This window comes from Spea bombifrons, chromosome 4 (genome assembly GCF_027358695.1).
Source record: "Spea bombifrons isolate aSpeBom1 chromosome 4, aSpeBom1.2.pri, whole genome shotgun sequence".
Classification (NCBI taxonomy): Eukaryota; Metazoa; Chordata; class Amphibia; order Anura; family Pelobatidae; genus Spea; species Spea bombifrons.
In genome coordinates, this window is record NC_071090.1 from 106,287,835 (window position 1) to 106,357,166 (window position 69,332).

At 47.6% G+C, this 69,332-nt stretch overlaps 6 protein-coding genes across 13 annotated transcripts in view; 1 reads left to right on the forward strand and 5 right to left on the reverse strand.

Moving 5' to 3' along the window:
* The window catches only part of IL27RA (interleukin 27 receptor subunit alpha), a 14,829-nt gene extending 14,487 nt beyond the window's left edge, over positions 1-342 (reverse strand). The window contains exon 1 of the mRNA XM_053464304.1: positions 266-342. Within this exon, the coding sequence (XP_053320279.1) occupies positions 266-303 (38 nt within the window). The 5' untranslated portion in view covers positions 304-342. The remainder of the gene's footprint in view (positions 1-265) is intronic.
* A 950-nt stretch (positions 343-1,292) lies between these two features.
* Positions 1,293-4,047, reverse strand: RLN3 (relaxin 3). The gene is made up of 3 exons (XM_053463872.1): positions 3,855-4,047; positions 3,380-3,552; positions 1,293-1,838 (listed from the first exon to the last, which is right to left on the reverse strand). Exons 1-3 carry the CDS (start codon positions 4,033-4,035, stop codon positions 1,533-1,535), a joined length of 660 nt encoding a protein of 219 aa, XP_053319847.1. The 5' UTR covers positions 4,036-4,047; the 3' UTR covers positions 1,293-1,532.
* Positions 4,048-12,651: 8,604 nt separating this feature from the next.
* RFX1 (regulatory factor X1) lies at positions 12,652-32,242 on the forward strand. Of its 7 annotated transcripts, none has more exons than XM_053462863.1 (20): positions 12,652-13,084; positions 15,197-15,382; positions 20,425-20,531; positions 21,885-21,980; positions 22,307-22,348; positions 24,611-24,706; positions 25,790-25,884; positions 27,282-27,597; positions 27,836-28,017; positions 28,132-28,251; positions 28,334-28,449; positions 28,564-28,682; positions 29,095-29,195; positions 29,301-29,452; positions 29,673-29,770; positions 30,202-30,351; positions 30,652-30,860; positions 31,046-31,199; positions 31,509-31,554; positions 31,751-32,242. In XM_053462863.1, the coding sequence occupies exons 2-20, from the start codon at positions 15,205-15,207 to the stop codon at positions 31,918-31,920; spliced, it is 2,547 nt and encodes an 848-aa protein (XP_053318838.1). In that variant the 5' UTR covers positions 12,652-13,084; positions 15,197-15,204; the 3' UTR covers positions 31,921-32,242. The 7 variants fall into 7 exon arrangements, with proteins under 7 accessions (XP_053318838.1, XP_053318840.1, XP_053318839.1 ...); XM_053462865.1 differs by having other exon boundaries at positions 27,842-28,017; XM_053462864.1 differs by having other exon boundaries at positions 12,652-13,040.
* Positions 32,243-33,947: 1,705 nt separating this feature from the next.
* Positions 33,948-41,273, reverse strand: DCAF15 (DDB1 and CUL4 associated factor 15). 2 transcript variants are annotated; one of them, XM_053462757.1, is made up of 13 exons: positions 41,151-41,273; positions 39,711-39,808; positions 38,290-38,425; positions 38,040-38,146; positions 37,710-37,831; positions 37,352-37,510; positions 36,689-37,117; positions 35,653-35,744; positions 35,439-35,567; positions 35,064-35,149; positions 34,873-34,977; positions 34,506-34,621; positions 33,948-34,414 (listed from the first exon to the last, which is right to left on the reverse strand). In XM_053462757.1, the coding sequence occupies exons 1-13, from the start codon at positions 41,235-41,237 to the stop codon at positions 34,359-34,361; spliced, it is 1,722 nt and encodes a 573-aa protein (XP_053318732.1). In that variant the 5' UTR covers positions 41,238-41,273; the 3' UTR covers positions 33,948-34,358. The 2 variants fall into 2 exon arrangements, with proteins under 2 accessions (XP_053318732.1, XP_053318731.1); XM_053462756.1 differs by having other exon boundaries at positions 37,710-37,876.
* A 4,100-nt stretch (positions 41,274-45,373) lies between these two features.
* On the reverse strand, positions 45,374-57,146 carry CC2D1A (coiled-coil and C2 domain containing 1A). Its single transcript, XM_053464341.1, has 29 exons — positions 56,988-57,146; positions 54,704-54,830; positions 54,499-54,599; positions 54,336-54,401; positions 53,997-54,149; positions 53,628-53,916; positions 53,435-53,553; positions 53,054-53,126; positions 52,799-52,882; positions 52,425-52,555; positions 52,244-52,316; positions 51,971-52,122; positions 51,553-51,640; positions 50,996-51,168; positions 50,509-50,625; positions 50,135-50,193; positions 49,780-49,896; positions 49,619-49,692; positions 49,480-49,538; positions 48,967-49,018; positions 48,494-48,593; positions 47,950-48,040; positions 47,721-47,852; positions 47,097-47,149; positions 46,947-47,007; positions 46,730-46,856; positions 46,218-46,294; positions 45,903-45,950; positions 45,374-45,802 (listed from the first exon to the last, which is right to left on the reverse strand). Exons 1-29 carry the CDS (start codon positions 57,039-57,041, stop codon positions 45,782-45,784), a joined length of 2,871 nt encoding a protein of 956 aa, XP_053320316.1. The 5' UTR covers positions 57,042-57,146; the 3' UTR covers positions 45,374-45,781.
* Positions 57,147-68,780: 11,634 nt separating this feature from the next.
* Positions 68,781-69,242, reverse strand: NANOS3 (nanos C2HC-type zinc finger 3). The gene has a single exon (XM_053463873.1). It carries the CDS (start codon positions 69,240-69,242, stop codon positions 68,781-68,783), a length of 462 nt encoding a protein of 153 aa, XP_053319848.1.
* Between the last annotated feature and the right edge of the window lie 90 nt (positions 69,243-69,332).

The window sequence follows — 69,332 nt, forward strand, 5'->3', positions numbered from 1 at the left end:
TTACATTGCGAAACGCATGAAAGTAATTTAACCCCGTGAGAGCCAGGCACTTGACTTCTGTACCTGTCCGTCTTGTTGTGAGTTCATGTTATTGTTAATGTTGTATTCTCTCTCATTGTGATAGCGTTACAGAACCTTCTGTATAAGTAAAATGGAATAATAATAAAGCTTATTTTGTTGGTGGTAGTCCTTTAAATCTTAAAGGGATCTTGCGACCCCTTGCTATTCCCCGACTTCTCCCCGTATTCCTCCCCGATCCTCTCACCTGTTATTAAGCCTGGAGATTGTAACTTCAGTCCGCATGTGTGTGTGATTCCGACAGTCTGTCCCGGGGCAGTCTCTTTCCCCAGCCCCCCCTCTCGCTGATTACTTCCTCCTTCACTTTCCGCTCTTACGCTCTTCCTCTCTCTCTTCTAGCGCTGCCCCTTCTCTCTGCTGCTTGCTTTTCTATCTTATCTGCCTGCTGCATGTATTTATTTAGTATTCTCTCTCCTATTAACTCTGTCTTTATTGCCCTCGTTCTACCCCAGTTCGACGGTCTCTGGTTTTGTCCCCTGAGATGTCTCCTGCCGCCCCATTTGGACGGGTTTCGCAGCCATTGTGCGCAATGCACCCCATTCTTTCGACTTTATTTCTTGGATGTCCCCCCCTTTTTTTCTGTTTACTTTCATCGAATAAAATGCGGAAGCCCTCCTAGTATTTCATATACCAAAGAATAGTAGTATTTTGCGCTTCGGGGGTTAACTGGTAAACAGCAGGGTGGGGGCGCTGTTGGGACCAGTAAGAGTAAGGGCATATCCATTAATCAATGGACTACCGGATGATAATAATGATGTCATACACCTCCCAACATATCATATAGCCATAGATGGACACATTTAGGTACCGTTATATGCTATGTTAGGAGATGTATGACATCATCATTAAGGCCACTGACAGTATCCCTCTCAGGTGCATTAGTATTTTCCTTGCTATATATTGTACTTCATCAGGGTCAGTGATCCAAAGCCATCGGATTTTATTTAGTCATACATGTTACCTGTGACCACCTGCATCCAGACTATCGACGTCACATTCTAGGGTAGAATTTTTCTCTCGGGGTTCATTATAAGCTTCAGAGAGCACTTCTTCTTCTTCTTGTAAAATAAAATTCAAGAATATAGTTGAGAATAAGGACCATCGCCCGGTTTCCGCCTTAGATGAACGGTCACCGGGAACGAGACATTACTTCCAACGTCGGAATGTCTACCAACACCACAAAGAAAGTTCAAGGCTTAGAAGGACTCGTGGAATGCCGGAGACATGGGTTCAATTTATTCTAACTTTGTAAAATTATAAAATTCCGTTACAAAGTCACTTTATGACATGAAGGTGTTGTGTGAAGAAGACAAGTCTATAATGGCACCATATTTACAGTATGGAAAATTAAACACCGATAAGCTACATTGTCGCGCCTGTGGAGCTCGAGCTATACTTGAAACCAACCCTCCCCTGGTATTCTTAATAATAATCCCCGATACTGTGAGTCTTACTCAACACAAGGAGCTGATCTGACTTTTACTGCACCCCCATTTACAGCACGTGTTAGACAAGCCCAGCGCCACCTCCCTCCCCCTCCGCTCCACGCCCCTGAGGGTGTCTTCGGCCGTGGCCCCTGCGCCATGTCTGCTCCCCGGGGGGTCCCGCCAGCCTTTGGAGGCTCCATAGTCCATTAGGTCACCGTTGTGGGGTCTCAGGTTGCTGGCCCACTCGCTGAACATCTCGTCTTCCTCTGAAGACACATCGCTGGGGATGAGGTTCCCGAAAACATCGGCCGGGTCCCCTGTAGGGAAGGAACCCTAAGATATTCATACAAACACGCGGCAGACGACATGCGCACACGGCATCTAATGCGATTATTCATAAATATATAAGAACAATGGGTTATGGGTAAGTTTTTAAAGCTCTATCTGGTCTTGGTAAAGTTACTCATTAAAGGTAAATTTATTTTTTTATTTTCTTAATTTTCTTTTTATTTTCTTAATAAATTTATTACCGTAATTTATTTTTTATTTTGTGATATGTTTAATGGATTATTTTGATTGGTAGATTCGATTGGAGATTAGATTTGAATTCAAATTTGCGGTCGAGATTTGATTCGACCCAAAAAGTTGAGATTTGCAGGGCCCTATTACGAAAGACAGCCTGAACCGATCAACAACCATCGTCAGAAAGGCAATCTAAACGGGGAGGAATAATAATAATGCAAATGCTGAGAACATAATCTTAAGGTGCTGCGGCTGAGACAACCTTATGACATCATGTATGTAAAAAAAAATGTGGTGGTTACAAAAATTGGAAATTTTGGTAAAGTAAAAATCATTTTTAGAGAGCTAGGATTTAATGTTTTTTTTTCGGAAGGCTGTGTGATTTTGCATAGAACTGTCTATTATTTAGATAATTCTTCTGCTATCGTGTAGGTGTCTGCTGTATGGGGGGGGGGGCAAATAAAACATGCGCCCAATTCTCCGGCCACTCTGTGGACCTTCTAAAGCCTCTCGATGAAAGCTCGTGTTTCATACATGACTTGGATAGAACGTTCATGGTACACAAATCACCACCTAATTATCTAAATTATCTTCTGGACTTATCACTTTCCCTTCTATTTGACCCACGAATAGAGCTCCTGAGTGTCCGTGTTTAGGGTGGAGAGCGCACCTTCCGCCCCCAATGTCCACCTTTTCTAGGAGCTCGGAATGTGTGGTGGATACGAGTGTTCTAAAGCCCTAAAAGCCACAATAATGAGTATAGAGACAGCTGAGAGTCTTACGTACCAACTATGGACTATGGGCAAAGATGTGACATAGAAACATAGAAAGTGACGGCAGATAAGAACCAGTAGGCCCATCCGGTCTGCCCAACCTCTGAGTACTCTCCTTTAGTACTTGCCCTTATCCTATATCTAGCTTGGCCTTATGCCTATCCCATGCTTGCCTAAATGACTTTACTGTATTAACATCTACCACTTCTGCTGGAAGGCTATTCCATGCGTCCACCACCCTTTCCGTAAAGTAAAATGTTCTGATGCTACCATTAAACCTTTGCCCCTCTAGCTTATGGTTGTGTCCTCTTGTTGTGGTAGTATTTCTCCTTTGACGTGACCACAAATCTCCTCCTTGTCCAACCACCCCCAATAAACGGGGCAGTTGCTGGGATAGACGGCGGCCAGGTCGTAACCCCGGTTGTCATGACTGTCCCAGTAATTTTAGTCATTTTGCCAGCGATGGACATCGGGTTTCTAAATAAAAGAAATCCTTCTTCTTCTCTGTGGCTTTAGTTACTTAGATATAAGATATAAAGCCACAGAACCATACAGCTCCCTCCCCGCACTCCAGCCAACAGTCCTCCCTGTGTCCTTCTTGACGAACGCGGGGACGAGCGTGCGCAGAGGTCGGATCGGATTATGGTCACTAACTAGGTGGTATTTAGTCCCGACTCGCAAGTCACCTGCTGGACCTTTAAAGCCGATCTGTTCTTTTGACAAATCCCACATTTTTCCAGTTCTAATCATGTCTACAGATTTAAATAACATTCCATCTATAGAACAGACCTCTGATGTCCTGAAAGAGTTTGTAATTTAGTTGGCTCAAAAAAATAAAGTTATAATCTTTTATAATGACCAAAGATTCAATTTTAATAAATAAACTATATGTAATAAAGCCCAAGTTATGCGGATACCACGGAGAAAATACAGGGATCGGGAAACGTAGGGTTCTTTTTTATCCATAATGTTAAAAAAAATGTTTACGTGCCATAGTTTATGCGTTATGGGGGGGTTTTACAAGCAGATTGTGGGTTCCGAGCCCTGTACTCGCCTGTCTGGATGGGGTCATTCCTTCTCCACCTGGATCCGCCACAGGTGAAGATGACGGCTCGGATGAACTCCCGTCCGCACAGCTTCACCCCGAAGGAAGGGACCCTGGAGGTGGCGTGAGTCCCGCCGGGCCAGGCTAGGAGCCACAGGACGGTCAGGAGGGCAGGTGCCGGACGTTGCATGTTCCTCGATATGTGCCGCCGAGGGAATCTGAGCATCCCTTGGTAGTTACAACCCTCTTATAAGCTGGTGTTGTGGGCCTGAGCGAAGAGATAAGGCCCCCTGCTCGGTGGATCCCCCTCCCCACAGCGGCTTCTGAGAACAGAGATAACCTTTTAATGGCATAATCAGCCAGGAATTATTCCAGGCTCGTCAGAGGGTGCAATCACCCTGACGCATCCAAAAAATTCACTTCTACAAACTATTTACGCGTAACTCACAACTCCGGGGGGCGCGAGCAGATTGCAGATCGTTCCGAGGACGGGCGGTGGTCTGGCGCCGAATCGCAATCTGCCTTTTGATCGTCCGCGTGGGGAGAACTTGGGGCGCAGAGCGGCCATAGAGTAGGAAAAGGGGTGCGCCTCTATTTCCCGTTTATGACCCACAAGCTGAAACAATGCGGCACTTGGAGCGGCACATGAATGAATTAATTAACGGACTCTGTAAGATGACAAATTCCATCTATTGCGCCTCATACATACCTCTCAACGTTTCGAAAGGCCAAGGGGACACTACTGATTTAGGGGGGGCTGTGAGATGACTTTATGAGCTACTAATAGCTTTTTATGTAAGCAAAGCAGTTTCAAAACACATTATGGTTGTAGAACTCTTACCCAGCAACCATTCTGAGCTCCTAGAACAGAGGGACAGAGGGATTAGGGCACCAAAGAGGGACTGGTTGTGTTAAACAAAGACACATTGGTGATATATATATATATATCGTGTGATGCACAGCTTGCCGTAAACTAGGCATTAATGAATTGCTTAACTTGCCCTGGGTAAAATAGAAGCCAAGGGATATATGAAATTCTATTTGTGACATATTTGTAGAATTCCTTCTATGGCAGAGAGGATCGGGGTCAGGTCAGGTCAGGTATTGCTACAATCATTGATCCCGCAGGTCAAGTGGCAATGGAAGCCCCCTTTCCACTGGAGGAGTTGCACGCCAAATCAAGATGGGTGGGAAACTGGGCAGAGATGGTCTCCAGATTGAGTTATATATAAAAAAAAAAACCAGCCCAAACCTGCGTGACCTGTACATCAAGACGATGGTGGACGGTAGGAATGATCGAGATCCTTTATAAAGAGAAGGGAGAGAGATTTGATCTTAAAAATTGGCAACCTGCCTTTTTCTTGGAAGTAGACGATTCAAACATAAAGGAAAGGCTTCGTTGTGTTTACATGTTGGTCATTTCAGCAGCACCCCGGAATCTGAATGTATATGCTTTTTAAAGTGTTCTTCCTTTTCTGTATTTTTTTTTGTGGTCACTGTTTGTCGGGCCGCCACCAAGTCAGGGTTAGCATTGAGCAAGTTTTTAATGAAAAGGCTGGAATGAAACACAAAGTAACAGATGCTACCAACGCCCGACACGTGTTTTGAGAGAAAAGGCTTCTTCAGTGGATTGCAAGATAAAGAGATACCATTGATGGAACTAGAGTGCTACGTAGATAATAGATTCTCTCCTTGCTGCCATAGCGAAGGCTGTCTGGACTAATGCGGACAACTGGCATAAGGACATTGCATGGATGGTCATTCAAGGAGGCCCTAAGGACATTTCTGCATGTCATGGAGCTGGACAAATGTAGACCCTGCCTGTGGCGTGTTGTGGAGCAGAAGACATCCCTTAACTTATTCTGGCAGTGTCCCGGAGCTCAAACTCAAGGATTCTAACGAGTGAAAGCCCTCTCTTACTTTAAGTAATCCTTCCAAGAACTCACGGAGGGCGCCATTGAGGATGGTTGGTGGTTGGAGGAGGAGGAAGTGGGCTTCAGTCCAAGACTGCCACAAGCTCAGCCACAGCTTGCTAAGGGACTGCTCTCTTATGGACAGTCAAGCATTCTGATTTTGATCCCTAAATTTAAAAAAAAGAACCATGGGGGGGCTGGTAAAATTCAGTCATGTTTTGCAGACAGCACTTCCTAATGTGCAGTACCCTAATCATGCATAGATAATGCATACAAAATATATGTCCATACCAGGAGCACAGAAAGGATCCATCTAGTGAGTAAATGCTGTCTAAATTACAGTCATTATCTTAATGTCTGTATGCAGAATTTCAGATAAAACACTACATGAACCCCCCCCCCGCCGCCATGTAGGCTTCCCAGTTTGGAAATGTGGGGGTTTGCTTTATTGTAGTTAAAGACACATCAGTCACCATATGTACTTTAATGCATAAGCTCCGTGATGTCAGCTTTGCAAACGCAAATTGCTTTCCAAGTGCTTTCCTGCCACTGATCAGTTTCTTCAAGCAGCCGATCAGTGCCAAGAATAGACGGACTACAAAAGAGTAGCCGGTAGACGCTAGCCTCTCGCTAAGGCAAATCCTTTCATTTTTGAAAAGTACGCATTATTCTTTACCGTCTCTTTAAAGATTTACATTTATGGAGTCATACCTGACGCTGATTATTTTAGAATGGTTAATAGCGCAGACTAAACCCTGTAAATATTTAAATTAGCGTTACTTTTATATATATATATATCAGACATTTTATTTTACCGTTATTTATCTTATACAAAATAAAAAAACATTTCAAAGAATTGGTCAGTGACATATCTACCATTGGGGGCCGCTCTAGCTGCCTCTCTCTATCTGGCTGGCGTCCCAAGTATGACATGCGGGTATATGATGTCATATTCCGGCACACCGTGTCCTAAAGCATGTAACACCGTTAAATACAGGCTACGGGGCATTCAGCATTCATTTTCATCTGCCACCCGGTCACCCGGTCCTCCAATTTGACCAAATCTTGCAGGGTAGTGATATCTAAGACTATTCCACATCAGGCTCACAGGTCTGTAGTTAGCTGGCCTTAGATTTGTATCCCTTTTTTGAATATCGGTAACACTTCTGCTTTACGCCAATCTTTTATGTCATCGATGTATTTTAAAAAAAAGGAGGGGTTGCCTTGCTGCCCCTTCCTATACATTGCTCATTATTTTCTTTAACCGTTCTAATTGCCCTTTTGCCATTTTTATTTGCACCTTTGAATTTTGTAAATCGCATTGCTGATCCCTTTAATGCAAAATCAATTAGCCCCAGGTATGCTCTTAAACTCTCGAAAAACAATCAAAAACACAAACTATAGGCAGATTTACTACTTTTCCAGCTTTTTGCATAAACTTATTATTGTGACAATTCCCTTTCAAATACGACAAGGTAGGTGGCACTGAAACTCAACAATTTAGGTTATCATTAGATACAAACATGGCCGGAACAGATATTATTATTTATTATTCTCTAATAAAGCGCCATCATATTCCTCAGCGCTGTAGAATGGGTATGGAACAGGTTATGGAATTTGGAATTGGAAAAGTTTTGATATATACATTTTTCATGCTAAACTTTTAGGAAATGTATACTTTCTGTTAAATCTTTTTGTTGTTGGTGGCATTAAAAGAAAAGCAAGAAGTGTGACGTTGAACCACACGCAAAAACGCACATTAATGCACTTCACATTTGACCCATTCAACACATTTGTATCTTTTGATCTATACATTTGCTAATGATCAAGCAAGCCATTTCCAAGCATTTTAGGTTTATGGGAACGTGTAATGTTGCAGATTCTACAAATAGTTAATTTTGGTTTTAATTGAATGTAAATGAAAAGGTAAAAGGAGACCATGGCCACTGGTTTAACCCATAGTACACATAAAAGCACGCAACGATTGCGCGTACAGCTCCTTCTACACTCAATCAGCCCCCGGCTATATCTATGGTATAATTTTACGAGAATGCTATCACATCCACAGTGACTGATAGATACACAGATCCAGTTTTGTGGACACGCGCATCGTAACACACACATCCATATGCATACCGACCGCCTGAACTTTTGTTAATCTGTATTTCATTAGCTTGTCTCTTGGCGACACGGGTCCTTTTGTTCAGTATAATGTCACGGCGTGAGCGATAGCATCGAACAGCCTCCGATAGCTTCCTCGGCTCGCACCTCATCGCCCTAACATTTTAATAACAAAAGGCCCCGTCTGTCACCGCTGGGATCATATCTGTGACACGGTAACCCCCACGCGCCGAGGGACATTCAGCCGGGATGCATAGCACAGTACGCGTGCGCACGCAGGTCCTCGCGGACGATACGGAATACGAAGGAGTTTGGTTCAGTTGTTTGTGCATCAAAAATTATCATACAGAAATTGTTTTTCTTTACATATTTAGAAAAACAATTTCTCAATAGGGTGAGAACCTACTCTCACCTCCTATATAGCGGGCACACAAAGCAGTTTATACTGGCGGGTGAGCTTAATTATGCTTTGGCCAATTCATATAACCAAAACCTCTCATTTATATTATGTTTATATATTTGTTGCCAGCTTTATTAGGGTGCGAAGCGCAGGCAGTTTGTGTTTTTTGTATACATTGTACAGGCAATTCACTGTATTTGCAGCATGCTTACACCTGTTTGGCCTCATATTACATGTTTGTATGATTTGAGCCTGAGACTTTTTCCCTATAACACTGTAAGCGTGTTTTATAGATTGAAATGACACATGCTTATTGTGTCTATCAGCAGCTGTGCTAGGTTCCTCCCTGGGTTATTTCCCCCTATTGTTTGTGGTTGATTAGTTCAGACAGTCTTTGCGCAGGCGGAGGGGAGGGGGGGTTAGTTCAAATTATTATTATTTATTGTTTTATATAGCGCCATCAAATTCCATAGCGCTGTACAATGGGTAGATAGGACATAACAAGTAGTATGTACAGACATCTGCTATATGACCAAAACTATGCCCATTCAGCCAAAAGAGACATGAAGGCCCAGCTCACATTCAGGGCTCTAAGTCATTGTTGAATTCAGTTAGGACTCTGCGCGGCCACTTGAGCTCCTCCACACCAAACTCATTCGAGTTAATTTGTGTGCTGTGGGTCGCAGTCATGCTGGAATAGAAAAGCAGGGCCGGCCCAAGGCAAAATGCCGCCTGGGGCGAATTTTAAAATGCCGCACCCCCCCCCCCTGTACTTACCTTTCAGCAGTCCTGCGGCGAGTCTCCCTGTTCGGTCTCGGTGCCGGCTTATAATGCTGAGCGCCGGAAATCTTTCAGCACTCAGCATTACAAGCCGGCACCGAGACCGAACAGGGAGACTCGCCGCAGAGGAGAGAGAGAGGGGCGCCGAGCGGGTACTGACAGCTTGTTAAGGTGAAAACCACTCGGCGCCCCTTTCTCTCTTTCGCTTTAAAAAAAATAAAAAAAAAAAAAAAGGGCTTGGGACGGCGAAGTGCCGCCCCTTCAAAAGTGCCGCCTGGAGCGGTTGCCCCACTCGGCTCCATTGTCGGGCCGGCCCTGTAGAAAATGGTCTTCCCTAAACTGTTCCCACAACGTTAAATCGCATAAACTGTCTTGGTATGCTGAAGCGTTACGATTTCCCTTCACTGGAAGTAAGGGGCCCAACCATTATCTCTCCTTCACCAAACTTTTCAGCAGGCACTATGCTTTCCGGTAGGTAGCGTTCTCCTGGCATCCGCCAAACCCAGATTCGCCCATCAGACTTCCGGATAGCGAAGGGTGATTTATCACTCCAGAGAACTCGCTTCCGCTGCTCCAGAGTTCTTTACACGACTCACCTGATGCTTGGCATTGTCTTGCGTGCAGCTGCCTGGCCATGGAAAAGCATTTCGTAAAGCTGCTGACGCACAGATGTCGCTTCCGGACACATTTTGTTAACTCTATAGCGAGTGATGCTGCAGAAGACAGGCGACTTTTTAAGCCCCCATCTGTGACTGCGCATGTTCTACGTGAGCTACTGTTACGCCTAGACGCTGCCACTTCACAGTAATATCTCTTACAGCGAACCGGGGCAGATCTAGCGGGGGGAGAAATGTCACAAACTGTCTGCAAAAGTGGCATTGTACGCTGCCTATGTGCTGTTAGCAACGGGTCCGGCCAAAACACCTAAACTAAATAACGACGGTCATATACCTGGAAACACGGAGTTTTACTTGGAGGCTCCCGTTCACTCTGCGGAGTTTGGAAACAAGACCAGGGAGAAAGGAGACAAGAAAAGGGCAAAGTAAAGGAGAGAAGAGCGAAGGAGGAAAAACTTTGAACGGTCTGGGAGAGATAATATTTAGACAATTATAAAAAATTATATATATAAAAAATATATAAAAATATTATTTAAAAAAAAAAGGAAAACAGGCTCCAAGTTGCAGCGTTTCTGACAACGTACGTCAGGCTATTCTTTCCACAGAGAGAACTGCGGGTCATCTCCACCGTCTACAAATCTCGAGCACACGTAGGACTTGAAATCGTAGCCTTCGCTTCCTCTTGCACATTACCTCGACCCTGCGCGGAAATCGCTCTGTAATTGAAGTGGTAAATGGTGAACAGGCTAATAAATGAAGCTTCAAACGCCACTTACTACAGTCATTTTCACAACTCGACCACAATGTATTGGGTAATACTCCTATTCTCATTTGCACATGTTTTTGAGAAGAAAAAAAAAAGTGGGGTTTTTTTTTCTGAAATTGTCTTAGATTTCTTTGTAACGAACTTTGTGGTCTATTTATGCAACTTAAGGCATTTGAAGGATAATGAATAGAGTGCATTTGTACAATTCAATTTCTAACTCATACACTGAGAAAACAGGGTTTTGGGTCACAAAGAGGGGGCCGTGCCACCTAAGGCGGAACCCTTTGGAGATGCAATACAATGGATGGCACATATGCCCCGCACTTGCTTCTTCCTCCTAGACCATCACAGAAAGTACTTCCTACTGCAGCCATCCTTATTTATGTCTATGTAGGTATATACACTTCAATTTATACAGCACTAACATAGAAAGTGACGACAGAAAACTAGCATTCGGCCCGTCTGGTCTGCCCAACCTCTTAATTATTTCCTTAGTCCCTGGCCTTATCGTATATCTAGCTTAGCCTTATGCCTATCCCATGCTTGCTTAAACTCCATCACTGTATTAACATCTACCACTTCTGCTGGAAGGCTATTCCATGCATCCACTGCCCTCTCAGTAAAGTAATATTCCCCCGTATTACTTTTAAACCTTTGCCCCTCCAGTTTAAGACTACGTCCTCTTGTTTTGGTAGTATTTCTCCTTTTACATAAACGTTCTTCCTGTATCGTGTTGACTCCCTTTAAGTATTCTATCGTCTCCCCCGTCTGTCACGTCTTTCTTCCAGGCTGTATACGTTAAGATCTTTTAACCCTTCCTGCTAAGTTTTATCAAGCCATGAACAGTTGTACTTTGCGGGTTACAGTTTATGATACAATGAATGAATGAATGAATGAAGCTGTATCGCCCTTGGTCTGAGTAGAACCTAGCGGTGGAGGATTTGTGCAACCACAACAACCACAGCCCCATCCCTCTACGTTTGAGCCCCTGTGCAGCGTGACCACCGGAACTCTAGTTCCTTCTCTAGTGTGAACCTAAGCTAAGGGGGCAAACCTAACTCGGGCTAAAAGGCCTTGGAGGGCTGAGACCATGCAGGCTTAAAAGAAACAGCCAAGGTCAAAACAGATTGGACCAATGGCAGCAAAGTACAAGACGATGGTCACCAAAACGGCACCAAGATGCTAAATGCTGGACGAGGCCATGACACCGTGATGTTGGACCCTGCGCAGAACGCCGTCATGCGGCACCATAAAAGATGCCAGACAGTGACATCCACAGGATCCTGCCAAAGCAGGGACGCAATCTCAGGGCGGGGGAGCAGCTGGTTTTAAGGCCCTGACATTAACTAGAAGAACGAAGGGACGTACAGATACAGTCAATAGAATATTTGCTTAATTCTTGAGCAAACCTTCAACTCTGGCCAACGTCGGCCGCCGCCAGCAACCTTAAAGAGGAGCTACACTTAAAATAAACTCTGCAGCATTAACTAACCCCAACGGTAAGGTTACCGGGTGTCTTGTTTGATTACGCCATAGCGTGGAGGGTATTTCCCGTGGTTGACGCGGGGGTTACCACCAAATACCTCTAAAAACAGCAAGCACTGGTGGTCTTAGTGCCGACGTCACCCGATAAACGGCGGCCATTCAGCTCCCATAGTATATCAGTCGGTGTTCATACACCGTTACGTGGTAACAGCTCCGTCTGGGTCTCCAGCTTCGAATGAATGGCGCCCATGGAACGCACGACTCAGAGCTACAACACGAACCATTTCCATGGTGATTGCGCCACATGTACCACTTTATTTGTTTCTGGTATATTATATTCATATATCATCAGGCTTGTTTTCTATAGGAATCACAACTCCCAAAAATCTATGAGGCGAGAGCAACAATTCAGTCACAATACACGTCACCGTATGGGTAGGACTGCGCATTAACAGTGCATGGCGACACAGAACCAACGTATATTACTAATAGGAAACTACAACTCCCAGACTGCCCTGTGCCATGCAGTGCGCAGCATCCACCGAAGCGTCACACACCTAACTGACAGCTACTCTCGCACAATCAACAGCTGACAGGAATCCATCGCCAGCCAATCACAGCCCACAAAAGGAGAAACGGTTTCCATGGACTCGCTCCGGGTGGGACAAGCAAGACAGGCGACCTATTATAGCAATCCTGTGTTTGAACGACAGTGAACTCGACCAATCAGTAACGGCCGAGCCCTAACTGTCCTCGTCTACTCTTTTGATAAGCGTTCCGTTTTACTAATCCGGCCCAACCGCTGCAGTGATTGATATTTCTGCTGTCCAATCGCACACTTATTGCGCCTAGGTTCTGATGACGACAGGAGGGAAGGGGGAGGGTCGGTAGCAACAGTTGCCCGGGTGAGGGACGGAGCGGCCATAGCCACGGTAGTCGTGGCGACAAGAACCCCGGCAACGGGAATCAACAACAACAACCGCCGTCAGCTCGTTCCCCGGTTCACCCCCACCTTGCACACCCCCATATTCCGTTACAAGCAGGTTGGGACTCGATCCCCTGACCACCGGACACTCCCAGGGATCTGGCGCTGAAGTGAAGCCGCGTCTCTCCGTGAGTGCGCAGAGGCGAGACACTGACAGGCGAGCGGGTGGCGGGTATGTGCAGTATATTATGATTAAACCAGGAAGCGGGCAACACTCGATACTAATGACGACGTCAACGGAATTTTTCGCCACCCCCCTACCCTTTATAAAATGGCGGCGCCTGCTGCGAGCGGGAGAGGGGAGCAGGCCGCGCGTCGCTATGGTAACCTGAGAAGGGAGGCGGAGGAACAGTCGCTATAGAAACCAGTCCCGTCGGACGCTTATTGGTTGGGGTTTTAATGGAAGGGGCAAGTGCCCGGGCATACCAATTGGGAATAAAGTTCAAGGGGGTGTGGGAGAAACCAAGATAGCTCTCTTTGCAGAAACGTGTACATTTGTGTTTGAAATGATATATATTATATACAGTATTATTATTATTATTATATATATATATATGAATCTACAGTAATCTGAGCTTTCCCTTACATTGCTGTATAGTGGTTTTTAGGTCAGATATTAAAGTTGATAGAAACCCCGGAGACTCAGGGGTTTTGCCCCAGTATCAGGGTGAAGGGGCAGATCAGGGTCACACAGACTAGATCCTACTCCTTCCTCTTCTACAGGCTGTTATCATACCCAAGACAGTTCTAGCTTTTGCTTCCAGTGTGTTATGGTTGATATCCCTGCTTGAATGCAGGTGACTCAATTAAGTGTATCTTCAAATAATGACAAATCAGGGTTTCCATGACGGCCGGTATTGGAGCCGTTTGGGTAACACGTTAGACGAGATACTACATACAATCTTCACGAAGGGCAATTAAACGGTTAATATTTCCAGAATCTCGGGGTCAGCTGACTTAATGCATGAGAGGGCCGGTAGACAGAAAAGTGACTAAAGAAGGCTATAGGTGAAGCCGGTGGGCTTGTCGGAGAGATCATGTGGCGCTGGGGGCTAGTAATTGTCACATGCTGGGCGGCCTAATAAAGCAGAATGTCGTGAACTTACCTGACAACCCTCTGATGTCATGGGAAGTCCTCTGACATCACAAGAATAAACAAAAACCTTACTAGGATGAGGTCAAAAAGATGAATCAAAGGGTTAAATGTTTATCAATTATAAGATCCCACCTACCCCCCTATGCTATAAAACGACTCCAAGAACAGTCATTGTGGAGAGGTGAAGGGGTATCAGGATGGGGGGTCCGCTCCTGTGGGCATTGGAAGTAATATAAAGGCAGTGCGGTACTTTATGAGCTGTAAGATCATAGCTGTCACCGTATACTCACAGGGCAGTAGACAGGTGGAACAGCTTCCCAGCAGAAGTGTTAGAGGCTAATGCAGTGATATATTATAGCATCGCTATACATTAAAATCAATACATTACATCCCATTTACACATTTCATCTTTAATAGACAGCTATAGGGCTGTATGCTTACAGAGAAAGAGAATCCGCCAGCAGATCGGCCTCCTGCATGTTTAAATCCCCTCAATGTATTACCGTCTACCACTTCTGCTGGGAAGCTGTTCCACTCATCTACCACCCTCTCAGTCGAGTAAAACTTCCTTACATTTAATCTCAGCCTCTGACCCTCTAGGTTTAGATTACGGTCTCTTGTTGTAACGTCTCTCCTCATTTGCAATAAACGTCCCTCCTGTGTTTAAATGCCCCCCACCCCCATCTCTTCTCTTCTTCCCTCCAAGCCGGACTTAGTGAGATCCTGTACTGCATATAATGCGATACCTTAAACGTAATATACAGTCTTTAATCCCACAGAACTGTTCATTTCCTCTACAATATATATATATTCAAAAACATAGCCCTGTATTTACCATCTGCATGGTTATTCCTCCCCATTAACTTATATTTCCTGCTATCGCTTGCTCCTGATTGTTCCTGATTGTTGTTGATTGGTTCAGGCAGCCTTATTAAAGGCGGGGGGAGGGTAGGAATATAAGTTTAGAACAGGAAACTGATTGCATACGTTTAGTTACACCGCAAAATGTCACATGATGGAAACGTTTAATTATCTCTAAAGCGATAACACAAAGCACACGCAATAGAAACACACGTGTTAGACAATAGACATGTATGTAAGTGATGCAGAATGCAGATGATGCGATAGCTCTGTGTGATGTCATAATTCAACATATTAACCTTGCTCCATCTCTGTGGGCCCCCCCAGCACCCAAGATGGCTACCCAGGCCTACGTGACGGAACTCCAGTCAACCCCGCCGGCGTCGGCACAGGCTGCTCCCCAGCAATATGTAGCCGAGCTGCAGGTGGCGCCACAGACCCCCACCCCGACTCCCCAACCCGGGGCTCCGCAGACCCCGGCCCCTCAGCAGTACATTGTGGTGACCGTGTCAGGTGAGTGACCGCGGCATGCGCGACAGACGACCCCATGTACAAATTCTTACTCCGGTACCGACCCGGCGTGTGGGAGAACAGAATTCTGCTTTAACCCCTTAACGACAATCCACGTACATGTACGGGGTTGCCGTGCAACGGGTTAACGACAATGCCCGTACATGTACGGGCTGCCGTTAAACAGCTGCATCGCCGCGATCGCGGCGTTTTCGCCGCGATCGGCGGCTTTGCAGCATCCACGGAAGCCTCCCAAGTGAGGCTGACCGTGGATCCGGGGAGGGCAGCCCTCGGCAGCCCTCCCCGGAAGAAAAATGGCCGCTGCCGCACCGATCATGAAAGATCGCGGCGGCGCCCGGCTAAAACAGCTTAGGAAGCGATCTGATTCGCTTCCTAAGCATAAATGGTGTTACTGACATGCCTCGATATCGAGGCATGTCAGTAACACTAGCCCCCGACCCCCGATCACCTTGTGATTGCTCCGAAGAGCAACCACAAGTGCCATCCTGTGAATGACGTTGCCGTCATTCACAGGATGGCATTAACAATAGATCTGAGTTCATAGAGGGTCTATCCAGACCCTCTTGTGAACTCTCGAGCTCCTCCTGCAGGTTGAATGCAGGTACTGCATCCAACCATGCAAGGTCAATGGAGCCCAGCTCACTAATGAGTGATTAGTAAAAAAAAAATAAAAAAAAAATTAAAAAAATGTTAAAAATTTTTTAAAAAAAATGTTTAAAAAAATAAAAATAATATGGTAACATGTAAAAATCCCCACTGTCACCAAAAAAAATAAAAAAAAAAATTAATAAGCAAGTCCTAAAATTCTTTATCTTTACAAAAATTCCAGCATGGAAAGAGTTAAAATATTGGCATTACAAATGCCCATAGGGTGTCTCGTATTAAAAAATGCATGAGTGGATGGGGTAAATTGAATTGGCCGGGTTCAAAGGTGTCCCAAATATGGGACATGAGGGCAGTAGGATCAGATGTCTAAATGGCCAAAAAATACACACCTCACAAAGGCGGCCTTTTACCTCCCAAATAACCCAACAAACCCATGCATGGGGGGGTATCACTGCGCTCAGGAGATGTTACTGAACACATATTGGGGTGTTGTTTGACACGGACATACACCAGGAGCGATAAATTCATACCTGAAGTACAACGTGTGTGGAAAAAAATACAAAAAAATTTACTACCATAAAGTTTCACAAAGGCTGGTGGTAAAATTAGTGCATGGAAAGGGTTAAATTACCAGCATGTGAAATACCTTGGGGTGTCTAGTTTTTAAAAATATATGACTTGATGGGGTAAATTTCATTGGCCGGCTTCAAAGATACCCGAAATGGCACATGGGGGGAAGAATTACCAGATTTGGAAAAAAAGGTTTTGAAATAGCAAAACGCTACCTGTACTTATTGCCCCATAACGTGCAGAAAAAAGCAAAAAAACATAAAAACATTGGGTATTTCTAAACTCAGGACAAATAGTAGAATCTATTTAGCAGGTTTTTTCATTCGTTTTTGCAGATGAGTAAAAGTTTTTTGTTTAAAAAGTGAGAAAAAGTAATTTTTTAACAAAAAATCCCCATATTTTATCATTTTTTTTATAGTAAATTAGATGATATGATAAAATTAATGGTATCTAAAGAAAGCCCTGTTTGTCCTGAAAAAAACAATATATAATATGTGTGGGAGCATGAAATGAGCAAGAAGAAAATCACAGCTAAACAGGAACACCGAAAAATGTTAAAATAGCCATTGTCCCACAATATACTACGAGTAAAAACCCCTATTGTCCTTAAGGGGTTAATAGAACCCTCCAGCTCCCCGGTCCATGCATGGACTCCAGTGCGTATCACTCCGTGTAAAGACTCGAGTTACACTCGGAAAGACCAGGAAAGTTCTAGTTTTTGCCCCATAAAATGTTCTCACTCTGTTATCTGATCCCCGATCTACTAGACGAACACCTCGACTCCTTATCATACTGCCTGTGGGGAAACAATAGAATGGCTCCGTCTTAATTACCCAGACGGACATGCTGACTAATGAAAGTCTATGAACTAACAGACTTCATTAGCATTGCCATAAAGCATCAGCTCAGTGTGGTGTACAGGGAAAGTCACCCAAAAGATCACATGACTGATATGCTGGGGCTTTATTACTATATACAGAATAATATGTGGGGGTTATATTACTGTATACAGCGCTGAGGGTGTTATATTACTGTATACAGCGCTGGGGGTTATATTACTGTATACAGCGCTGGGGGTTATTACTGTATACAGCGCTGGGGGTTATTACTGTATACAGCGCTGGGGGTTATATTACTGTATACAGCGCTGGGGGTTATATTACAGTATACAGCGCTGGGGGGGTTATATTACTGTATACAGCACTGGGGGTTATATTACAGTATACAGCGCTGAGGGTGTTATATTACTGTATACAGCGCTGGGGGGTTATTACTGTATATATAGCGCTGGGGGGGTTATATTACTGTATACAGTGCTGGGGGTTATATTACTGTATACAGCGCTGGGGGTTATATTACTGTATACAGCGCTGGGGGTTATATTACTGTATACAGCGCTGGGGGTTATATTACTGTATACAGCGCTGGGGGTTATATTACTGTATACAGCGCTGGGGGTTATATTACTGTATACAGCGCTGGGGGTTATATTACTGTATACAGCACTGGGGGTTAGATTACTGTATACAGCGCTGGGGGGTTATATTACTGTATACAGCGCTGGGGGGGTTATATTACTTTATACAGCGCTGGGGGGTTATATTACTGTATACAGCGCTGGGGGGTTATATTACTTTATACAGCGCTGGGGGGTTATATTACTGTATACAGCGCTGGGGGGTTATATTACTGTATACAGCGCTGGGGGGTTATATTACTGTATACAGTGCTGGGGGGTTATATTACTGTATACAGTGCTGGGGGGTTATATTACTGTATACAGCGCTGGGGGTTATATTACTGTATACAGCGCTGGGGGGTTATATTACTGCATACAGCGCTGGGGGTTATATTACTGTATACAGCGCTGGGGGGTTATATTACTGTATACAGCGCTGGGGGTTATATTACTGTATACAGCGCTGGGGGGGTATATTACTGTATACAGCGCTGGGGGTTATATTACTGTATACAGCGCTGGGGGGTTATATTACTGTATACAGCGCTGGGGGGTTATATTACTGTATACAGCGCTGGGGGTTATATTACTGTATACAGTGCTGGGGGGTTATATTACTGTATACAGCGCCGGAGGGTTATATTACTGTATACAGCGCTGGGGGTTATATTACTGTATACAGCACTGGGGGTTATATTACTGTATACAGCACTGGGGGTTATATTACTGTATACAGCGCTGGGGGGTTATATTACTGTATACAGCGCTGGGGGTTATATTACTGTATACAGCGCTGGGGGTTATATTACTGGATACAGTGCTGGGGGGGTTATATTACTGTATACAGCGCTGGGGGTTATATTACTGTATACAGCGCTGGGGGGTTATATTACTGTATACAGCGCTGGGGGTTATATTACTGTATACAGCGCTGGGGGTTATATTACTGGATACAGTGCTGGGGGGGTTATATTACTGTATACAGCGCTGGGGGTTATATTACTGTACACAGCGCTGGGGGTTATATTACTGTATACAGCGCTGGGGGGTTATTACTGTATATATAGCGCTGGGGGGTTATATTACTGTATACAGCGCTGGGGGTTATATTACTGTATACAGCGCTGGGGGGTTATTATTACTTTATACAGCGCTGGGGGGTTATATTACTGTATACAGCGCTGGGGGGTTATATTACTGTATACAGCGCTGGGGGTTATATTACTGTATACAGTGCTGGGGGTTATATTACTGTATACAGTGCAGGGGGTTATATTACTGTATACAGCACTGGGGGTTATATTACTGTATACAGCGCTGGGGGGTATATTACTGTATACAGCGCTGGGGGTTATATTACTGTATACAGCGCTGGGGGTTATATTACTGGATACAGCGCTGGGGGTTATATTACTGTATACAGCGCTGGGGGGTTATATTACTGTATACAGCGCTGGGGGGTTATATTACTGTATACAGAGCTGGGGGGTTATATTACTGTATACAGCGCTGGGGGTTATATTACTGTATACAGTGCTGGGGGTTATATTACTGTATACAGTGCAGGGGGTTATATTACTGTATACAGCACTGGGGGTTATATTACTGTATACAGCGCTGGGGGGTTATTACTTTATATTTTTGTACTGAAAAAAGCTTAATTTGATCGTCCCCCCCCGATATTATTATTTATTATTATTATTATTTATTATTATTGTTATTTATTGTTATTATTATTATTATTTATTGTTAATATATTAATTAAATGTATTTTTATTTACACATGACTCTGATATATTTATCTCTGTTCCCTTTCAGTATAAGTTCATTGATCCGTGGGATTTGCCTCCTGTTATTATTATTTTTGGTTACATGCTACTCGTTACGTCTCCCCACTGTACAGCGCTACGGAATTTGATGGCGCCATATAAATCAATAAATAATAATAATAATATATACAGCATGTAATGCAGTCTCTCTCAGACCGGTGCCCTCTTTTCCCGCAGAAACACAATAAACAGGCACTTGTGACGTATTTATGTATTTAAAGCCGCCCTCCCTGCTTGACGTCAGGTATCAGACATATTAGTAAAGAGAATTGGCTGTTCGTCATGGGAGTTGCAGTGCGGAGTAACCCCAGCTCTATTCCTTTTTTAGTCCCGGGGAGGAAGTTTTGGAGCCTCCTTCCTTTTTTTTTTTGTTAGAATCATTTGCTTGATATGCAAAAAAAGAAGTAGGTGGAGGGACTGGCGAAGGGGAAGCGGGGGTAATTGTTCGGTTGAATTTTTTGGAGGGGGGGATACAGCCCATGGAAAACATAGTGATAAAAAAAACCCACATCTCGTTCATCGTACGATCAGCTCTCTGTCTTCTGTCCCCCCCCCCACAGAAGGATCCATGAGGGCCAGCGATGGAGAACTCAGTCCTGGAGGATCCGCTGCTGCGCAGGTTGCGGTGCCAACGCAGGTGGTGCAGCAAGTGCAGGCGGCACAGCAGGTAGTGAGCGAGGGGTTAAAGTTAATACGCAGTCGGTGGGCTGGCGGTGCCATACCGGCTATGGCAGGGTGATGAGGACAGGGTTCTGCCCTCCGTGCCACGCAGTCTGTAAGCCCCCTACTGCCTTCCAATGAATAGATCAACAAGAGACCCCCGCGTTTCCACCCAGAATAGGTCTTCATCAGAGAAGCGTCCGCTCTGCTGTTCTGTCTGCTGATCCCTCCTTTGCTGATCTCTGTATTTACCCCTCTGCGTGGGGCTCCTGTCTTGTTTTCTGCGTGTTTTGCCCCAGACCCTAGCGTAACTCTTCATCACCGTGCTGCTTTTTGCCCCCATGGGCACGTCGTTCACAGGACTCCTGCCCTCGTCATAGAGCCGTATTTAGTTCTCGTTGCTTCTTGTGTTCCAAGCAGCCTTATACCTTATAAACGTACCTGCTTCCCTTATCTCGCTGCAATCAGCAGGCGGGTTTGCTGTCTAATCTTAAAGCTCCTGTTCCACTTTGTGTCTAGTATCTGTCATTTCATTCCCCCCCCAAAACCCCCTCTGCAAAGAATCTGAGCTCCTCATTAGTTATAAAGGAGTATAAATTCTGCGCAGTAGGTGGGACGGCATCTTTAATGAACCCCCCCCGCCGCCCCCCCGCCCCCCGCCTGTCTCCTCCTAACCGCAGCTCTGTGTTTTTACGCCCAGAGACTTCTAGTAGAAGCGGCCGTCCAGCCCAAGGTCGCTGCGGTGTCTGCCCTGCAGCTGGCCGGAGCAGCGATCCCCCCGCAAGTACGTCACCCACCGGCTACACCCCATCGCCCACCGCGCCCAACATCCCCATCCTCACTACAGATCCCACGCTGACATCCCTACCGATACAAGACATGAAACACGCAGAATGACCTTGCCAACGACCTTGTTGTGTTCCCTTTCCCCCTTTTTATTTGCACTCACCTTTACATTCTGTTACCCCCCATCCCCCAAAGTATCGAGCAGTTTCACAATCCGCTAACATAGAAACATCTAACGGCGGATAAGAACCATTGTACAGCGCCGCGGAATATGATGGCGCTATATAAATAAATAATAATAATAATTCTGCCCATCTCGTCTGCCTGTTTTTTCCTGACTTAATCAGTTGTTGGTCTCGTCTTAGATTCAGGAGCCGTATGCCTGTCCCATGCATGTTTAATCCCCTCACTGTATTACCCTCTACCACTTCTGCTGGGAGACTGTTCCACTTATCTACCACCTTTTCCATCTGACATGCGTTGTCCTTCCAGCCCATGCCATGTGTCGGTATCGGTATAAATTGTCGGCCTGTCGTTAACGTGGCGCCCGTCTCTTGTGTCTCCTCTCTGTTAGCGTCTGGTGGTGCAGACTACCCCGCAGGCCAGCAAGGCGGCGCAGGTCTCCCTGGCGGTGCATACCGTCCAGCAACCGGCACACTCCCCGACTGAGGTTGGTATGAGGCAAGCGAGCGGGAGGGACTGCTGCATGGGACACATGGGTGGTATTGGGAACCGTTATTACCTTGATAGATATTCCTCCCCAGTAGGTCAGCGTTGTTGGGCCAGCCAAGCCTGTCGTTTCGCCCCATTTAGTGAATCCGGCCCCCTGTGATGTCCGGTGTTCCTGTGCCTTTATGTTTTCACGTGTTTTCATCGTTTTAGTGACCCGTCACCCCCGGATCAGTATTGCGTGTTAATATTGTCGCGTGTTTTATGCTGCTGTCGGGGGGGGGGTTTATGATGATACCGGGGTATGAAGCCTCCTTTGTGTTGCAGAGCGACAGCCCAGGCCTGAGTCAGGACAAGGCGCACGGAGAGGTGGGCAACCCGCTTGTACGCTTCAGCCTGCAGACCCCCCCATCGCTTACCCGCCTGCCTGTGCAAGCAAAGCCTCTTTATTCCTTCCTCGCTCCTCTGTCCATGCAAGCCAAGCCTTCAAGGCCCTGCGAGTTACGCCTCCATCATTCCCCGACTGACCCCATGAGCTAGCATTTCTTCTACTAGTGTCTCACTCTCGGGATAAAGCTCCTCGGTTCAGCCCCCATCCTTCGCTCCGATGCCCCGGGACCTGAACCTTCCTTGCAATCTCTCTTTTTAGTGAATAGAGTCTTAACGAGGCACCCTTTGCTCTCAGCTAAACATCCGGGGCAGAGCGGACCTCGTCTCTCCTGTGACCCGAGCCTCTTCCCTATATATATATATACATACATATACATATATATCTATATATCACGCGTTCTGCCCTGTGATCTGTGTATCTTATCATCTATTCCTTTTTTCTTTGAGGAACGTCTTAATCCCCCGTAGAAGAAGACCCCCTTCTTGTCTCTCTAATCCCTGAAATCCTGACCTCCGTGTTATGGCGTAGATATCCGTAACTGTTTAGGTTCATTCCCGTATATTGGGAGCCCCGGCTGCCAGTCCAACGCGTTGTGCCTCTAGGGTGTAAAACGCCCCAATGTATTGTTCTTCTCTCCCACCCGGCACGTTTGAGCTGAGGCCCCCCTCGGACCCCTCCTCATACTCCGGTGAGCAGAGCTGTGACCATTTCAAGCACCAGCCTAATCCTAGGATGTCCTCGACCCGCACCGCCATCTTATCCCCCCGCCGGCCCTGTGATCTGCGTGAATACCGAGTGATTGTATGTCGGTAACGTGTCCGTCATAGCTCTTCACATGATGCCCCATGTTGGGATCTGAGCTGCCGTGTCCCTCCTAGATTCACCGGTCGTCACGTTGTCCTAGCTGGTGGCTGCACGAGACCACGCTGGGGTCACCACCGGTGAAACGCCGCCCTAGAGAAACCCCTCTTCCATCTTCAACCCAATTCCAACCCATATCCATCACCCTCTCTGACCAAAGAAGACCATAGTCCTTCGGTCTTTTGACTGCAGACCTAAGCATTAGTTTCCCCCAGTTTGCACGGCACCGTATTGTGAAAGCCTTGTGCGACCCCTCGGAATCCATCTCGCTTTGAACCTGAACTCGAGTTTTGGGTTTCGTTCCCGTCTTCTTCATGCTCCTGACATCTCTTGTGAAGCTCAACCTTATGGTTCTTCTCAGATGAGCTTCTGTAGGGCAGGAACCAGATCTTCCATGGCCGGCTGACTCCTGGCATCTTCCCAGCTGTTAATAAACCATGAAGTCCGCAATCCCCCCGATAGCCGCGCGGCTCAGCACCTGGAGACCCTGCTTTCTAACTTTTTTTTTGTCCATGCGCCATTTTATTTGTACCATTTTCTTAATCCTTATTTGTTCCTCATCGTCTCTGTGTTTGCTTTACGCTCTTTATTTGGAATGTGTCTGTCGTTTTTATCTGTGTGCCCCCTCCCCCCGCTGTGCCATCAGCTTCCGCTACACCTGCTTCATTTAATGAAAATGTCTACCCCGTGCCCTCGCTATTCCTCCCCACCAGACACATCCGACGATAAGCGGATGACTGCCAGACACACCAGGCTGGAACCGAGGCTCCTCCATCTCCTTTAGTAACCAAAGTTTGCTTAAAAACAAAGTTACATTTTAATCTTAAAAGTGGGTTTCAAAAACCGTGGAAGTGGTCTCCAGAACCCCCCCCCCCCCCCGCTACGATGAGGGGCAGATTATCGATGTTGAGCTTCACCTCACAGGGTTTATTCACCAAGCATGGAGGTTGTAGGAGAGTTGGACGTTGTTCCTTCCAGATGTCACCATGCGTTGTGAAGCTTGTGTGCATGACGAGGGGCCGAGTTGGCCCCGGATAGAGCATAGATGCTGTGGGGGGATTACGTGAGTTATCTCCCATAAATAGGGCCACCTGACCCTTTCTTCCCCCGGGACTGGCTCCCTTGGGTCATGATAGAGGGATAATGTGAATGTAGCCGTATGGGTCCAAGATGAAGTCTCTAGTCCAGTAGGGCCCTCAGAGGTTTTCTGGAGTCCGGGAGACATCGTGTGGCCCTTATTCCCGCTCTTTGTCTCTCGAGGACACACTCTTACTGCCCTACACCGCAACTTATTGTCCCGGCCACGCTCTCTCACGCTCACTCACGCTCTCGCTTCACGATGCCCCGTGACTCACATTTTCTTTACTCTTCCCTCTCAGTGCTCGGTGGTACAGACAACACCCCAGCCTCAAAAGTCTCCCCCTGTCCACCAGCTGACTATCCAGGGGATGCAGCACGTCCAGGGGACCCCAGAGGTACTGGCAGCGGGATGGGGGAGGGGTTCTCAGGGCAATAAGTGAGGGGTATTCTGGGTAGAGTCCTGTGGAGAAGATAAACGATGTGTATGGGGGGAAGACGATGGGATGGCATGGATGTAGCATCGCAGCACGACGTGTAGGGAGTTTTCTAGGGTGAGGGATAAACGCCCTTGGGATAAATGGTGATTATAAAAACAAAAGGTGATAGTGCTGAGGGTGTTGAGGACGGTGAGAAGGTGCCTGCCCTCCATTTAGCGAATAAACCCCGCTGTGTGCCCGGTGAATGCTTTGTGGCCAGCGTCCTTTCTGTATGGATGAATAGATCTCGATGATGTCTCGGAAGCTCTACGCTCTGTCTCTGCTGCTCTCCTTGTCAGTCTTTCTACAACGCGCCGCCTGGCCGTCTCTTCCCCTTTTCGTTCTGAGTGGTCCGCCGTGCTGTCTGTTTTGCGTCAGTCTGTCCCCGTTTTCTTTCCCCCAGCGGTCAGGCAGGCAGTTACGTTATAGAGCAGCCGCCGATCAGGAGAAGCAGTTAGAGAGGGACGTGTCCTTCCAGCACGTGGATAGCCCCGGTCCCGGCTACGTCTGCGTGTGGCCCGTGGTCCCCGGCTCGGACCCCCAGTGGCTGGATCTAGTCCACGTCGTGCCGCAGCCTCTCCTCTTACCCACCTCCCTGGTAGACAGCTCTCCGCAGAGAGTCCAAGTGCAGAAGGTCCCGCAGGTGCTGCTGTTTGACACGGCGGCCGCAGCTTTGAAAGTAGGTGACAGGGACAGAGAAGGTGACCAGGGGGAAGAGCAGGTGACAGAGACAGGAGGAGACCGGAAAACGAAAGCCAGGGTGAGCAAAAGTATTCGTACCGCGGCGTGTCTGAGAAGCAACGGGGGGGATGGAGGAGAATCGCGGCATTTGTTGGTTGACATGGTTGGTTCTCAGGCTCTGGACTACGGCAACCGTCCCCCAAACACAGACCCATAATTAGGTACGAGAGCCGTAGTTTGTGGCGTCCACGTGGTGGTAGGGGGGGACCCTGGGTATAGATACAGGGGAACATGCGCTCATGCGTGTTTGTCTCACTATAGGTCCAGCAGTTGCAGCAGGTCCCAGTACAACACGTGTACCCCGGCCAAGTTCAGTACGTCGAGGGAGGAGACGCGAGCTACACCGCAAGCACCATGTAAGCGCTGTGTGTCCGTGTTCCACTCTCCCACCCTCCTCCGGCAGCCCGTGGCCCCCGGATTGTGAGACGGCTACCATGTTAAGCGGAGGGATGAAGGTCGGCATCCGTGTGCTTGGGGCAAATTCAAGGCGTAGGAGGCTATACATGTGATTAGTCTGCGTCACAGTATACAGTGGCTACTACTATAAACTTTAACGTTCCAAGGATTCAGCCCGTGTAAGAGCAGCCGCTTTAACTTCCTGGTCCTACAATTATTCCTCCCCTTAAGTTCTCTCTCCCTTATTGTTACGTTTCTATGTGTCGATTTGTTTAGGCAGCTCATGTAAGGGCAGGATGAGGCAAAAATTGATTAGATAATGCAGGCTGTGCCACAGATCTCAGGTTCTCCGAGGGACATTTAACCCAATAAACCCCCCGGACCTGTGCAATGCGGCATTTCCCATTGGCAGATCTGCTTAAATCCGGCCCGCCGGTATAACGAGGTACGCGGGAGGTCCTGAGGCCTCTCGGGTCGGAAACGTCAGGACTATACAGTATTCCCGAAATAAAATACTTCCCCTACTTTTCAGAAACTCTTTTGTTTGGTGCTCTAGAGTTAATAAATCATTCCAAACGCGCGCCTTCCTGGTCTTCATCGGTAACCTTTCCGCGGCGCGGGATCTCATTTACCGCCACGGCCCAAAAAACTGCCAAAGATTAGATATGTCACATGATTGTCTGGATATAAAAGGTCAGTCTGTCATCGCTAATCGCTCTGTTCCTCTATAAAGGGGGTCTGTCACTTTTCCCAAATCCTGCGTTTCTAGTCCTATACGCGAAATAAACCCCGGCAAGCGTGTTTATAAATTAAATAACCGGCATGTATTAGACCCCTATGACAAGCCATTAAACCTGAATTATTATTTCTCCCCATTAAGTTATAACGCTCCCAGACTATTAAATTGTGGATTGGTTCAGGCAGCCTTTACGTAGTGCGGGCCCTGCCACAGGCTGCCACTTAGCAAATATATATATATATATAACACACACTACTACTTTTTCACAGGTGTTTTTATGGAAAACAGGGACATTTCTGGCTGTAACAATCGCAAAAGGGTTTCTAACGATCAATTAGCTGTTAAACTTAAACTTGGATCAGCGAACACAACGTGCCATTGGAACACAGGAGTGATAGGAGCGATAAAGGGCCATTGGAACACAGGAGTGATGGGAGTGATAAAGGGCCATTGGAACACAGGAGTGATGGGAGTGATAAAGGGTCATTGGTACACAGGAGTGATGGGAGTGATAAAGGGTCACAGAAAACATCCCCGACATTTGGGGTTGAGAAGAGTAGCGCGCGTACCCATACAGAGTGTGAATATATAATGAGCGTTGTGCTTCTTCCTCCCCAGCCGCTCCGGATCATACACTTACACCGAGACCCCCTTGTACAGCCAGGCCACGGGATCCACTTACTACGAGTCTCCGAGCGGTGCAGGCCAGGTCAGCTCACCCACCTCGTCTCCGGCTGTAGCCAGCAGCCCCTCTGTTCCCATGTACGTATCTGGGGGGCAGATCCTCGCCAATGCCACCCCAGCCACTGCTTCTGGGGGAACTGGAGGAGGTGGCGGAGGAACGGGATCTGGGACCTATGTGATCCAAGGTGGATTCATAATGGGCAGTTCTACTCAGTCCTACTCTCACACCACACGTGCCTCCCCTGCCACGGTGAGACTCCCCTTTTCTCTTCTCTGCCTGTGAGTTTCTTTGTGACCCCCCCTTCCCCGGCGTCTCGTCTTTCTCCAGATGGCTTCCCGTTGTGTTCCTCTAGCTCACTGATCTCTCCCTTCTCTCTGTATCGTCTGCTCCTCTCTCCATGCAATGTGTGTGTGTGTGTGTGCACCCCGGCGCAGGCTCTCACCGGCTCCGGCTCCCGCCACTGACAATGTACCCCCCTTTATGTCAGGTGCAGTGGTTGCTGGACAATTACGAGACCGCGGAAGGGGTGAGCCTCCCTCGCAGCACTCTGTATTGCCACTACCTGCTGCACTGCCAGGAGCAGAAGCTGGAACCCGTCAATGCTGCCTCCTTCGGAAAGCTCATACGGTCCGTCTTCATGGGGCTGAGGACACGCCGGCTGGGCACCAGGTACGCCTTTCCGCCAACGCTGCGTGTGACGCGGCCGATCCCTCCTCTGGGTGGTTATGGTGGGACCGTGGCACCATCTTTGTAAGTCATCTCACAGATGTTGTCCTTTTTTAGGGGGAACTCCAAATATCACTATTACGGCTTACGGATCAAAGCCAGCTCTCCGCTACTGCGCCTGATGGAGGACCAGCAGCACCTCGCCATGCGCCAGCAACCGTTCTCCCAGAAACAGAGGTAATATCATCGCGGAACCAACCCGTTCTGTTACCCGACGGCCTCTTCGTTACGGCCCGGCCTCAACTACGCATTTTCACAGGTCAAAGCCATTCCAGAAAATGGAGGGGATGAGTAACGGGGTCGCGGCCTCCCAGCAGCAGCCGTCAGGCCTGTCCGATATCAGCTCCCAGGTGCAGCAGTACCAGCAGTTTCTGGGTACGTCCGCTGGAACGGCGCGGCGGTCACAGAGCGTAGATCTCGACCCCGCGGGATTTCTCTTCCGTGGCCGTTCTCCGTGTCTTTGACGTCCGCTCGTTTTCTCGTCCGCAGATGCCACCAAGACTTTGCCAGAATTTGCAGAGATAGATCTACAAGGAAAGTCGCTCCCTGATGGAATCACCCTCGCCAACATAAAGGCCTTTCAGCTGCTGTATCGGGAGCACTGCGAGGTAACCGGTCCACGTATGGACAACATCAATGCGCTGACCTCCACCCCTGGCGTGAGAGGAACCCAACACGGTTCACCTCAGCGTAATTACCCCACGTAATGTTGGGCTTGCACTTCTAAAGCCCTCGTCTCCAAACATTGATGACATTTATTCCATTTAGAATTAGCCACCTGATCACCTAAAACCCTCAACTCCAATCACCCGAGGTGACCTCTGCTCCAGCCAAAGGAGCTTTCCATTGTAGGCCAGCGCTGGTTGCTAGACATGCCTGGTCCTGGTACTGATCACACTACGGTTAATAAAACAAACCATCGTCTAAGCGTCCACCGTATCGAAAGAAACCCCTTACTCCCAACCCTTTTCTTCTGTGATGGACCCTGAAGTCATGTCATGGCTCTCCCCTTCCTTACAGGCTATCGTGGATGTGGTGGTGAACCTGCAGTTCACGCTGGTGGAGACCCTTTGGAAAACATTCTGGCGGTTCAACCAGACCCAGCACAACGACAGCACAGTGTGAGTAACGCAACGAGAAGACATCGTAACGGGGCGGAATTATTAAAACCTATCGCTCTTATTTAAGTCTCCTCTTCTGATCTCCCGACTCCTGTGTCCACACAGCGATGACGAGGCGGAGAAGCGCTTACCCAAGGACTGTCTTGTGCTTTTGTCCAAATACGAGCCTTTACTGAAGTGGTGCCGGGACTGCGATCACCTCCTCTACCAGGGCTTAGTAGAGACCCTCATACCAGACGTTCTGCGCCCCATCCCCAGTGAGTATCTGTCATAATCTGCACAGCCTTCAGTAACCATATGGGGACTGTCCATTCGAGGGCCGCGTTGACCTGGGAACGGCCCCGAGATCATAAGTTACCCCTCATGGGGTTTTTTTTATAAAGTGAGATGAGAATTATGCCTGAGTGTAACAGACGCTGAACCCAATCAGCGGATTCACCCCGTTGTCTCACCCAACCTGCGTAAAATCTGCCTCAGGTGCCCTCACGCAAGCCATACGCAACTTTGCCAAGAGCCTGGAGAGCTGGCTAACGAGCGCCATGATGAACATCCCCGAAGAGATGGTGCGCATCAAGGTAAGGGAGAGACATGCTATTGGGGGGGGGTCTCATCATCTTGGTGAACAGCCACAATATACTAAAAATACACCCAGACATGTAGGCACCTTGACGCCATCCTAAGCTAGGTTGGTTATTATGATACAGCCTTAACTCCTTTCTTCCCTCTCTTTCTTATTTCTTCTTGTTCTCTGTGTATGAAGTATCCAAACAAATATTTCACTTTCTTCTGTCTCCCTTGTCACAGAGCCCACTTGGCACTCTGGCGAAGGAGGACCTGTATACTATATGCGGGTCCAGATAAACCCTTCTCACAGGGGCGTCTCACGCCAAGTGTTTCCCACTTTAGTGAATATACCTCTACTCTTGCCAGTTGTCTCTAACACGCCGCCAGCTTCTTGCTCTCGTGTAAACGCAGGTTCGCGACGGTCGTATCCTTGTGCCCACAGGTTGGTGCTGCAAGTGCCTTCGCCCAAACACTGCGCCGTTACACTTCGCTAAATCACCTGGCGCAGGCGGCTCGGGCCGTGCTTCAGAACACCGCACAGATCAACCAGATGCTTAGCGATCTCAACCGCGTGGACTTCACCAACGTACAGGTAAGACCCGCGCCTGGGCTCCCTCGCTCTACCGGCGGCCGCTGCGCCATCTGCTTTCCTGCAACTTAAACGCTAGGCTCCCGTCTCCTCATCACGTTCTACTCCCTTCCATGTAGAGCTTCTCCTCTTTCTCCCTCCCCGGTTGTTGGGCAACCAGGTCAGTAAAAACCCTCCTCTGGCACATTGATGGTTCTTACTATCCAAAGCCTCGCGTTTCAGCTTCATTCCTTCTCGCTCCGGCACCATTCATTCACAGCAGGGTGTCGTACATTCCCACGCACGCTCATTCCTCTCTTTTAGGAGCAGGCCTCCTGGGTCTGTCGTTGCGCGGACCGCGTGGTCCAGCGGCTGGAGCAGGATTTCAAGATGACGCTGATGCAGCAGAGCTCCCTGGAGCAATGGGCAGTCTGGCTCGACAGCGTCGTCACCCAAGTGCTCAAACCGTACCAGGGGAACCCAGGCTTCCCCAAAGCTGCCAAACTTTTTCTGCTGAAATGGTCGTTCTACAGGTGAGGAGCAGACGTTGCGTCCTTACTCATTTCATGTTCTCACCGTAAGAGAACCATTCTCTTTTAAAAGATTGTTTAAAAAGCTGCTTCTTCAGAATACCAGAACAAAATAAACCTCACAATCTGGTTTTTTTTTTTAATAAGAAATCACTTGTATTTCTGATATCTCTTCCTTCGCTTCCCAGCTCCATGGTGATCCGCGATCTGACCCTGAGAAGCGCCGCCAGCTTCGGTTCGTTCCACTTAATCCGCCTGCTGTACGATGAGTACATGTATTATCTGATCGAGCACCGCGTGGCACAGGCGCGCGGGGAGACCCCCATTGCCGTCATGGGAGAGGTGAGTGCAGGTTTTGCCCCATGGGGTGGGAGGTAAGCAGCAGATCCTATCCATGGAATATCTGAATGAGGCATGTTTAGGGAAAAAAGTATACTTTTATCCATGGGTGGGAGAAGCTTGGCCCTTTTTGGGGGGTTTATTATTAGAAATATATAGAAATAAGCAAACAATCTGTAAATTATGCCATGAGATAGAGAGCAATCTCCACTGCGATATAAAGCCAGACAATCATCGGATCCGGGATCCATTATTTCTTCAAGTCCTTGCAGGCGGTAAAACCAAGCAATACTCGTTTCTTTATCTTCACAGTTTGCCAACGCTGGGAGCTCCTTGCAGCCTATGGACCCGGATAAAGGTACGTGTGGCCCTTCCTCGTCAGTAGGGCCCGTGCTGAGCTTTTTAATTAACTTCCGATGATGCATCACAGTCCTGAGTGAGGGGTCGGCTTCAGCCATTGTTGAATTGCATGGAGATCCTTGTCCCGTAGTTTTCGGGGTCCCGTCTACGTCGAGCCGTTGACCTCTAACCTATTGCTGATTTGTCTGTTACAGATGAAGAGGAGGAAGAGGATGACGAGAGCGACGAAGAACTGACCCAGGAGCTGCCCCTGAACCCGAGTGACCCCTCCAACCCGCTGGGCTCCGATTCCCTGGAGCCGCCGGCAAAGCTGGCGCGGACCGACTCGCAGGGGATCTTTGTACAGGTTTCCCCAAACTCTTAAACCGCCCGGCTCCGGCCCGAAACCCGCACCAAAGCCTTCGCAGAACAGCAAAAATGGGGTAACCGGCGCGCTCCCCTTTAACAAAGAATGCAAAGCGCTCCGGTTCAGAACGTAACCCATCACCTCCGAAATCTAAGGAAAAGGGCTGTTAAAAGAGCATTTTATGTATATTCTATCGAGAGGAACGAGCGTGTAAATCCCGTATAAAGCTAAATGTCTGCCGTATACGTCGTCCGCCGTGGAGCCTCCACCTAAAGCTAACGCCGTGCGTGAAAAGGGCCGAAGATCGGTGTAATTCTGTATATAGCTTACTGAATGCGCCCGAACAAAACTCAGACTGCGTGTGTATATACCTCGGCGCATATAGAATCCATCCAACCTCCAGATCCCATAGAATAGGGGAAGCCGATTAACCCCGTGTGCCGCCAACATGTGACTCTTCCGCGGCATGACCGTACCGCTGCGGTTTTAGGTCCTTCTGCTGCCAAAATCCCACCCGTTACTTAATGGCAACCGCCGTAACATGTCAGACGATCCACAGCCATCTGGAGTCCACTGCCTTAACCTGACCAATCGGCGCCTGATCTCTCTCTCATGCGCACACGCTTACTTACCTTGCCCCCCTGCACCGGCGCAGGACTCCACATCTCTTCTGGTAACATGACTAATCGTTAATATATTGGATATCGTGATGTTGCTGTCGGGAGCCCGTCGGCTCCCACATAATGGCCTTACCTGTCTTGTGTGTCAATCCCGTGCTATGACTGTGCGAACCGGCAAAGGAGAAACCGTGTATTTTGTATAAACGACATATATCTATAAATCTTAGTTTTGTGTTGATATTCCGGGAAAGGATCAGGAGGAGAACCCAACGGAGGGCAGAAAGCCAACGGCAAGCTGAGACCTTTTCTAACTTTTTGTAGTATTTCTTAAACACAATAAATTTTTGCTGTGTAATGTAACCGATGGGGTTGGGTTGTTTTTTGGCTCATTGCATATATGACTCTTGGCATCTTATGTTTTTTCTTGCGCCAGTCTTATGCCAGTTCTCTATAGCAGCCAACACGCTTAAACCGATAACAGGAGCATGGAAATGATCCAGTCAGGGTGTACAGGTTGCCTAAAGTGCTACTGGCTGACACCTTGGCGGTTATATATACGGAACTGCAAGTAAATGTAAAAAGGGCAGCCCATGGCGGACAGCTGCCCCCCGCCATTCCTCTGGTGGAAAGTTTGTGTTCATTTTCAGGGGGAAAATTTCCCTCGTATTCAAACGAAATTCTGAAATCCCATTTGTTTGTGCAGTTGCCATGGAAACAAGAAATAAACACCCAGAAAAAGCTGAACACAGCATTTAAGACCAATGGATAGAAGAAAGAGGGTCAAAAATCGCTTAGAGTTGTAGGATAGCAGCAGACTGGTTACACGATCTTAATTAAATCAAAACTTCAAAAACTTCTTTGAAAGATGCAGCACGGCCATTGGGCGAGCCCTCGGCCTAATGTGGCAGGAGTGAGCTGATTGGACAAACGCAGATCAGCTCACTCAGTGTCCCTCCTCTTAGCGCAGGCAAGATTCTCCACTTAACATAGATAAAACGGCAGCAGTGGCGATGGAATGAACAAATATTTTCGCGTTGTGCGCATACATTTTTCGTCATTCATTCGCTCGTTATGCGGATGAATGGGCGAAACGGTAAAATTGGGTAACGAAAACGCATTCATACGAAACGAACTTGCAAGTATAGTGAAAAAAATAGGCATTTCTAAGTGAGAGGTTGCACAAACTGCCTACTTCTCACTTAGAAACGCACCCTAGGCCCTAGTATGAGGAGGAAGACCGTGAGTCCCGCTCGTATAATCACTACTCCTTGTGTTACAATGAGGAGGATCTCCCAGATCTGCCTTTGCCCAGAGTCGCCGCAAGGACATTGTGTCGGGGGCCGAGCAGGACGGCACAGCCCTCTTCCCGGACTCCGGCTTCATTGTTCTCGCAGAGCGCGCATGAGATTGTTTACAGACGGGGAGTTCCTTTGTAAATCGGAAACAATGTGATTTATTTTCATAAGGGTAGTTACATAAACAACGAACAGGGGGCCGCTATATATTTATACAGATATCTACATGCCGATAAAAAATAACAATTCTGCTTTGTTCTGATCAGTCCAGAAAAAAAAAAAAAAAAAAAAAAACACCCCACAAACGGATACTGAATTAACCCCGGCAGCGAGAAAATAAAAGGGTTAAATCTTATTAGCAGGGAATGCCACAGGCCCGGGACCTGTATAAATCAGATAACACGTAAACTGGCGCTGCCCAGACCAGTTGCTGGGTCCGGTAACATGGCGAGCGGGGCGATCGCCCGCCATGTCTTCCCAACAGGGTTGCACCAAGAGATTTGCACAGAGGTAGCGTTCAAAGTCACCGAGCCGCGCGAGGTTAGAGCACAATCCACGTGTATCGCACGCTGTCGGCCAAAACCTTCAGGGAACAGCCTGATGGGGCGGAAAAAAAAGAATGGATTTAGTTTGTTATAATGATTTAATTAATAACCCCCTTCTTAGACCCCATGGAAATGCTTCAAACCTTTATGGAGGGCCTCGTTCGTCATGCGGTTGACATATCGCACGCTGCTCTCCGGGACCAACCACTTCATAACGGTGTCGACGCAGCTCTTCCGGTACGAGCTCCAGACGCTGCCGCTGTGGGTTTATCAGAGAGATTACAGGTAGCCATATTATTATTATCATTATGACTTATTTATACGGCAGCGCTGCTTACCGTACAAGCATTTAAAGGGTCTGACGGAACTAGGACGGAGAGACTAAGCTGGCCCCAATATGTTAGGTAAAGGGAGCCCGGCTCACAAGAGCTTACACTCTAGAGGGAATGGGGGAACCTGAGGGATAAGGGTTCACTTATTGCTATATCGTCACAGGAACCGAGAACTTGCCTCGTCTGACCTTTGACCTCGATCAGGTCACCCACGCTAAGCGTGCTGAAAATCCCCGTGTGCAGATCCCACGCCACCTTCAGGCTGGTGTGATGCGTCTTCGGCCTGCGACAAGAAGAGAAAGCGGTCGCTTGCAGAGAAACGAGACAGCGGGAGGACAAGAGGACGAGGAGGAGGTCATCTCCACTCACCTCAGCTGGCCTTCCTCGTGCGGGGCTGGGAAGGCGAGGAGCAGCAGTCCGATGTTTATTATCACCTGGTGGGTCTCGGGACACATCTGAGGAAGCCAGAAGAACACGGAATGGAAAGACCTTAGAGCTCTCCCGTACCCGAGCTTTACAAGTACTTTATGTCTCGGCAGAAGGTCTTCATAACTCATTCTTGCCTGCTCTACTCTGTCGTCGCCTGCTCTACTCTGTCATCGTTAGGATTGCGTAAACTTCGTAAAAGTCGAAGACTTATCTTATGTGGACTTACCGAGGAATTCTAAACGGATAACTGGACATTCTACGTTTTAATAAAATCTGGATTTAGAAAGCACCGGTTTGGCCGCGCTGAGTCCTCACCTCTAGGATTACGATATCGTAGTCGCTGAAGGAGCAGAACTGCCGGGACCAGGAGGCGTCGTGTCGGATCACCTCGTTTATCACGTACTCGAAGTCCAGCGTCAGCTGCTCGACGCTGAGGTGCTGGCCCTGCCGAGGGACGAGAGGGGGGTGTAAGCTGGAGCCGAAAAAACAATAATAGGAAAGGGAACATGGAGGCGCGTGGATAAATCACCTGGAATGAAGGCTTCTCTTTCATCGGCTTCAGGTGGCGCCCATTGAGGTCGGTGACCAGGAAAGGCAGAGAAATCTTGTCATCTTCATACTCTGGAGACAAAAAGAAGAGATCCTCCTCAGCGGGTCAGCAGGCGCAGGATTTTTATTACAGCCCCTAATAAATACTGCGCTACATGTATGAATAAAGCTTCAAAAGAGTGTTAAATAAACCCAAAAAAACAAACAGTAAATACCGAGAAATTAAATGTTTAACGTTACTTAGGTATGTAAGGAGGCTCTACTTTACTCAGAGTAGTAGATAAATTGAACAGTCTCCCAGCAGAAGTGGTGCATGGGGTATAGACATAATGCTAACCTCGCTACAGGACCTAACTAAATACCGAGGGGTTTAAAGCCCTTACATCAGGAAAACGGGCAGACTAGACGGGCCGACTACGTTTCTACGGCTATGTAAACAGACACGGCAGAAGCATAAAAACACTTGTGTCCTTAAACCCAATAAGTTAATGTTTATGGAAAATGCCTCCTAACAAAGAAACCAGTTGTCATGGTTACCGCCTGAACGACACTGAAAAAACCTAAAGTGATATTAATGTAAAGGGAGCCCGTTACCGTACAGCATCGCCAACAAGTAGTAACAGAGGAATAAAGCAGCTTATATCGGGGAGCCCTGTGCGTTTGCAGGCGCTCATCAGCGCAGGCATTACTTAGTTACTGACGTTAGAAATGGGGTCTCATTTATTGTCTTCCCCCAGCTGCCTCTACTCAAAGCAGGAAGTATTAGTCAGTACACTTCCTGCACTCCCAACGAGTACCGGACACGGATGTTCACCCTGCACGCGTGCGGCCGGCCATTGCTGAGCTTCCACAGCACATACAGGAAGTGTACTTCAGTACGCTTTCTGTTTATACCAGGGGCAGCCATTTCCCGATCCAATAACTAAAGCCGGCACCAGCACGCGTTGGAGGCCACGCAAAATAAAATATTTTCCATTAAAAAACTACTTTATAGATTTCTCGCCGACTGCTCTCACCGCTCTCTTGGTCAGATTCGGTCACCTCGCCGAGGATGTAGCGAAGGCGCGTGTAGTTAACGTAACTGGGTTCCTCCGACAGGTTGCTGTTGGCCCGCGAAGACCCCTCACCGGAAACGCGATGCCAAGCAGGGGAGTCCGGACCGGAAGACCGCGGGGAGATTTCTCTGCTCGGCCCGGCCCTCGCATCATCCGCTTTCTCCTGGGACTCCAACCCCGACGCTTCCCGCGCACGCCGGAAAATGCCGGCCACAAACTCTCGGGCGCGGGCGACGGCCGGCGGGGTCCCCGGGGGGCTGAGGCAGGCGTTCTCGGGTGGAGGAGGCGAGTCGCTACTTGGGGAAGAGGGTCCAGAGGGGGAGGCAGGGCTGCGGGACGTGTGATGGTGGCTATGCTTGCTGAACAGGATCTGGCTGGGCTTAATGTTTCCTAAAATGAAAAAATAAAGGAAAAATTGCGACAGCCACGAGGATTCAAGAGAAGATGGAATCTTTGACCAAAGCCGATACCTTTCACTGGGCCAGCACAGAAAACTATGCCATATAAACCTTTTGGGGAGCTCCTGTGTTGGCCCAATGTTGGCACGGCTCCATACAATCTGGGGTGGGGGAGGGAATACATGGAACGGCTACACGGAACGGCTACACGGAACGGCTCGCTTACCTGCCGGGTGCACAGATATTGCGCAGGCCACCAACGAGTAGCTCGTGTTGAGTAGAACCACGTGGTCTTTCTTCAGCTGGAACGCAGGCTGGAAGGTGGGGAAGGGATAGACCACCTGGTACTTTGTGTGCAACATAAAGCTATGCAAGAGGCACGGACCTGGTGGGAGGGAGAGGGAGAGAGAGAGAGAGAGAGAGAGAGAGAGAGACGCACGTGAGATACATGCTGATCTACCCAGGGCTACCAAGGGAGAAAACAGGCAACCGTTAGCCCACTGATGGGTGCCTCAGACAGTTCCTAGCGAACGCTACCTGGGCTACATCAACGACGTATCGGACACACGAAGTGGGCTACCTACCTGCTGATGACTCCCTGCAGTCGCTGCAGGGGGAGGTCGGCGGGGCAGATACCGTGCTCACATATATGTCCCGGTGGTTCTCATCGCTCATCATGTTCATCAACATTCCATTTCCAGAGGTGCTAGGAAGGGAGAGACAGACAGTGTGAGCGACCACGTCAGCTGTGCTGGGAACGAAGAGACACAGTAGGAAAGACAATGTCAGACGCGCTGTACAAGTCAGGGGCAAGAGGGCAGCTTAGGGCGTCAGGGAGCAGGCACGCGTATGTTTAAAGGAGACACGGGCAGAGAGACATCTCAGGAGCGCACGCCGGCAAGAGGGAGACTCACTTGAAGCCGAAGACGATGACCTTGGACGTGTCACTCGGCCACTCGCAGACCGTCAGGAACAGGTCGCTGTAGATTTCCTCGTCCTGGAACAGACGCACCTGTCGCACCTGGAGACGAGACGGAGGAATGAGACGGGGTCGGAGAGGCGGCGTGGACAGGGCTTTAAGAACCCCTGGGGCAGGTAATTAAAGGGTTACTGGATGGAAGGAACGTATGAAGTTGGTAGATCGGGGGAGGGAGTTTAACGTACCAGCCGCAGCTTGCTGTGCACCTGGAACTGCCACCAGTACAAGTGATACGAGTAGAAGGAGAAGTCGTCATCCAGCACGTCGCTGGTGTACGACAGCACGAAGCGGCCACATTTGGTGAAACCCAGGAAGATGTGACTGCAAGAAAAAAACACAAGGAGGAGTGAAACACGGGAAAGAGGAGGAGGGAAAGAGGAGGAGGGAGGGAAAGAGGAGGAGGGAGGGAGGGAGGAAGGGGAAAGGGAGGGGGAAAGAGGAGGAGGAGGGGGGAGGAGAGAAGGAAGGGTGAGGGATGGAGAGAAGGAAGGGTGAGGGGTGGAGAGAAGGAAGGGTGAGGGGTGGAGAGAAGGAAGGGTGAGGGGTGGAGAGAAGGAAGGGTGAGGGGTGGAGAGAAGGAAGGGTGAGGGGTGGAGAGAAGGAAGGGTGAGGGGTGGAGAGAAGGAAGGGTGAGGGATGGAGAGAAGGAAGGGTGAGGGGTGGAGAGAAGGAAGGGTGAGGGGTGGAGAGAAGGAAGGGTGAGGGGTGGAGAGAAGGAAGGGTGAGGGGTGGAGAGAAGGAAGGGTGAGGGGTGGAGAGAAGGAAGGGTGAGGGGTGGAGAGAAGGAAGGGTGAGGGGTGGAGAGAAGGAAGGGTGAGGGGTGGAGAGAAGGAAGGGTGAGGGGTGGAGAGAAGGAAGGGTGAGGGGTGGAGAGAAGGAAGGGTGAGGGGTGGAGAGAAGGAAGGGTGAGGGGTGGAGAGAAGGAAGGGTGAGGGGTGGAGAGAAGGAAGGGTGAGGGGTGGAGAGAAGGAAGGGTGAGGGGTGGAGAGAGAATCATGACTGCATTTCAGGATGTATAAAAATGATAAAAACATATTTCTTGTAAAATCTGATTCTTTCCATTTTTATTCAATGAAAAGGGCGCATTTATATTTCTTGCCCGCTAGACTGTAAGCTCTGCGGGGCACGGCTCGCCTTTCATCCCGATATCACACTGTAACGTTTAAAGCACTAAGTACATCTGATAAATAATTAGTGATTAAGAGAAACTATTCGATACAATAAATACAGATAAAACCTCCAAAAAAGGATATTCCCCAGCTGCGATTTACCAAAATACACATAAAAGGCCTGTTAATCATAAAGAAACTCAAACCTTCTAGATTTGAATTCCTAGATGGCTTCTCAGTTTCAAATTGCCGCCATTGGCCGCCGCAGCCTTATGTCACTATTTGCTAAATATTTTTTTTATTATTTTTTTTATTTTTTAAATAATTTTTTAAATATATTTTTATTTCCTTAGGTTTTTTTAAAATTAAATATTATATTTTGATTTGTTTTTGTTTCTTTTTGTAATAAATATGGTTTAAATCAGGGCATGTAGTCCGAATAACTGTTTGTCATGACAAAAAAAAAAAAATGAATTTTTTTTTTTTTTTTTTTTTACCCCTTTTTCAGAAATTCTTCATCCACGATATTGCGCAGAGACACACAGAGCCGCGGCGGAAGTTTCCGGAAGAGGCGTGGAGACAGCTGACCTGTGATCTGGAGGAAAAGATTTTTATTAATGATTTATTATTAATATTACGGAGCGGAGGGAAACCGGGGAGTGGAAAGGCGATGAGAGGGAAGGAGAAGAAGTAAAAATCACAATAAAAATTGTTTTACTTAGTAAAGTATTAGTTTAAATTATCCCAGAAGGATAACCTCAACATAAAAAAAAAAAAAAAAAAAAAAGATGGGGTTCCGTTTACCAACGCGTTTCACTTATTCTACATTTCATACACTATAACGATTATATATAGCTAGATGGAATGTAAGGATATTTTACTTTAATGAGAAGGGGTGGATAAGCGGAGCAGCCTCCCAGCAGAAGTGGTAGAGGCTAATAAAGCAAGGGAATTTAAGCATGCGTGGGATAGGCATATGGCTCTTGAATCTAAGACCATGGCTGGATTCTGACTCCTTCTCCTCACTCATAAATCCAGATTTTCTATGCAGTTTAGTAAGTGTCAGCCCAGAATAAACCTGTCCGGCCCGGCCCTTACTACACTGAACAGAAAACAAGGATTTATGAGCGAGGAGAAGGTGTCAGCCGTGTGTAAATTCCTTCACTGTGTTAGCATCTACCTCTTCATCCGAGAGGCTGTTTCACTTAACTACCACCCCATCTGAGTAAAACCGTCCCCTTAGTTTTAGATTACGACCGCTTGTCATCTTTCTGAAGATAATTTAACAGAGGGGGTAGCAGGTAAGTGGACTAATCTTCCAGAAGAAGTGGTACAGGAGTTTACAGATGCACGGCTAGGCTTATAGCAAGTAGAAAAACATGCGTGCATCATACATGACCTGGCTACCCTACATCATACAGTTTGCGCCTCTGCATGCCGGGACACCCCCCTGCATGCCGGGACAGCCCTGTGCCAGGGGCCAGCTGTGTAGGGGGCTGAGAAGGGGGGAGCCGGGAGTGGGTTTACCAGCCATTAGTGCATTCCTAATCCAGGATCCTGGCTGAGCATCATGGGAGTCGCAGATACCCCTCTACCTGCTGTTTACCACAGACACACATGGCCTATCAATTGGGATTTCTACCTGAGGGGCCACACACCCATTCGCTACCGTTAGCCACCATTTCCAGCGCACTGTACGGGCAACACAGCTCGTGAGCTCACAGGCCCACTGAACACTGCGAATCCCGCTCACAAGCTAGAAGCCCTCATAGCCCCTCATCTACCCGGGGTAGTTATTTCCCTTCATGCCCTCAGACCACCTCTTGCGGGACCATCCACTTGCCCCCCCCAGCCATGGAGAAAAGCTCATAGCCCACTCATTAGCACCGCCAGGACCACAAAACCCCCAGTCACATCGCCTTATTGCTTTCCGGTACCTTGACCCGGTCCAGTTGCCGGATCACATGGTCCTTTGGTCCCCACTTCCGGTTCCCTCCCCGTTCGGATTTCGAGCTCGGCGCCATCTCCGCGCCGGTGCCGTCGCTTCCGGCAACAAACCACTCCCTCCCTTCCGGTGAGGTTGCGGTTCAGCCCATCCAAGCCACTAATTGGCTAAAGCTGCCTAACGCTCATCCTTTCTTTGATTGGTCCGTACAGACATCTGTCTGGTATGTGGTCCAATCACAGGCAGCCAATGCTAGAGGAGCCAGTCGCCGTGGAAACTGCCCAGTATCCTCGTTCATTTATTGCTATGCGTACAAATATTATATTATTGGTATTAATATTAAATAATAATAATAATAAAACAAATGGAACATGACTATATTATTATTATTATATTACATAATGAATATATAGAAATATATAATTACATAATAAATATATATATATATATTAATAAAATATCAATTATCTTTATTTATTAAGTGAAGTACTTAGCACTTTAACCTTCACAGTGTAATAAGTGAGATAGGGGTCATATAATACGTCTATGATGGTATGAAGAAGCGGGGGGCGCACCGCAGGACAGGCTATGAAGCGGTTGGGATATAATATATCGATTTATATTCCGCCATCGTATTCTGTTACGCTCTATGATGGTATCATTAGGAATCAAATAACTAAATGGTCATTATTCATAAATACTGTTTGCAGGGCGAGGGGTTATCCTGTGGCGGATACTGTGCTGTATGTCTTTATCTACGTAGCGACGTGCGTCTCGCTTTACAGCAGTGATGTTTTTATCTTTTTTGGGGGGGTCCTGGGCCGACCTAAGGCTGCGCCCCCAGCCACCCCCTGCGCGGGTTAATGCATTAAAAGGCGTGTGGTCCCTTTAAGGCATGACATCATATCATGGTGCGTGTGACATATAGGCGCACGGCGCAGCCTCCATGGCACATATATATATAAATATATATATAGAGACCCAGTCGGGGAGATCAGAGATCTCTATTGTATCCGGCTCTGTGCAGTGGGACATCGGGGGGGGCGATTTGTAGCAGGGGGTCCCCCCCCCCAGGACCTGCCGCCCTATGCCAGGAAATGCCCCGAAGAGCTAACAGTCCAAGTACCCCACCTTCTAACGTCTAAGACAAAACAAAAAAAGGATCCCAATGTGTCCGGCTTGGAGGGGAGAAGAGAGAGGAGACGAGATGGAAACGTTTAAATATATAAAGGGATTTAACAAAGTACAGGAGGGACGTTTATTCCAAAGGAGGAGAAACAAGAGACCAAAATCTAACACTAGAGGCTCAGATGGAACGTAAGGAGGTTTAACATTGATGAGAGGATAGTAGATAAGTGGAACAGCCTCCCAGCGGATGTGGTAGAGGTTAATACAGCGAGAGAATTTAATCCTGAATTTGTGACATGACCAACGACTGATTAAAGTCTTTACAGCAGGAGAAACGGGAGACTAGGGGGCCGAATGGGTCTGATCTGCCAGCAAATTCTATGTTTCTATGGTTCCAATCTTTTAGGGACCGAACAACTTGGTCTCGAAAGCTCGCAATTAAACTCTCAGTTAGCCAATAAATGGTATAGTTTTAACTATACTTTTCTCCAATCTTTTTGGGAAAACTATCTTTAAATTGGTGAACAATAAATGCTATATTTTTATAATCCCAATAAGTAACTGGCAAAGTTGTATATTCTGCATGAAGGCACCTGTGTTCAAGCAGGGATTTCAGCTGTGACATAGCAGTGAGAAAAAGGGCCAATCAGAAAGCTCCGGTTTCATGAAATCAGGCTGGCAGCGTGGAAACGCACAGCGAACAGATCTATCAATACGTGAAATGGCCACTAGGGGGCCTCGTAAACGCTCCATGGCTGCAGATGACAAATGTGGGATTTGCAAAAGTTTGACAGGTGGCGTTATCACCATGGCAACCAATGGAGAATCCAGTTGTGCCTCAGATGCTATCATTTAGTATGAAATTGGGCGTTTTACCCGTTATAAGTTAGAATGAACCAGAAACGATGCCATTTCTGTTTCCAAACTAGAAGTTTGAGAAATGAATACCCTAAATTTCGTGATTTAGGGCAGGGATTTCGTTTCTGGCGAGTGGCCGGGAGGAAGATTCCGTTTATGGAAACATTTCAGAATTTTTTTATTTTTTTTTTACTCAGGTAAAGTTCTGCAAAGCTTATTTTTGTTGATAATAATACGAATAATAATAATCTAATTAAGGTAAATGCCACTTTAACCCCTTAAGGACAATAGGGGTTTTTACTCGTAGTATATTGCGGGACAATGGCTCTTTTAACGTTTTTCAGTGTTACTGTTTAGCTGTGATTTTCTTCTTTCTCATTTCGTGCTCCCACACATATTATATATTGTTTTTTCCAGGACAAACAGGGCTTTCTTTAGATACCATTCATTTTATCATATCATCTAATTTACTATAAAAAAAAAAATGATAAAATATGGGGATTTTTTGTTAAAAAATTACTTTTTTCTCACTTTTTAAACAGAAAACTTTTACTCATCTGCAAAAACTAATGAAAAAACCTGCTAAATAGATTCTACTATTTGTCCTGAGTTTAGAAATACCCAATGTTTTTATGTTTTTTTTGCTTTTTTCTGCACGTTATGGGGCAATAAGTACAGGTAGCGTTTTGCCATTTCTTTTTTCCAAATCTGGTAATTCTTCCCCCCATGTGCCATTTCGGGTATCTTTGAAGCCGGCCAATGCAATTTACCCCATCAAATCATATATTTTTAAAAAATAGACAGCCTATTTTAACCCTTTCCATGCACTAATTTTACCACCACCCTTTGTGAAACTTTATGGTAGTAAATTTTTTTTGTATTTTTTTCACACGTTGTACTTCAGGTATAAATTTACCGCTCCTGGTATATGTCCGTGTCAAACAACACCCCAATATGTGTTCAGTAACGTCTCCTGAGCGCAGTGATACCCCCCATGCATGGGTTTGTAGGGTTATTTGGGAGGTAAAAAAGAAATTTTTTTATTACTAGTCACTCTCATTAGTGAGCTGGGCTCCATTGACCTTGCATGGTTGGATGCAGTACCCTCTGTGAACTCAGATCTATTGTTAATGCCATCCTGTGAATGACGGCAACGTCATTCACAGGATGGCACTTGTGGTTGCTCCTCGGAGCAATCACAAGGCGATCGGGGTAGGGGGGTAGTGTTGCTGATATGCCTCGATACTGAGGCATGTCAGCAACACAGTTTATGCTTAGGAAGCGATTCCGATCGCTTCCTAAGCAGTTTTAGCTGGGCGCCTTCCGGGGAGGGCTGCCCTCCCCGGATCCACGGTCAGCCTCACTTGTGAGGCTTCCGTGGATGCTGCAAAGCCGCCGATCACGGCGAAAATGCTGCGATTGCGGCGATGCAGCTATTTAACGGCAGCCTGTACATGTACGGGCATTGTCATTAACACGTTGCACGGCAACCGCGTACATGTACGGGGATTGTCGTTAAGGGGTCAAAAGCGAGAGAGGATCAGTAAACCGGTTTGCAATTGGCTTTACTTTATTTGCGCTCATGGAAAATTCTACAAAACTTACTTTTAATAATAATAATAATAATTTGATTAAGTTTAATGCCAATGTGACTATAGGCGCAAATCAACCTTACCAATGAGTGGCACAAGTCGCTGGGGGTAATGTAATGATGAACACCGCGGGGACAGGGGAACGGGGGGGGGGGTTTGTGAATTACACACTCGAATTTACACATAAACCACTTGGGACGGCTTCTTTAATGAGTTTTTAAATAGTCTCCTATCACGGAGCTGCCAGGGTCGCCGCGCGTTGCGTAGCGTCTTCCCTTTCAGTTCATAACATTCTAAATCCTTCATTCTATACATCAAAAACAATTCCTTTATACATCGCAGACGTGCAGGACACGCGGCTTTATGTACAAAGCTGCCCCAGCTGAGGTAGTTTGGTCTGATATCAGTCTGACCCCTGCAAGCTGTAATTCATGTACAGATCAAGAAGCAAAAAGGGGGGTTAGTGTGTTAAGGGATCTGAAAATCACATGGAACATATCACACACACATTCATTCATGCACACACACACACATTCATTCATGCACGCACACATTCATTCATGCACACACACATTCATTCATGCACACACACATTCATTCATGCACACACGCAAGCAACAGTGATGGCGTTCTCACGTTTTGAAAATATTCTTTTAATTAGTGTCAGAGCAGCCAAAAATCCCCAATACGATTAGCATCATAAAGAAGTCACAAAGGAAAGTGCTCACGTGCGCGCATGCATACAACGCGCAGCATCTCAAAGCAACGGATTATAGTGCATGTTACTGGAATATGATTAGCGTGGTTACGTGTACACACACACAGCCATGCGCGCCGTCGGTATCTTTGGTAGTGTATTGTTTTGCCTCAAAGTGTGCAAAAAAGGTTTGATTGTCGTAACTCGTCCAGCAGATTCCAGGGCCGGAGAGAGAGAGAGTGATGGGAGTCAGCGCTCGGCTGGGTGTCCGGTTACGTTGGGCGCAATAAGGCACTGGGGTTCCCCCCTACGTGGGGTTATGAGAAGTCTTCGCTGGGAGTCAATTTCTCATTGGTTCATTCTCTGGAGCTGGAAAATAAGACAGATTTGGGGCCGTTTGGGACTTTCTGAGGAGTCTGAAGATCGCTGGAAATGATTATAAACGATATTATCGGAAGCCGTCACCCACCTCATTGTTAACCAGATTTCTCTTGTATAAAGCTTCTTTTGCTCCCTCCTAGAGGGTGAAAAAGGAAAGAGATAAAGCCATGAGACGTGCGATCTCAGGCGTAAATACACTTTAATTACATCAGCAGGAATAGATTAAAACAATTAAAACCAAAACAGCGTGAATCACTAAGCTTCCTTCTTAGGAGTCGCGTACAATAGGATTTCACTCAAACGAAATATAGATTGTAAGCTCCTTTGAGCCGGACCCTCCTGACCCATCGCGCTATGGAGTTTGATGGCTCTATATAAAACAATAAATAATAATAAGACTGACCCGGTTTCCTTCTTGTCCGAGGCGGCGTGCCGAGTCGCCATAAAACTGCAGGTAGCGATTTAGCTGGCGAACATACTCTGCGCAGGAGGGAGAAAGCAGAGAACTATACGAGAAGAACAGTTTGGCCACGGAGGAGAGCGGCGGGTGAGGGCGAGGGGGAAAAAAGGGACGAGTGTAGCCCAGAAAAGTTAGGAAAGCAGGAGGGGGAGAAAATGTGAAAGGTCTGGGATAAAGGAAAAGGAATGGAGGAGGGGAGAGCAAATGATGTGGGGAAAGGAGCAGCACAGAGCATCATGGCGTGCATTAAAACTTATGTGGGGAAGAGTGGAAGGGAAAGAAGAATGATATGGGGGGAAGAATGATATGGGGGGAAGGATGATATGGGGGGAAGGATGATATGGGGGGAAGGATGCGGAGAAGGGAGAAGTGAAGGAGTGGAGAAAAGGAAGATACAAGGAGGAAAGAGGAGAAAAATAAGAAAAACCTAGCAAGCTCTTCAGTGTGAGGCTCACCGGCTCGGATAGATGGCCCCCCCTGTCGCAACTGCATTATCTGTTGCTGGCTACGTTGTGTGACATCGTTGAGCTGAGCGATGAGGTCATCAGGAACCATGTGACGCTGCTGCCTGTACATGTGCACCTGGGTAAGCGAAGTCGGACAGAAAATGAGCGAGAAGGCATGAGAGGAGCCCCCAGGAACGCGTGACGGTGGGATGAGAGCCGCACTCACCTTCTTCTCCAGCTTCTCCTTCTCGTAAGACAAAACGCTCAAACAGTAGAGCGTGGGGACACTACGAGAGGGAGCGAGACAGAGAGTGAGCAACGACAGAGAGCGGCGCAACAACGGGAAAGCCAGCGATGTCTCCGGGAACGCACCCACCTGCTGACCGGCGACTTCACTGGGGTCGGCTGCTTGGGTTTCGGAGCAGAGACCTGTGAAAGAAGCAGAGCGGTACCTTAGCAGCCGTCACTGCGCGATACGGCCTCACCATCTAAAACACGGCTCTCATTTTAGGGTCAAGGATGCCCTTTTTAAACATTTTAATAGTTTATGGTTCCTTTTTTACTTTTGTCCCTTTTGAGGGTTAGTTGGGCTCCTGCGGCTGAGAGAAGCACGGAGCTCATGATCTACTTACTGGAGATGTATGCAGTGAGAGATCCAGGGCACGGCGTTGCTCCATGTATGTAACAAGGTGTATGATGGACGTAAGCATTTAAATACCTCCTTATAGATCTATATATTACACATTTATATATATATATATATATATATATCTTAAGCCAAGCACCCTATATTGCAAGGAATTTGTGGAAGAATAGATGAGTGATATGTAGCCTGTGGCACAGACTCCCATGACGCTCAGCCCACCCTCTTGGAGCTGGATTTCCGAATCTGGGCATTCAGAAACACCAAGACGCGCGCTTCTAACGCTGCATTTAGTTATAAAAGCGTTACACGTAGAATTGACATAAAGGGCGTTGATATGTCGCTGGGTGTAGTTACCGGCGGTAACGTGAAAGGCTCTATAACCAGCCATTTCTCGGTGCTGCTGGTCAGCTGCTGCGACGTGAGGGGTTCCCGGACCCGGACGCACACTTCCAGCTTCCCGCCTGTGGGTTTCCGTCCGTCCATGACCTGTGGGAGACAAAAAAACAAAAAAACCCTGGATATCTAAGAAGAAGGGAGGCAGAGAGACCCTCCGTAACGAAAGCAGAGCGGCCGGATCCGTTACCTCCAATATTTCCCGGATCTCACAGGCAGACTCCAGAGCCTCCAGCTTCAGATGAGACGTCCCCAGCGTGCGGTCCTGCTTAAAGAGACCCCTGTGGAGACACGGCGTGCAGCACAATGACATACATGTTTAAAAATCACAAAAATGGGCAAAATCTCCTGGCCATACCAATGCTACCCCCCCCCAAAAAAAAAAAACACACAGCGCCAACGTCTTGTTGTGGGGGCGCCTATGGCTACTAAACATCACTACAAACCATGAAGGCTCATTCACAATAAGCTTCGGCTGCAAGAGGATCTAGGCTGGCCCCGCACGATGTATAGCGAAATCAGCGAGAGGTCTCCAACGTCTCCTCACCCATTCTGGAGAAACCTGCTGGTGTCGGCCCTTTGTAATAAAACCACAACTCCCTTTGCCGACTCTCCTGCTATCTCTCCCTTTAGTGAATGGGGAGAAAAGGTTCCAGCCGTGTCCGCTTGGAGACGCCGCACCGACCCCCGACCCCGCGTGCAGCCTCCGTTCCCTCTTCTTACGCTCAACTCACCCTTTTAACACAACTTCGAACTTCATGCCCTTAGCCTGGATCGCTCTCTTCAGACCTCGGTGATTGCGGTTAATTTGTAAAGTAAACTTCTCCTTATACACTAGAGAGAATCGCGGAGAGCAAAGGGTTAAAGCTGCCTTTTTAAAGAGTTCAAAGGCTTTTTAGGATAATTCGATTAGATTGGAAGCCTGTGATCTGCCGCTAGCTGATAATCTACATAAATAAAAGACAAAAGCAGCACATTTAGCGCATTCTGAAGTTAAAAAATATTATTTCTCTTCTTCTGATTAGCTGCTTGTTTTGGATCTTCAAAAATCCGCGTCGTTCTTCTCACAACTGGTGCAGGAATCACGAGAGGGGAACGGGATAGGTCGGTGCTGCAGCGTGGCAGAACGCCTCGGAAAAAATATTTAGCGTAAAGTCATTTAGTTACCTTAAAATACACATATTTACATACCCCGACGGGTTCATACCTGGGGAGTTTGTGCTCTTAATGACGCTGGTTTTGTCTTTCTGAGCTTCCTCCTAAAATAAATAAATAATAATAATAATATTAAAAAAATTCAAGCTTTTATGTAAAACGATTATTTTATTTCATCTGTTAGCGGCACGTGAGGCTTAAGAGACATAATAACAATAATAATATTAATAATAATTAAAAATTCAAGCTTTTATGTAAAACTATTATTTTATTTCATCTGTTAGCGGCACGTGAGGCTTTAGAGACATAATAATAATAATAATATTAATAATAATATTAATAATGATAATAAATGTAATCTTTAAGTCTAAACTATTTTTTTATTTCATCTGTTAGCAGCACATGAGGCTTTAGAGACATAATAATAATAATAATAATATTAATAATGATAATAATACATGTAATCTTTAAGTCTAAACTATTATTTAATTTCATCCACCTCTGCTGGCAATTGTAGAATCCATTACTCTCCCCCCATGTCATTTATTCCCCGCTCACGTCTTACCAGGCTGGGGTAGCCGAACTCGAAACGCACGAAGGTGTCCATGTCTTGCGGAGACGTCCCTGAAAGCGGCAGAGGTTGTGAGAGGAGATCGATGCGGGAGACAGAAACGCTCGGCCGACGCATAAACCGATCGACTAACCTGCAGGAACCGGGAGGTTGACGGCTCTCGTCACGACCAGGACCAGGTCCGAGTTACTCAGCTCTGGGAATATCCTGGCAGGACAGACGAGGAAACGTTACAACGGCCAAGGATCTCCCGCCGCTGGAGCGACCGCTCGGGAGCATGGAGTGCACACTTACTTGACGATGCTCACGGTCCTCTCCTCGTGGTGATAGCGAGGGACGGGAAGACCCCGGGAATGAGCTTGCTTCAGTAAATCAATGTACTTCATACACTCATCCGCCAGCTTCTCGTACCTAACAGAGTGTGAGCGAGGGGCGAGTGTGAGTGATGGGGGGCACAGAAACAAGAGAGTACACCCAGAGGAGGAGAGATCTGATTAAAATATAATATAGCCCAGGATAGCGCAGGAATTACAGTCCCACAGCAGGTAGTAAGCTGAGGATCAATGACCGTTCTGAGCGGCGGTTTAACTAGCGGCCCGCCGGACCCCCGATACACACGCGAGGAGAGAAGGAAAGAATCGGCACCCACTTGGCAGTCTCCGTGATGTTCCCGAGGTGAGTGAACTGCTGGGAATACGACATGCACATCTGGGAAAAGGGAGAGAGACGGCATTGAGAGACGCGGTGATAGCCAAAACGGCAAGTGCAGCCTAGAACATTACTCTAGAACGCGCTACCGGGAGGGGGGGGTTTACTGGGGTACACAAGAATAATAATAATGACAGCAGCGATGTACAGCGTTATATAATCTGACAGCACGCGATTATAATAATATACATGGAACGGTATAAGGTAGCATTTCACAGATCTGCGCTTAGTTTCTCAGGACCTATGTAACACGCGTGGCCACCGAGGACATGTAACTGCTGCTGTGTATATCGCCCCGCTCCCTCCCCGCCGTACCTCATGCTGCTGCTTTAACTTCTCCATCAGTTTTAGGTACATCTCGCTATTCTGAGACGAAGCGCCCCCTTTCCTCTGCAGGGTGAAATCCTCTTCGCGTACCGGGGCCGACGGCACCTGACGGGCGAGACGACATACCGAGAACGAAAACGTCATATGTACATGCTAAGGGAGACATGCTATAGACATTCAGACACGTCAAGGGACTAAATAAAGTCCAAGGGAGGGGGGGGCAATTTTAATCAAGAGGAATCGGAGTACTAGATGGCATGGTTTAAAAAAAAACAGACTCCCAGCGGAAGAAACACAGACACGGTATATGAATTCTATAAAGTTAGGGATCGGCGTAAAGCTCTGTTAAAGAATGAAGGGGAAACATTCAGATAGGGCACGTGCCGTTTCCGCTGCCGTTAGCTCTGTACCGACGAGACGTTTACAGGAGAATGACCGAGCGGTTGGGTCCCCACATTCTCAGCACCGTTACTACCTTGCTGATGTCCACAGGGAGCCCGCCGCGCGCAGCCTCGATCATGGACTCCAAGCCTTTGGCCTGCCGCAGGAACATCTTGGCGCCTTCCAGGTCCCGATGCTGTTTGGATCGAAGGGCCGCGGCCATCAGCTGCTTCTTCCGGCCTTCGAGGAACTCGAGCTGCTGCTGGGCTGCGGGAAAAAAGGGACATGAAGAATCCCTAAAACACGGGTTTCGTTCAAAAAAAAAAAAAGAGACCATTTTCTGCTGTAAAATAGTAAGAAGGGGGTAATCCGTGACGGGCGAGGGGGGCATCTACACAAGACGTGCAGCAAAGAGTCGGGGTAGAGAACAAAAGCGCTCACGGAATCTTTACAATGAGTTGTAGGTGAGGAGGGCGATATGGAGAGACCGTAAGAAGACCGAGGACAGAATAAGGTGGGAAAAAGGCGAGAATGAAAGTAACTGGTTTTCTCTCATGTTTGCTCTGGTCTGAAAGGTCAGGAGAGTTAAAGGGGAGGAAAAACTGCTGAAGATTTGGCAGGGGACCGTGCAATAAATCGAGTAAAACAAACCTTTGCCGGAGGGTTTCGGACTCTTGGAAGGGGAGACTTTCTGAGCTGCTGACTGGGGCTGAGAAGCTGGCAATGAATGAGGAGCAGCCTGTAATCAGAGATAAAGAGGGGCAAATCAACGACGACAGAAGCCATGGGGGGGTAACGCCCGGACCACCCCGGGGAAGGCGTATAAAGCACAGACCACCCCGGGGAATCTAGAACCCCAAATGCAGGGTACAGGGTACTGCGCATGGAGTCTGATGGGGACATCCAACATGCCTGCAGCTCGCAGATCAGAGAGACAACAAAGGCAAAGCAGCATTAATAATCAGCTGTACCCATAATACGTCTCTCAATGCATCCCCTTCGGGGGTTTTAGTCCACAAATGCAGGTAAGTATCAAAAATAATTGCTGAATAAATATATATTTACTAACTTTTATTTTATTCGCCGATCCCTTCTCATCTTCGCTGTCATCATCACTTCCACCTCCATCTCCCTGGTTGGCCAGCTTCATGGCCGTCTCCAACACGCCTACGATGCTCTGTTCTTGGTTCTGTGGTTCCGACCCCTGGATTGGAGGAAAGCCTAAACGTATATACATATAAAAAAGAAATAATAATAATAAAATAATTAAAAAAACAACCATTGTTAGAGTTTAAAGGGAAAAGGTCCCCCAATGGTCCAAGAAGGACATGTCTATACTCACCAGGGGGCACAGGCAGTTCCGCCAGGTTGACCGGCTTCCCGGCTTTGTGGTTTCGGAGGGCGTCCTGATATTGCTAGGAGGAGACCGAAAAAGAGAGAGGTAAATCACCTGGATATTGGTCGCTGAAATGAATGAATTCACATATTTTGAACGGAACCGTTCGTTCCGCGGCCTATCTTACCTTCACGATGCGCTCGTGCATGCGAGCCTTGCGATCGTCCCCTTTGCTTTTCGCCTGCTCTGCAGCACTGCGGTAACGCTCCATTCTCTGCTGCAGAGCATCCAGCGTGTCCCGGGGAGGGGCAGGAGGGCCTGGGCGAAATAAACGCATAAATAAATATATAAAAAAGCACAATTATTCCCTATAAACCTGCTGGAGGTGTAATCCGTGCGCATGTAAGCGATGGCAAAGATCAGGTCTAACGCCAAGGCAGTCATAAAACGTTGATACTTGAACTTTCGGTAATAATTATTTTCATATTCGGTCTGAAACGATCAAAAGGAGCACATCGGCACAAAAAAGCATGGATTAGCACGTCATATTTCACAGGTTACCAGTGGGTGGGACTGGAGCTGGCGCTGGAGGCGTAGGGCTGACCGGCGACTTCGGGGGGTCGGGCTTGCCGAGGGGCAGCTGATCTATTTGAGACGGGAAAAGAATTGAAGAAATAGGGAAAATTAAGAGGTTTTATCCGATAAAGAAGCACTTTGCGGCACACTTGAAATATTTTATCTCATTCTCTTAGAGAAGAGGCTCGCTGTGGTTGACCATGCACAATGTATAGAGAATTAACCCCCTCTCTGCCTCACCTGGAGGAGGGGGCAGGGATTGCGGATCCATCTTCTGTCCAGAATCCAGCGATGACAGCACGGAATCCAGGGACTGCAAGAGGAACAAAGGCATTTTACGCTACAGTCCCATCATAGGAGAAGATAAACCATTAAAAGGGAAGCTTTCCCCTGCATAAAGTTAGTAAAACTAAACGAATGACGCGTTAAGGCTCGGAAGCCACGTACAGCTCTCTCTCTCTAACTCATGCGGACCCTCTCTGGCCGTAAGCCCACCGGATGGACTCTATTCTCAGGGTACATAGTAAAACGTTCTTTTTTCATGTCTTATGGAAGACGGGGAGGATTTAGCACACGCCTGGGCCACTGCATATGGTAAAGGGGGGGGATATTGGCGGTCACCTTAGCGACGCGGTAGTACTTGCTGGCCATGTCAGAGTCTCCTTGTTGCTTGCTGCGTAAGGCTGCCAGTTTATACTCTCTCTGGCGCTCGAGGACTCGCCTCCTGTCTTCGTCGGACCCTGCGGTTCGATGGAAACAAGTCAAGGCCCGCATTCCCTCATTCCGTTGCCCAAAGACGTTTTGCCGTCCTTACCTGGGCTCGGCGCAGCCACTGAGCTTGAGGTCACCGGTATCAGGGGCTGAGGGGGGCTCTGGTGCTTTACAGGAACAGGAGGAGGAAGGTTAGTCCGCGCCGGGACTGGAGGGGGCAGTCTGCTCGCAGGAGCTGCCGGGGGCTGCTCTGCCGGTGGGTCCGGCGACACTAGGGGCGTAGGCGACGGGACAGGAGGACTCTGGACCTTCCCCAAAGCCACTGGAGGAGGGATGTCCTCAGGAGAGACAGACTTCCCTTTCTTGACAGACCGAAGCAGGTCCTCCAAAGTCTGGTATATAGAGAGTCAGATAAAAGCGACACAAAGGGGTACAACCGGCAAGTTTACATACGGAGTAAAACACCTCTCACCTTCACCCCTCTCTCGTATCTCCTGACTTTGCTTCCCTCGCCGGATTGCTTGGCGTTAGTCAGCGCCTCCTTGTACATGCTTAACCGTTCCACCAGCGTGTCCTCCATGCTGCCGTCCGAGGAGGTCGCGGGCTGGGGGGATTTTGACACGGTCTATATAAAAGGGAGAAAACGAGCGTGAATAACGGCGCGATGAACCGACGTGAGCGGAGCCAGAAGAGTGAGAGGGAAGAATAACCGGACAAGAAACCATGAAGGGGGGGCCGGGAGATCGGGACGAAGAATCAGAACTTTGAGGATACAGAACAGAAGGCAACAATGGTCGGAGTCGAGGAATACCTGAGAAGTATTGGAGATAATACTTTGCTCCTCTTTTTCATCTCCTAGAACGTCCTCCAACTCCGCCTGTCAGAGTGAGAAAGGGCCGAGACCGTATATCAGGTTCCTTCTCTTCTGTTACTCACATCGTTCCACCTCCACGTTTCTATCGATCGCGCCTCACCAGCAGATCCTCGTCGTCCTCCATATCTTCGTCGTCCTCCTCATCGAGGTCCTGCATGCACAAGGCTGCCATCTTCTCAATGTGCTCCATAGGCAAAGGGGCTTTGGGAGGTGGAAGGGAAGAAAGACAAGCGTTGAGTGTCAAGTGTGAGCGAGTGAGTGAGGGTCTCCGCCAATATAAAGTTTTGTGTAGAGCGGGCACTCACTTTTCCCCTTGGGTTTTTCTTTGCCCCCAGCTGGACGGCCTCCGGTCAGAGCCAGCAACTCGGCCTCCAAACTTCCTTCATCTCCCGAATCTCCGTTTCCAAGGAATCCATCCAAGAGGAACGGTGCCTGAGGAGAAACGCGTCACGGGGGGCTTCAGCTACACTAGATGTTTACTTAGCAGTGACGAACATTTAGAATTTCTGCTGCTATATACCATCTATATACTCAAAATGTAAAAATAATAATAATAATAATAATAAAGATAATAATACAAATAAAAGAGATGGCAGTGCCAAGATTGGAAATTGATCTTATCACCATAGCTACCAACTGGAGCAATAAGCAATAACATCCCACTGGTTGCCATGGTGATAAAACTTTTTTGTTTTACGTAAACCCAGTAAAAATTTTCTGTGGGGCTATTTTGGGATTTCTGAGTCACACAGTCCCTGTGAAGATTACGCATCGCCGGCTCCGCAATATTTTGCTTTCGTTCAAACAGGTTCGGCAACATTGTGAGAGAAGCAAAACCCCCACACAGTGACGCAACAGGCGCTTACCGACATTACACCGCAACCGGGCAAGAGAACAAAGCGAAACCAATGGCCCCCGTGCTGCGACAACCGATGCCCTTTTTATAACGGATACATTTTATTCTGGTTACATTCCAAGCTCAAGCACCACACTGAGCTGTCTCTTTACGGCAGTGTTAATGAAGTCCCTTTCCCCACAGACCTTAAACGGCCAGCGGGTCCCTCAGGATGATTAACACCTTATTACTTATTGATTTCTATGGTCTGATTACATACTTACCATCTTCTACCCCCGGTGAATCGGGACGTCGGACAGCGAACAGACAGCGCGGCCCCCCCTGACAGCGTACAGAATGCGACCCCCCCCCGACAGCGTACAGACTGCGCGGTCCGCCCCCCCCGACAACGTACAGACTGCACGGTCCGTCCCCCCCGACAGCGTACAGACTGCGCGGTCCGCCCCCCCGACAGCGTACAGACTGCGACCCCCCCCGACAGCATACAGACTGCGACCCCCCCCGACAGCATACAGACTGCGCAGTCCCCCCCTGACAGCGTACAGACTGCGCGGTCCGTCCCCCCCGACAGCGTACAGACTGCGCGGTTCCCCCGCGACAGCGTACAGACTGCGCGGTCGTCCCCCCGACAGCGCGCTTTTACTATGGGGAAAAAGGAATCTTAGCTTGTTTTTTTTATGTATCTGTAAGATTATTCCTCCCCACAAATTAACCGCTGCCCTATTGGTTTAAGGAATCTTCATGTTACCTCAAGCAGAGGTGAGAAGAATAACATACCCCCCCATCATTTCTGGGGTCCAAGTCGCGATACCTGTGTTGGAGGTGTGGCTAGAGTGGGAGGAGCAAACTTCAGAAGTGGAGCCACCCACTCACCTTACAGGAAGTCACCTTGCGACGCTCAGCTAAAGTGTCACAAGGTGGCTGCAGCAGAGTAAGCTGCAGCACGGACCACCATTGATGCTCCAGGTTTCTGGGAGGTCAAGAGAGATCAGGTGATCCCCCCACTGCCAGGGACCCAAACGGTCAGGACTGCCCTGTGAAAATCGTGACAGTTGGCATGCAGACATTTTATCCTGAAAATTTATAATATATTGCAGGCCCTGACATTCTGAGACAGATCTCGGCTTCCATGAGGCTAACACGGCGGAAAAAAGTACAGGTCACAGGCGGACATTTCTGGCTACTTTACTCTAAAAGCTATAAACACCCCCCTCCCCCCACCGTTCCCTTTAATACCATGTCAGCGGAAGATCAGGGAATTAAGAGTCTCGCTCTGCGACCGGACAGGCCTGACGAACCGCGACTCGGGGGAAAAAAACATTCGTGGCTTTACCGAGACGTGTGCGCAAAACCGGCAACACGCGCAGACATGTTTAACCCTTTAAAAGAGTAGCCCAGGTATATTCCAGCACTTAAAGGGTTACTGCAACTAAGCTTTTACAACAACAACGTCAGCATGGCGACCACAACATTTCTATAGATTAAATAGAAATATGCGATACCTGTAATAGACTGGACAGGTAGACATAAATAATATATATACACATTACAATATTACACACACATTATTTATATATATATATATATACATAAAAAACAATTATACTATATATATAAAGACATATAGACCTTCCCTACATTTTACATTAAAATAATTTCACTTAATGTTATATACATATGTGTATGTATGTATGTATATTGCATGGTGTCCGTGAGTATCCGAGTACTCTCACCCCTTTAGGAGCAGTGCCTTTCCCTCCGCCCCGGGCTTCTCTCCGTCCGCTCATCTTCCTGAGCTGACGGTAAACACCAGCAGTTAATTCCCTTGACAGAAGGGTCTTCTCCTGACACCAGCTACTTCCGCATCTGCGATGATGGGTCACGTGACTCGCAGCACAGCGCACTACAACTCCCAGACCCACCCGCGCTTTCCGGCTCCGCGCTCTTACGTCACCGAGCAGCCAGGTAGCTAGTTTGGGCGGGAAGAAAAGTCTTCGTTTCAGCCAGTCAGTGAGTGCAGTGTGAGGCTGTTGCTGGTGCAAGTGGCGGGTCATGAGGGGAATTTAAGAACGAGGGGTGAACGTTGCTATGGGAAACGGGATGGTTTATTTGGATATCGGCTCTGTTCGCATTTCTAGTTAATAGGAACTAGGTATTGCTTTTTATGACGTATACGTTTTCCGAAATCCGGTATTTTTTTTATCTTTGCACCAAATAAATTCATATTGCTCGTTGTACTGCTCTACGGAATATAATGGCGCTATGTAAAACAATAAGTAATACTAAAAGGAATGGACATAGGCTATAATAGAGAAGAAGAATATCCATACATGATTAAATAATATGAATCACCTGCCTTTTGGCACAAGTTCCACCAAATCCCATTGTACAGCGCTTCAGTGTATGGTGGCGCCATATAGAACAATTAATAATAATAAACCAGAGCGGCAGGTTTTAAGGGGAAGATTGTGGCCTTAGATCACGATGGCGAATTCCAGAAAAATCCGTAAGATTTCTACATGGATCTTTTGAGCATGTACCGTTACATGCGTGATTCATTTGGATGTTAGCTGCCTTCTATAGAATAATGACAATATCTTCTAAGTAATGATAAGGGAGAGCGGGGTGTGAAAGCCCATATATTGTACAGCACTATGGAATGTAATGGTGCTATATAAAACAATAAATAATATATAAGGGGAATAAATTAAAGGGTTTTCCCATTATTTAATGTGAAGCTATAATATATTGTGCTTGAGATCTTCGTAGTCTTGGATTATTTATATATCGCGTATTATAGACGCACAGTGAAGCGGCAGGCTTTGCCATTCCCATTATTACATTTATATATATATATATAGCGCCATCTCAGTCGGTAAGCGGATGGGGCAGCGATGATGATGAGGAGGAATGTGGATGAGATGTTAGTGATGGACGGAGAGGAGATAAGATTGTTTATTCGGAATCAGACATTCAATTAGAAAGACGTACGGCGGTTAGAGAGACACGTTCACGCAGGGGAGGAGAGGTAGAGCTGCGTGCCGTTGGCGTCCGGGTTGTAAGCCAAAGGGTCCTAGAAATGAGCCGTGGGGTACACAAAAAAAGAGAGAGGCGGATAATTTATTGGAAAAAGAGATACCCGGAATTGTAAAAAATGTGAGTAGGTTGAGGGTGGTCTCTAGTTTCGGAAGGAGCGTACGCTCTGTTTCCCCCATTGGGTCTAGTATTAAATCATTTGTATATCAGATAGGACTTTTGAGGTTTCTGGTAGGTTAAGCGGCAGAGGGGGCAGAAGGAATATCCTGGCTGCTAAGAGCAGAAGAGAGAGAGACCAAAAGAAGGTGGAAAGGGGACTTGTAGGAGCAAAGAGACTGCTGAGAGCAGGAAAAGAAAGTAACGAAGGAGCAATATAAATGTGTAAGAAAGAGATAATGGTTACAGTGGAGGAGACCAGAAATGTAAACGGGGGCCGGGTAAGGATGATGCCTGGAGATTTTTATAAACGAGAGAGGAAAGGTAGTGGAGATTAAAAGCTGTAGGAATTCATAAGCAGACAGCAGGTGTAGCAGCATCGTCAGTATAAATTAAAGCGGGTAACGCATTCTGGACCGGGGCAGCAGATCGGGAGGGGGGGGGGGCAACTCTGTTCTCGTGGTGTGAGTGCCGGATACATTGTGTCACGGACACATACCCCCCCCCCCAAACTTCCCAAGGAAATCGGCGATCTGAAAGGCGTTGCTGCTAAATGTAAAACCTTTCTGTGTAAACGCAGCATTACACCATTCTAATGCATAATTCTTTAATCGTCAGATTTTGTCTGAAGTCATAATTTTTCAGCCGATGTTTGTCATGTGACACAAAAGCAAGCAGCGAGTTCTTCCATAGAAACTAGAAATGCTCTTTTTATTCGATTAAACCTTCAATGGAAGGAATGAAGCGATGGATCTGCTGAGGTTTATTCCTGAGCGTCCCGTACCCACCGGCTTTGGCGCGCGTAGCCGTGCCCAAATCACACGTGCTTCATCGCGTTCCATTCATCGCTGGTTAGACTTCACGTTGCCAGATTTGGGCAGCCCTTTATAGCCAGGGCAGATGAAATTCAGGACATACCATGGTTGACGGGACTTTCAAAACAAATTTGAGACTGTTGGCAGCTTTTGCATGCCGCAGTGCTCCAGTAATGATTTGTCTAAGCGTAATGCCACCGCTAAGATGTTTTTTTTTTAATACTTATTTTTTATTCTAGGATGAAGAGAAAGAAGAAAACAAGTGAGGGCGCATCTTAGAGTCTGTTAAGTCCATTCGGCCGTTTCTCGATGGAGATCAGCACTTTTAACTCTTTATGGGGAAAATGCATTTCACTTATATGGACATAACTTTACTTATTGGATTCATAATCCAAATGACTCTTATTTCTTAACCAGTGCGAGAATTCCTCCCCGGTACAGGACGGCATGGGGCTTGTTCTCCTGGGATCAGTGAAACAAGTTGCGGCTGCTTCAATGACCCGGGCTTCTCGGTTAAACAAGTAGCGCTTTATCCGTCCATTTATTTTTTAGGGCAGCATCTGTAATATAAAAAAAAAATGGCGTTGTGCGTGTGAAATACCAAACAAAACAAGTCTGAGATACTCATCAAGAACAGACGGCCGCTTCGTAGCCTGTCCTGCGGTGCGTCCCGCTTGGGAGTATCTCAGGTTTTAGCTCTCTTGTGCCATTACAGAGGAAAAAATCTCTTATCAACGCGTCAGTCTGATCCCGCCACGGGGGTAGTCCAGAACCAAAAGGTGCGGCAAATTCCCCTGAACGAGGGAACCAAAACCCTCAGACGTGCGTTTCGGCTTTCATAGACCTCATCCGTGGGGTTCTAGGCGCAAGAGGGCACGCCTGAGATAAAGTGAGGGGGGGACTTAAATTACAGCATTTTAGAGAGAAATAATATGTAATCCGTTGCATTGGGTTGGCGGGTGGGCAGTAATGGTGGTCAAGCTGGCCCAAGCATATACCAGATGAAGAGACCACAAGACAAGTGGAGGCGCCCATCTGATGCTTGCTTCGCCTTTCCCATGTGGGTTCTGTATAGCGCGTACTGCCGATGTTCTAGAATATCTCTTATACCTACCCGCCATGAGTGCTTCTTAAATTTCTACCCGCCCTGATTCCTTCCGCTCCAGTAACCGATATGTCCAATCTCAGATCGCAGAGCCCAAAAGAAGAATATTTCCTTAACTACGGAAAGGAGTGTCCCGCAGTCAGACGCAGCTTTGCGGAACACTTCGCCGGCACGCGGTGTGGAGCGGAGCCCATCGGGGCAGAATACTACGCAGGAAGCCGTCCTGCCGACAGAGGCGTCCCTGCAGAGCATCTCACCCGAAGCCGTCGCCCAGATGAGGAGGTCACAGGTGTGCCGGTCCGCCGGGCTTCTGACTGGCGGCTGCATGAGGTCAACGCTAGCAATGAGTCTGTGTCTATACACCTTATTGATACGAATTCAAACAGATGTCTACCCTGAAAAATCTGCGGCAAATATAAATGGTTCTGCCAGCAATTACTGTGTTTTTACACCTATAGAAAATAAGTGACAGTAGGCGCTTGCAATCTATGATACGGTAAACAGCTTTATGTCCACTAATAAAAAGAATCACAGCCAGCAAACCTCAAACATGCAATGTCAGGAAGGTTTTACTTTACTGAAGGGGTGGTAGATCAATGGAACAGCCTCACAGGAGAAGATGTAGAGGCTAGTACAGTAAGGGAATTTTAAAATGGAGGGATAGGGATACGGCTCCTGAGGCTTAGACAAGACCAAGGGGCTGACAGGGAGACTTATAGGGTCTTATCGTCCCTTAAATGCTATGTTTCTAACAATAAGGCTCAATCAGCGTGACTTTCCCGTTGTGGAGATTTTCATTTTGATACATTTGTTAAGTTATTTCTTGTTTTGTTTTTTTTAAAGATGCCCGAGACGTCTCAGTGTCAGCAAATTGAGCTAGATCCATGTCCTCAGGTACCCGTCGCACAGCTCATCGCACCCCACGGCTGTGAAGATTGCAGAGTCCTTCAAGAGAAAGCGGGAGGTAACTTTATCCAGACACCTGCCGCAGAACAAGCAAGGTCTGTCTGCCCCGAGGGCAACTGCGGTATGAAGCCCCTCCAAGTGACGTCACCAGAACCGAAGGAGAGTGAACCCGGGCAGCAGAACACCCCTGATACACCTGTCTTCAAGGCTTCGCAAGCTCCAATGAGTCCTGAAGACTTGGGCCGAGATAAAAGGGACTGTCAGGGACAGGTTCTGCCGGACGGCTGGTTAGTGCTCACCGAGGTATGGCCGTCAAACGCAGAAGACGCGATGAGCACCGGCGGTGAGCAGATCAGCGATGTCTGGGGGCCGAGTGGCATTCAAGGTGTACCCGAGACCGAGACATCGGGGTGTTCTGCAGGGATTCGTGTAACACAATCCCAACTAAACGCCAACACGGATCCACCACAGGGGCCTGTTCTACGACCGCGTGATCCTCCGTTACCAGAACTCACCTTTCAGTCTCCGCTGGAAATATTCCAGGTAATGAAGAAAGAAAGACGAGACGAGCGCGCCCAGAAACAAGATGCCCGGTTACAACAATATGACATAATATCCCAGCCACAAAGTGACACGCCTCAGCAGCAACGTACCGGGTTACCAGATGACATCACGCCGTCAACGATGCACGCCGGTCGCTTACCGGCGCTGGGATGCGGATCAGAGGACAACGCATCTCAATTAAATCAGCCGTGTGACGCATCGCACCGGACCCCACGAGGTCCTGAGATGGGGTTCGGCGATCAGGACAGACCCGTAGCGCGAGAGGCAATGCTGCCACCGGAACCCCGGAGCGGTCCCATGGAAGCAGGAAACGCTCAGTGTGCGGTCGCGGTGGTCCAAGGAGAAGACGCTCCGGGGCAGCAGCCGTCTTCTGTCCTAGGTGATCAAAACCAGGTTAAGGGCGGCCGCTTGGCATCGACGCACGGCTGCCCTTTAAATGCTCAGACCCCCAACTTCTCACGCCTAGAGGTCCAAACTTCAAAGTTAGTAGCCCGAGGAGCACCGGGGGCCGGCTTTGACGTGCCAGACAGCCAGATGTTAGGGGTCCTGGATGACAGCTTGAATGAACCAAATCAGGTAAAGCACAAAGCCGAGGGCCGGCTGGCAAATGCCACCTTGGCTGCTATCCTTTAAAAAGTGGGGGTCACCTGCTACTAAAATAAGTATTAGGTGGATTTTTTTTCTTAAAGCAGCATGTTGTCTCTTTTCATAAATCTATAGAATCCGTAACCAAAATGTTCTTAATGAAATCAATCAGCAGCCCTGGGCTTAAAGCCTTCTTTATCTCTGGGCATTTTAGGGGGGGGGTTTAAATGTTGTTTTTTTGGGATCAGTGAAACAAATCATGTTCAATGATTTAGAGTTTCCAATGGAAAACTGCGGTGGGAGTCGTCTTTTAATAGTGGAGAGATAACTTCATGGGGAGGAATAATGCAGAGCCTGAGAAAAGAAAGTTGAGCTGGCTGTGCCACACACATAAGGGACTTTTCCATTCAAGGGGGCTTTTTATTTATGTATATATATATATATATACCGTATATATATATATATATATCACTTTAAAACACAATTTTAGAGTTATTTAGTGTACATAGAACTATAAAATGTGACCTCTCTTACCCCCCCCTCTCTTCAGGGTCGCTGCACATCTTGTTAAAAAGGCAAACAAGCCCCAGCAGGACAGCGCTAGATAAATCCTATGATTTATAGTCTAGACTTATCAGGAAAAGCAGATCACTCGTCCCGTTTATCCGGCTACACACAAATATACACTATGTGGACAAAAGTATTGGGACGCCTGCCCATTACATGAACAGGGACTTTGATGACATCACATTCTAAACACCATAGACATTCATATGAAGTTGGCCCCCTTCGCAGATATAACGGCTTCCACTCTTCTGGGAAGGATTTCCTCAGGATTTTGGGGGTTTCTGTGCGATTTTTGTCCGTTCATCCAGTAGAGCGTCTGTGACGTCAGGGGCTGATGTTGGGCGTCTCGCCCGGCTCTCAATCTCCATTACAGTTCATCCCAAAGGTGTTGGATGGGGTTGAGGTCAGGACTCTGTGCGGCGGTCAAGTTCTTCCTCCCCAAACTCATCCAGCCGTGTCTTTATGGAGCTTGCTTTGTGCGCCGGGCGCTTTCTCGCTGGAATAGAAAAGGTTCTTCCCCAAACTGTCCCCACAAAGCTGGAAGAGCAGCGTTGCCCAGAATGTCTTGGTTTGTCTTCTTCAGCATTTCTGACCAGCAAAGTAAAGCACAGAGGTTAAGTCTCACGAGTGAATGCCTCGATACTTGGGGTGGTGCTGAAAACAAGGGGTTAAAACGACAATAATACACGGAGACAGAACACTTAGGAGGGTCATAAATAGTCAGGCTTCAGTCCTATAGACAGCAAAGATATGTGGAGAGCGGGAAGGGGGGGAGAGCGAATGTCAACGTGTGAATCCGGCAGCCATGAATCATGCGCAGGTCGGAGGATTTTATGTGGGTCTCGGTTTATCGGCACATTATCAGGGCTTTCTATGTTTTTGCAGTCAGAAAAATCTATCATTTTGGCTTCAAATGTCTTTCTTTCTTTCTTGGGTGTTTATATATATATATTTACCGTATATACCGTATACATCTCCATGGGCTGATAAAGACTAAATATTTATATCCCATCGAATGACCAGGAACTGTTCATTATACACATTATATATTCCTTTGGTTGCTATGGTGATATAACAGTTGTTGACTTTGTATCAATTTAATCTTAATTTATTTTATTGGCATTATTTCTTATGACATATTTGCGGAATCTCAAACGATTCTTCCTGTTAAAAAATGTTTTCTAAATAAATGATTACGTAACGCCGCTCTACTAAGATCCCGCAGCGCGGAATACAAAATTGCCAATGAGGTTAGAAACGGATCAGATATACAAAGCGAGCGGCAATACGAACGGGCATCAGACGTACCGGTGCAGGCGCAGAAGAGGGCCCTGCCCTCGGGAGCTTACAATCTGTTAGGAGGAAGGTATCGGACCCATAGTCAAAAAAAATATTGAGTCCCATAACCTTTCAGGACTTCAGAGTTCCTTCTTCAGACAAAGCCAACACAGTCACATGGTTATGGAAACCCTATACTCTGCATTAAGTATAAGTGTCTTTATGATTATGTTTTCACAGACAGTCGATGACATCATGGCTTTTAAACGCGTGGTCTCAGCACACGGCACAGAAGAAATGACCCAGCCTGCGCCCACCGTGTCCCTTCCGAAGCCTTGTCCCCCGTCATCCGGCCCTGCAACGTGAGTAAAGATAATATAAAATATTTAAAAAAAATGTTTGTTGGGGGTCCGCGTACAAAGGGGGCTATTTCTGCATTTGGTGACTTATATTCCAGCTGCACCATGTAGTTAAATGCAGCATCCTCCCTCCATGGAGACCCCCCAGCAGCGGGAACAGTAACTCGAGTTTAATGGATATCACGGACGTTACCGGGGCGGAAATACATTTTTGCGATTACAATTGTCCTAGTGCAAGCAGTCCAGCGCAAAGATCCAATGTATAATGCTATACACGTTATTATGGCTTTCTGTGCCAGCGTGGGTTAGTAAGCTGTGCTCGGGGGTGTTATCACCCACTTGTATAGGAAAGGGTTAATGCCATAAAGTTCATCAGTGAGTGTACTGAAGTGAGTGTGACTCACGGTCATTAGCAGCCGCCTCTACAGACATGTTTGTATTCCGGAGATCATAGATACCGGGGCAGGGCGCGCTAACGATGTCTCATGAGAAGCGGCACGGAGCTGCCAGTCCCTGGAAAGTTGGCATGATGAGAGGTGACACGACGCAGATACACAACGAGATACCGCGACTCTGCGCGGCGGGCGCCAACAGGGGGGATACTTTTCCCACTACATCTAAGACTAGAGGGTTAGAGGCTTAGACGTAATGTAAGGAGGCTTTGCTTTACTTGGAGGGAAGTGGATACGTGGAGCAGCCACCCAACAGAGGCAGTCGAGGCTAATACAGTGAGGGAATTTAAACATGCATGGGATAGGCATATAAGACCAACGACTGATTAAGGTCCGAGTCTTTACAGAAGGATAAACGGGCAGGCTAGACGGGACAAATGGTCCTAATCTGCGGTCAAGTTCTATGTTTCCATGGTTACGCCCTTTTGGGAAAACTGTTTTGAACAATAAACATTACTCTTCTAAATGCCTGTCAATCAATAAGCCATCATAAAAGTATCATAAAAAGCCCCGGCCACGCCTCTAACCGCACCCCTAAAACAAACGTGTCCCTCTTTTTGGGGTGTTGGGGGACCATCGGGCACCATATTCCATAGATACTCCATAGTTACTTCATACTCGCCCACTCCAGCGGCCAGCCGTCTGTCATTTAAAGAGCCGGGGTCGCCGTATGAAATACAATGAGGAGATTTAAGCCTCCGTAGGATAGACAAAAACAAGGGCCGACTAAAGTCTGTGGTTTTGCTGCGCAGATTGGATGGGCCAGGGGGCCACTTTTTGCCATCGTCCTCCGCTTTAACGCTGAATTTCTGATTCCCGCAGAGACGAAGAGGTAAAAGATGAAGATGCCTCGTCCACGATGCAGGGACTGATCTCGGAGCTGTCTAATCTCAAGTGAGACACGTGTGTGTGTGTGTGTGCGTGTGCGTGCGTGTGCATGCGTGTGTGTGCGTGTGAATATGTAATATCATGACTTGTAAGTGTTCATACTCAGGGCTGGCCTTAGCAATGGCATTCATTGAGAAATAACAAACAGAGAGGGGTTCATTCACTAAAGGGAGCAAATGCTGATGGTTTCCTGTATAATGTGTAATTAACCGGGTTATGATACTTTGTATTTAACTATACATTATACAGGTCCAGGCGAGGTTTTCTTGCAGCGGAAGCGCACTGGGGTTGGACTTTTATAATGTGCAGTGAAGTCAAGGAGCTGAAACGTTTTCTCTCTTTGTAACGTAGAGCAGACTGAGGCCTGTAAATAAGGGTAGCAGTGAGGCCTGATGTTGGATAGATTGTGCGGGGGTTTGTCCACAGGTCAGTACAGGGGTTGCAACCGGGCCCGCCACACTAGGGCCGACCCCTGCGACTACCCCCTTTAAAAGCCACCAGCCTCAGCTAACACCGGCGGTTAGCGGCACGAAGAGCGATCGGATGGTCTGTCACGCTGATCCAGCATGCAGGAATGGCACTAAATCCGTTTACAGCATACTGGGTCAGTCTGCATGGATGGAGGGAGACACAGGCAAGCAGTTTGAGGGACTAAGATGGCACAGGCAAGCAGTTTGAGGGGCTTCTGTGTACCAGTGGAAGCTGACCAAAAGCTTGCGTGCTAAAGGGATCCCGTTCCCTGGGGGTGAGGTTTGCCGTCCGTCCCTAGCTCTGACCCCCTCTCTCTTTCCTATAGCCGTCTGATTATGGCCGTGCACCGAGACCTCCGGCAGAAGAGAGGCAAGATCCCCCCCGGAAGAGGAGCGGGGCGGAAGAGACGCCGAGAAATCTAATGCTCTGCCGCTGGCTGTGACCCCCCCCCCATTTGCTCTCTTACACTTTTGCGGGGATCTCCTAAACTTCTACAGATATTTTCCCGGAATGTGACAGCCGTCGACGATGACATCACAAAAAAATACGGCGGCCCCCCTACATCCGGAGCGCAAAATAAAAACGAAAGGTAAAGTAAACCGGTCAAGAATTGGTGCTGGAATTAAGCCGAAGAAAGAACCATTTACTCTAAAGCCGTTAGAATATCCTTGACCCCCCCAATGTTGATTATCTGCCCCCCCCCCCCGCGTACGCAGAAGCCCCGGTTTGTGCATGAATACGGCACTCTTGCGCAGGCGCGGTTTTGTTATGGCCCTTTTTAGGCTCTCATTAAATATGACACTAATGAGGACAAAGTGGGGCGCTTTATCTGTTTTGTTTCTTCTTGTGTGTTCAGCTGTCTGTCACTTAAGGGGTTAATACTTTCTCTTAAACCCATTAAAGGTTAATGGCATGAAAGACCTGATAATGGAATTAACACCTTTTGTGTGTTGGGACCCCTCCTGTCTGCCCCCTGTCTGTTCTCTCTTTATCTCGTTGCCCAGAGGGTAATTCGCGGGGGAGGGGGTATTCGGCTCATCTAATCTGCCCCTTTTTTCCTGAACCCAGCTATTATAACCTATACAGCTCTCCCCACGCATGGCCCTAACACATCGGCTAATGTGATGCGTGTTTTATAATCCCGTGTTTATTACGCAGATCCGTGCTCAGGGCGGCGCGTCTTCCGTTTACCTGGAAATATTCACCGCTGTCTGTTAATGATTATCCGCGTTGCGCCTGAACCCAGGGGTAGTCTGAAATCCGTGTACAGGAGAGGGTGGTAGAGAAGTGGAACAGCCTTACCGAGCCACACTTCGGAGTAAGAATACCTTCAGAGCGAAGGGTTTCCAGGAGAAAAAAAGTATTATATTACTCGATACATCCGACTCCTGGGGGGGGTGGAAACATTTACCGTAAATACAGAAAGGGACTTAACCAAGTGCAGGGGGGGAGTTTATTTCAAAGGAGGAGAAACAAGAGGCAGTAATCTATAGGGTAAGAGGCTTAGATGGAGTGCGAGGAAGTCTTACTTTACTGAGAGGGTGGTAGATAAGTGGAACAGCCTCCCAGCAGAAGTGGCAGCGGTTAATACAGTGAGGGGGATTTAGACATGCATGAGATAGACGTGAATCTAAGACGAGACTAAGTCCCGCCCGTCCCCAATGTCTGTTAATCCATTTATTGTCCCGCGAATCCCTCTGCGGTGTAAATGTTAACGGGACGCTTCAGTCCATCAATGCCTTAAGCGGCCAAACTATTCTAAACTATTTATTGATTTATATGGCGCCATCATAGTCCATAGCGCTGCACAATATAAATGCACGTTCTTTTGTTCATTATTTTTCTAGTAAATGACTCGCACCGTACATTAATGTAATGATGAAACTGATTTACTCATTAAATAATAACTTTAATAAAAGCCTTAATTTAATATTTATTTACTAATAACTTTAATTTAACAAATAGCATCTTTCATGGAAATAATATAAATGATATAAAGATATTGTGTTTCTGTAAATCCAAATCATTGTAAATTGTATCTATTCTGAGCCCCTGAAAAAGAGGGGCATCGCGGGGAGGAAAAAGCTAAATTATAATCTAAAAAAAGAACCCCCTTTTTTTTTTGTTGCCAATACTGGAAGAGCCCAGAACCAACGCTCCAAAATAAAAACACGGAAACCAGGTTTAAATTATGAACAGTTTACTTAAATAAAACAGCGACACAAACAACAAACAACAAAGTCGCAAGCAATCCTTACAATAAGTGCAGTGTTAACATCCGTAAAGAGCCCGATGAGGCGTCTTTGGTCTCTGATGAGAGTCTGAAGTGGGGTCTTCCGGATGTCTATCTGTCTTTCTTCATCCTCTTGCCCGCCGCGTTTCGGGACGACTGGTAGACAGAGGTGTAACTTTTCCCGGTGAGGGGGCAGAAGCGGCGGGTATGGGCATTGTCGCCGGTGGCCCCGCACTGCGGGCAGATGTAGCTGCGCAGGATGGGGCACTGGATCTTACCCGCAGCGTCCTTTAGGTTGTGCTGAGTGTAGATCGCCCTGGACTCCCCGTTATGCTTGCAGAAAGAGCAGAGGGAGGCTTCGCCCTCCCGCGGGGCAGGTGTTGATTGCGTCGGGGGGGCAAAGACGTCGTGCGGGGGGCCTGGAATGGTGGCCTCGTGGCTGCCAGAAAGCATTTCGGGGGCCGCCGTCCTCTCCGTGCTTCTGTCTGTCGCAGTCCTGGTCAGTGACGCCTCCAGTTCCTTGACCACTTTGTTCAGTCCAAGGTAGTCTTTCCACATATCGAAAGGCTCCATCCCGTCAGCGCCAGAGGCAGCCGGCTCCTCTCTCGTCTGCTTCGGTGTGATGGGGGTGCTTCTTTCTCTGCCCTTTTGGGTTTCTATGTC

What these genes read in the sequence shown, in the direction of transcription:
- NANOS3 (XM_053463873.1), bottom strand. Translation starts at nt 69,242, where the DNA reads ATGGAGCCTTTCGATATGTGGAAAGACTACCTTGGACTGAACAAAGTG.
- DCAF15 (XM_053462756.1), bottom strand. Translation starts at nt 41,237, where the DNA reads ATGGCGCCGAGCTCGAAATCCGAACGGGGAGGGAACCGGAAGTGGGGA. An exon ending in GAAGAATTTCTGAAAAAGGG is followed by an intron (nt 38,426 to 39,710) that starts GTAAAAAAAAAA and finishes TTTTTCTTGCAG; the next exon opens with TCACATCTTCCTGGGTTTCA. An exon ending in AAGAGAAGCCTTCATTCCAG is followed by an intron (nt 35,568 to 35,652) that starts GTGATTTATCCA and finishes GTCCCTCGGCAG; the next exon opens with GGCCAGCACCTCAGCGTCGA.
- CC2D1A (XM_053464341.1), bottom strand. Translation starts at nt 57,041, where the DNA reads ATGAGCGGACGGAGAGAAGCCCGGGGCGGAGGGAAAGGCACTGCTCCT. An exon ending in TCCGAAACCCTCCGGCAAAG is followed by an intron (nt 51,169 to 51,552) that starts GTTTGTTTTACT and finishes TTTTTCCCGCAG; the next exon opens with CCCAGCAGCAGCTCGAGTTC. An exon ending in GAAATCTGGTTAACAATGAG is followed by an intron (nt 45,803 to 45,902) that starts GTGGGTGACGGC and finishes CTTATTTTCCAG; the next exon opens with CTCCAGAGAATGAACCAATG.
- RLN3 (XM_053463872.1), bottom strand. Translation starts at nt 4,035, where the DNA reads ATGCAACGTCCGGCACCTGCCCTCCTGACCGTCCTGTGGCTCCTAGCC. An exon ending in GAATGACCCCATCCAGACAG is followed by an intron (nt 3,553 to 3,854) that starts GCGAGTACAGGG and finishes TTAAATCTGTAG; the next exon opens with ACATGATTAGAACTGGAAAA. An exon ending in AGAAGGACACAGGGAGGACT is followed by an intron (nt 1,839 to 3,379) that starts GTTGGCTGGAGT and finishes TGAATATCTTAG; the next exon opens with GGTTCCTTCCCTACAGGGGA.
- RFX1 (XM_053462863.1), top strand. Translation starts at nt 15,205, where the DNA reads ATGGCTACCCAGGCCTACGTGACGGAACTCCAGTCAACCCCGCCGGCG. An exon ending in AAGAGATGGTGCGCATCAAG is followed by an intron (nt 29,771 to 30,201) that starts GTAAGGGAGAGA and finishes TTGTGCCCACAG; the next exon opens with GTTGGTGCTGCAAGTGCCTT. An exon ending in TGGACTTCACCAACGTACAG is followed by an intron (nt 30,352 to 30,651) that starts GTAAGACCCGCG and finishes CCTCTCTTTTAG; the next exon opens with GAGCAGGCCTCCTGGGTCTG.